The sequence below is a fragment of the Oxyura jamaicensis genome, chromosome 2, assembly GCF_011077185.1.
Source record: "Oxyura jamaicensis isolate SHBP4307 breed ruddy duck chromosome 2, BPBGC_Ojam_1.0, whole genome shotgun sequence".
In the NCBI taxonomy this organism is placed as follows: domain Eukaryota; kingdom Metazoa; phylum Chordata; class Aves; order Anseriformes; family Anatidae; genus Oxyura; species Oxyura jamaicensis.
In genome coordinates, this window is record NC_048894.1 from 140,478,619 (window position 1) to 140,550,707 (window position 72,089).

General features: G+C 38.0%; 1 protein-coding gene across 1 annotated transcript; it reads left to right on the plus strand.

Moving 5' to 3' along the window:
- Positions 1-18,893: 18,893 nt before the first annotated feature.
- On the plus strand, positions 18,894-60,642 carry EMC2 (ER membrane protein complex subunit 2). The gene is made up of 11 exons (XM_035318210.1): positions 18,894-19,046; positions 25,425-25,538; positions 28,103-28,167; positions 30,976-31,061; positions 34,412-34,469; positions 47,236-47,321; positions 47,488-47,547; positions 49,905-49,986; positions 51,057-51,167; positions 54,303-54,407; positions 59,327-60,642. The coding sequence occupies exons 1-11, from the start codon at positions 18,959-18,961 to the stop codon at positions 59,411-59,413; spliced, it is 942 nt and encodes a 313-aa protein (XP_035174101.1). The 5' UTR covers positions 18,894-18,958; the 3' UTR covers positions 59,414-60,642.
- Positions 60,643-72,089: the final 11,447 nt, after the last annotated feature.

Here is a 72,089-nt window from a genome sequence, read left to right on the forward strand (position 1 = left end):
CAGGAGCCTGCAACTGAAGAGCTAAGAAGAGTCCTCAGCTCCTGCTAACTGCTAAGCTCCTGTGATTTCAGTAACACTGTATGGCAGCTGAGGGTTCCCAGATGGGTCCTTTTCCCCTGCTGTGCTACTGACTTGCTGTATTGACATTCCCAATTTATTCATTTGTGAAGAAATGGCTGCAGCTTGCATTGATTTCTTTCATGATTAAGCAGCAGTTGGCAAAATATTCAAACACCATAGTGGAATAAAGTACTAATAGTCTAGGGCAGCTTTTCCGTGGTATGAAAATGAGCACATCAATGCTTCTGTTTCAGATCAGCTGTCCAGTTAGAATGAAAAGAATGTGCACTACCATCCTTCCTCTTAGGACAGTCAAATATATTCACCTCTGCTTAGAGAAAAAAGGCATGAAATAACCATAAATTGCTTCAGCAAATTACAGTCTAGACTTGCTGATTTGTTTTAACAACACAAGATATCAAACCCATATGCAAGTGTTATTGTAAACTGCTGTTCCTAAATGTCTGTAAACGTATTGTCCTGTAGACTAAGTATCACTGCAGCCAAGTAATTACTTAGATTTAATGTGGAATTTGTAACAGGAAAGCAGTATTCGCTGTGTCACTTGTAGCAGTCTGTTTTTTCTCCTCCCCTGACATCTTTAGACAGAGTGGTTGGGTCGTCAGTATCGTTGGACAGAAATGCAGCTCGCAGAAGATGAGAAGGCTGCTTGTGGTTAGGTAACACCAATACAGACAGTCAGCTGTGTACCTCTGAAAGGAAAATGGAACAGGAGTCAGGCTGCATTTAATTTTTAATGCTTTTTTGTGGTTGTCCAAGTTTGTCTTTATAATTCATAGTACCCACAAGATGCACTCATTTCCTTCAGAACAGCAGCCGTGGAGTCATGGAGGATTACCTTTAAGGTTTTCCCACAAATGAGCTTTGCCTACTTCTAGAAGATCGTGAAAGCTGTCACTGGCTACCGTTTGCCTCTTTTCCTTTGATAGCTTGCGGTGTTCAGCTGAGCACAAGCACATCACATATAGTGCAGTCACAAATTCATAATTCCTAGTGAAAACAAAATGTGAGTGCAACCTTAGCTTTTCATGGGCCATGTGTTTTTACAAACCCTATCATTATACAACAGGTTGGTACAGTTAGTCAAGATTTTCAAACCTAAGAATTCAAAGCTTAAGGCAAAAACATCTGGCTAGATTGTACCTGTGGCAGTGGCTTCTGGGACTGAGACTTACTGGTTGCATCACTGAGTAGTTAATTTTCGAAATGAGAACTTCTAAATGCACAGAGTATTTGCAATATTTAATTTCTGTAGTGAACTAGTGGCCTGTAGGATAAATGCAAAAAGAAAGCAAAACTTCTATTACACAGAAGTGTCACAAAATGAAAAAATATTGAGTAAACTTATTCTCTATAAGTGAAATATTGCAAAAGTGCATTCATTGTGCACATGGAACAACTGAAACTGAAAAAGGCATTACCCTCATCACCACGCTCCCCCTGCAGTGTTGATTTTGTCATAGGTTTTGGTTCCCCTTTGTTCTGAGCACATTGTTCTCCTAGAAAGCACATGTAGAAGGAGGAGGCCAAGGTGATGTTGTCACCCCATCGTTGATGGCCTACATGGACCCACCCCTCAAAATGCTCCCTGTGTGCTCCCGCATCAGACTAACTGCATTTAGCTCCTGTAGGATTTTCCACCATCTCCCTTAGGATAAGGGAACGGTTTTGGGCTCTGTGATGAGGCTTTTGTAGTCTTCTTTATACAATTGCTTTTTCGGTTTCAGATTTATCAAACTCAGCAGATAAATAATGTATGCCCTTCCTATTTCCTATGTGAGACAATGAGTGAGGAGGTGCTTCTTGACAGATGTCCAGTGAATATTTTCAGAAGTGATTTTTCAGTCAGATGAAGCCATTGCAGCTGTCTAGTCAATTTAGCAATGCCATCTCAGTTTTCAAACTTCACCCAAGTCTTCTCATAGTTATGACTATGTTAAGTTAGAACTTCATAAAAGGACAAAAGAGCTCTTTTTCTCTGCTTAAAATTACTTCAGCACAATTTTTATACCTTCAGAAAACTCAAAGGTGATATCTCAGCATGGGAAGGAAAAAAAAAATCACGAAGTTTTGATAGTCTGAAGAGAAGAATGTAAAATGAAAGTAACATTCAGATTTAAGTACAGCACGAGTCCTAAGTTCTAGAATTATTACAGAAATTCAGGTACAACTTCTTTTGGCACCCATGGAACATCAGTGGTGTTTTGGTTCTATAAAGGATTTGGGGTAGATCCTCTCCTACAGAAACAAAAGGCATTCACGTTATTGAATAAAGATGGAAAATGAGAAGAGTAAAAATACATTAGTGGAATATAAATGCATATTTCTATGACCTAGATTATTATATGTTTATTACACACTTTTAAGTTTCAGTTACACTTGCTAAAAGTTCATATCATGAACTGTATGTAAAAATACAAGCAGTAAATCCACAGACATTACAAACCAAGAGTTACAAACAGTTCTTACTCCACCTCCAGCAGCCTAAGCTGTAATTTCTATGGGCTTTAGGGATTCCTTCATTTTTAAAGTTACAAAAGCATTAATTTTCTTGCTTACTATCAGGAAGTAGTGATATGGTAAAACACATTCTATCTAAAAATTTTTCACTTGATGTGAGCTCTCTGCAAATGCCTAAATATACCATTCCAGTAATATTTAGCGCATAAACTGTTTTTGATGCATTAGGACTACATCAGAAGAAAATGTGTCTCCTAGGATGATTTAAGAAACTGTGCTGTTATATACCATATTTTTATTTAAAAAAAAAAAAAAAAAAAAAAAAAGTGGAATATACATTCTCTGAGAGGTAAAAAGAGCACACCGTACACCTCTAGATGACAATCCTAACACTTAGGGCAGTATTAATTAGAGACATATTGTCTCTTCTGATTTACTGGAAAAAATATATTGAAGTATATTGCAAATTCCTGTAATTTATAGAAATAGAAATTCACTTTATTAAGAGTAGATCAAGTATTGTAAATTCTGGACAAAACAAATCCCAAACATTATTTGTGGATCTCCTTAGTACACCAGTGAATATCAGCTGTTTCATGAGATCATACTTACTCGTTTGCCACTAGATTGCAAAATATTTTACCTAATCTGTCAATAAATATAAACCAAAATAAATACTACACTGAGTAAAATGAAAGATGATACTGAAGTTAATGATGAATTCCATTCATCAGTAGAAACTTTTTCTTTAATTCTGATTTTCAGAGGTAAAATAGCTTTAAAGCAACAGCCTGAACTACTCAGCAGAGTAGTGATCCACTTAACAACACTTTATGTATGGTGAGGTTCACAGTAGCTACTTTTTTGACAACTTTTGCACATTTTTATTACAGAAATAGTTTGTGGTTCATGTAGTGGAATATGTTCTTGTTCTTTTTCACTTAATGACCCTGGGGTTTTTACCAGTGATACCTTGGAGAAGAATGCTGTGGTTGAAACTTTCAATTGCTGTACTAATGTATCTCTGGCACTCATTGTAGAACTACTGTGCAGTTGAGGGAAAGACAGTAACAATTATTATTTTTAGCAGCCATCTTTTTGCAAAGCAAAGTGCTGATGACTAAATAATTTTTTGCACATGTTCTGGTCCAGATTCTGCTTGTCTTTTGCAGTCAAAGCTCTCCTTGATGCTTCTAGGAGAACTGAGACTACAAGCATAGTCAATTAATTCACCCATACATTGAAGGCCTTGTTTTTTCTACTATTCTACCCATTGAATATGAACATACCTCTGAAATAATATGTGGGATTGTCACAGAGCAAAACTCTATTTATTCACTGAAAGTGAACAAATTTCCCTTATATTTATAATGGGCTTGTGCAGGCAGTAAAATTATTAAAACTTATGAAAGCTCCAAAATAATAATAATAAAAAACATTTTAAATGATGCAGAGACAAATGATATTATCATCTAAAAACCAATAACCGATCTAACTGATCACCACTCCTTGGTCTCAGCGATTTCTCTCTATGTGTGCTGGGGGCCCCATTCATGCTTCTAAGCAGTATCCAATAGCTACATCTGAGTTAGCAAATCAGTAAGTGCACACGGTGCTCTCAAGATCAGGAAGGCAATGGGCTCTACTTTTAAATTGCCATACTAGTCCCTAGGATGACTTTGTGCAAGGCCAGCTAGCAATCTTCCAAGTAGTTCCTGGGTACAACTCGGGAAGAGGCACAGGCCAGAGACCTTAGTAGTTCAGATGTGGCAATCATCGTTTGGAGGATAAGAGAGTTTAACAGTAGAGATGCAGACCATTCAATGACAGTTTGTTTCAGTACCCAAGATGGTCCTGCACCCATGAATGTACTTGTATACGCTTATTTGGTAAGCTCCACGTCAAAGCACAACCCCTGAGATCTCACGCAGTGTACATGCACTTCTTTCAAGAATTTCCGTGTACAGAATATGGCTGTCTGAATAGCACTGCCCACAAGCAGGAGGTTTTTTTTGTACCATAGAATCATAGAATCATAGAATATCCCGAGTTGGAAGGGACTCATAAGGATCATCAAGTCCAACTCCTCGCACCGCACAGGTCTACCCAAAAGTTTAGACCGTTTGACTTAGTGCACAGTCCAATCTCTTCTTAAATTCAGACAGGCTCGGTGAAGTGACTGCTTCACTGGGGAGCCTATTCCAGTGCACAACCACCCTCTTGGTGAAGAACCTCCTCCTGATGTCTAGTCTAAACTTCCACTGCCTCAGCTTAACACCATTCCTGCAGGTCCTATCACTGCTGTTTATGGAGAATAGGTCACCAGCCTCTCCACTCCCCCTCACGAGGAAGTTGTAGACCGTGATGAGGTCTCCCCTCGGCCTCCTCTTCTCCAGGCTGAATAGGCCCAGTGACCTCAGCTGCTCCTCATATGTTTTCCTCTCCAGGCCCTTCACCATCTTCGTTGCATACCACCAAAGAAGTACATGAAGATTCAATAACCCTCTAATTCTTACTGCAAAGTGTCTTCAGCCAGAAAGCTCTCACACCCCTGGCATCTGGGTTTGAGTTCAGGCCCATGATTCATTCACTCAAGGTGACTCCATTGTGGAAGCATCTCAAAGATTTTTCTGTCATGACATCCTGAATTTTGTTATTATAGTTAGGGGTGATATGGCCATCAGCTCTTATTTCTGTCTCTGTGACGCCAGGTCTTCAGAAGACGTTAGGAGTGTAAATGGCAGGACGGTATGGCTTCTTATGCTTGAGAAGAATTGTTAAAATGTATATATTCGCCTTTTTTTTTTTTTTTTTTTTTTTTTTTTTACTCTTGCCTGTGGAACTAGGCTAAAGACATGTGCACAGTTTCCTTGAGTTTCCACAGTAAGCAATTTCAGCACATACACTGTGTTCCTCTCTGGTCAAAGTTTCCATCTGCAACTTACTTTCAGGAGCTGGAAGACAAGCAGTTGTGTTGCAAGGAAGGGCTGTTGACGTCAAAGCTGTCTCTGAGGCAGGTCTGGTGTGCAGCTTGAGATTAAAACTTCCCTTACACTTTGGTCCTTTGAGAAAAGTTGTAGTTAGAAAAAAAGGCAGTTGATTATTTTATGTGGTTATAGTAGTGTTTGGGTTCCCTGCTAAGTCTGGTTGCATAGCCACTGACTATCATCTGGAGATTTTAAGACCTGGAGATGAGTGAAGCAGAAATTTTAAAAATGACCATATGCAATTCATATTTATGTCCTTCAGAGATGTTAATTTTTACAGACCCTACAGCAGAGTTCTATTTATCCACCTCCAAGGACACATCATGCATTTTTATATTCACTGCTGCCTTTTGCAAAACTTGCTGTTCTATGGAACAGCAAATGAGTAATAAGAATAAATGAAGAGGAACTATTTAATTAAAAAAAAAAAAAAAAGACAAAAAAAGACAATGGAATTAATCACTGGACTTAAAGAAAATAAGAACATTTATATTTATAGCACAATCTCATTAAAACTCAGGGAACTTTGTTCTGATTGTGTACTTGCTTGATCTTTTCCCAATGGTATTAATGTAACTAAGTAGTTTATCAGTTAGGACACTAAATAAAAATAGAAGGTGTGTGAAAATACCTAGTTGGAGGCTATGCCCTTAAATTTCCAAGAAAATTGGTTGTAAGTTTATATGGTTTTGTAGTGGCACAATATTCACTTGAAATTTGTGCTAGTGGCCTTTAACAGGAAGCTAGCAAGATGTGACAGAGGACCTAAGAAGCACTTGCAGATGTATTTCAGAATAAAAAGCAGCTTGTTAGGGAATGTAGGAAAAACTCCGTCATGCTTATCAGTCTCTAAATGGAAAATGAAAAAAAAAAAAAAAAAAAAAGTATTAGTACAATAGGTTGCAAAGAAGTGTATACTAAAGCACATTATATCACCACCTCACTCAATTTATTATTTGCAACCAGGCTGTTACAAAGCCAGGGCTACTTACAGCCTAGGGAGAAGGATAAAGAGGGTAGGTACCCTGGCTTCAGGATGTGCACACCAGGTAAGCAGTGCAGAGGCTAAGCAGGCCACATGTGGAAACCACATACAGTCTTCTCCACAGGTGCACAGGTAACTCATCAGCTGCCCTCGGGATTAATGCAGAGAAACTCTCTGTTGGATGCTTGAGTGGACCTGAATGGACAGAAGTCTCTTTGTTGTAATGACAGGGCCTCACTGCGGAAGAGGCAGGAAATTCAGATTCTCAGTAGTCCATTTCCATCCTCAGGGGTATGATTATCACTGTTAGTGCTTTTTATAGAATAATAGAATGGCCCGGGTAAGAAGGCACCTTACAGATAATCTAGTTCCAACACCCCTGTCATGGGCACGGATGCCATCCACTAGGTCGGGCTGTCCAAAGCCCCATCCAGCCTGGCCTTGAGCACCTCCAGGGGTGGGGCATCCGCAGCATCTTGGGGAAATCTGTGCCAGTGCCTCACCACCCTCTGAGTGAAAAATTTTCTCCTAACATCTAATCTAAATCTCCCCTCTTTTAGTTTAAAACCATTGTTCTGTCATTATCTGATTGAGCAAAAAGTTTCTCTCCATCCTTTTGCTTATAAAAAGGATGAAGAGGGGAAAGGATTTTGGAGATGGAGAGAGGGAATGGTTTGAAGGATTCTGCTGTTGGTAGTGTTATTGTTGTTTTCCTGGGAAAAGTAAGACATGGAAGAAAAGATAGAAGCTGCTAAAGAAGTAAAGGAGATCTGAAAAATAGAGAGTGGAGATAGTCAGTGGCCACAGCTTAAGGGGAAAATGGTGACAATATTTAGGAGAACATCAGAAAGAACAAAAGGCAGGATGATAACCAGAAAGCTGGGAGAATAAATAATAAAAATAAAAATAAAACAACAACAACAACAACAACAACAACAACAACAACAACAATAATAATAATAATAATAATAATAATAATAATAATAATAATAAACAGAACTTAAGACCCACACTAAGAAAAGGCAGGTCTGCCTCACAGGGGAGCCCTTGTTAAAAAGTAATAGATGTGCAATGGTAGAGAACAGAAGGGTAGACCAGAAAGGTAAATATGGTGTCAGTTTCAAGCCTGGGAAGAGTAGGCCAGCAGGCAAAAGGATCCTCATGGGACCAGAAAAAGTCTACAATTCATTTTTCACTTTGGGTTAAATGTCATAGTGAATTTCCTGCTATAATATATGTAAAATGACTGTATCATCTTAAAGAAAATATTCACAGAAGTGCTGTAAATCAAATAAAAAAAAAAAATAGTCATGTGGTATGAACCAAACAACCACAGATCCATCAGAAGAAAATCTTAGAATGTGGACCAAATGTTTGTGAGGCAGGCAGATGGTCAGAGAGAAGCTGAACAACTCTGGGGAATTTTCTAAGATGTTCAAGGCCAAAGATCTAAAGCACAGTGGGAAAAAGTGAGAGATTTGGGAAATATGTTGCCCCAGACGATCTCCTATCCCCCAGTCAACCTACAAAGTCTACTCATTACTCCAGTATCAAACCACATGAACCTCATGGCCCATGACAACACAAGATAATGACCCGAAGACACTCAGGACTAGTATCTCTTTTTGGAGAAAACATTTTCATAATGCTTGTAGTAGTATGAGTTTGTGATGCTGTTTTAGAAGTTGTTAAGCTTTGAGAAATAAATCCCAAGATCTGGCTTGCAGAGAAGGTAGTTTATAGTTTGCACTATGGTAATATATCACAGAATCAGAGAATCACAGGATGGCCGAGGTTAGAAGGGACCTCTGGAGATCATCCAGTCCAATCCCCCTGACAAGAAGGATCACCTAGAGCACATTGCGCAGAATGGCATCCAGAAGGGTTTTGAATATCTCCAGAGAAGGAGACTCCGCTACCTCTCTTGGCAACCTGTTCCAGTGTTCTGTGACCCTCACAGTAAAAAAGTGTCCCCTCATATATTGAGCCAAAACCTCCTGTGCTTCAGTTTGTGCCCGTTGCCTCTCATCTTGTCACTGGGCACAAATGCAAATAGTTTGTTTCCATTCTTTTGACACCCTCACTTCAGATATTTATATGCATCGATGAGATCTCCCCTCAGTGTTCATAATACTTGATATTTGACCTTTCATCGAAGGAACCAGTGAATAAGTGAACTATGTTTCTCTAAGAGCCCTTAGGACCACAGAGCAAGCTTATGAGCACCAGCCTGGGAGGCATTGGCAAGATATACAACATGTGTATTTAGAGGAGATAAGACACACAGACACTTGGACAAGCTGAAATCTTTATTCCCTCCCACTAATAACATTTGCATTAGGGTGCAGGTGCCTCCTGTTATTTTGAAGCATTCCATCTGTTTTTTCCTGCCAGGACTTAAGAAGCCAAATACACACAAAGTGCATCCACCCACTGCACTGCATTACAGCCCGTAATAGTTGCAGAATGGTGGTGGATTATTTACTGGGAAGGCTGGATGCAAGAAGGCATGCTCTCCAGAGTCATTTGGATGTCAATACTACAAACACTGTACATATGATGATGGCCTGCGTTACCTTTTGCAACATATGGGAAACTGGAGGCATTTTTTTTATTTTTATTTTTATTTTTTTGAATAATACCTGGATACTGATGAACTCATTAGCTGATCTGAAAATCTGGAAAGGACTCCCCAGAGCAATGCAGGTCCTAGTTCAATAGACTAGGGAAATTAGGAAAGCCACATTGGAACTTTAGTGTATAATGATTACAATTTTTTCAGGATCATTTTATGGTCAATAGCATTTTTATAGCACCTTTGTTATTGAAATTCTTTACTTCTTTTTCTGCTTACTTTTTGTGCCTTCACAGAAATGCATGCGAAGGACTAGAAGTGTTTTACAAAAAGCAACAACACCTGTTTTATTACATGAAATGTAACACATACACTTTTTTCTCCTCTGCATCTATACGCCAAATAAATCTAGCCCATATGGCATTCTATGTATGTGTTCATGTTCATGCCACACATAGTTACCCTTTCAAGAAGTCACCTGCTAACTTCAGTGCTATTCTGCAGACTGAAAGTGCTCCTACCATTGCAACACTGCACTGAAGAAGATGCTGATCCACAGGGCAGATGTTATCCCTGGTAAGTTCTAAGTCTCAAAGTATATAAAACACTGATTTTTCTGTAAGTATTTTTAAGTATTTTTAAGTATCGACTTAATTGGAGTTTTCTGCCTGCAATTTTGAGATCACGAAACTTGATTTCTGAGGCTTCTACATATTGCTTGGTGGTTTGTAATATTTCAGTAATGTCTTGAGGCTTTCTGTTTCATTGCAATTGCATTTATAGCAATAAAGAGTTCAACAAACACTGAATTTTATTAAACTGGCAAATACATGTGATAAAGAAAGTTAAACAAGCCCACAGTCAGCTGTGCCAAAAGCAAACAAGTGTTTTCTTTTAAGTGCTAAAATAATGTGCAAATGAGACTCAGCACAACTGAAATGCAGAATAATTCCAAAACTGAAGTGTGTATAAAATTAAAGTTAAAGAGAAGAATGGTCACACCATCAGGATGCAGTTCCACAACAGAAGGGATTCATCACTCCACAGTTAAGGAAATCCTTAGCCATTTTTTCCTATCCTTGTCCACAGTCCTCCTTCAATATGTTTGAAATAACAGAGAGACCAGATCCCTGGTCCCAAGCCGGACCAAATGATGCTCCTTTTTCAAAGCTCTTGTTGGGATATTTTTCACCTGACTATAGTAACTGGATGAGAAGCAGCAAACAGTTGCTCCAGCACAGTTGCAGACCCACTGCATTCTCAGATATGAGACAATAGGACTGGATGTAGGCAGGCAACATCTCCCATCCGCCTTGTAGCCTAATCTAAGGATAGCATGAGTTTCTCTCCCCTGGAAGTACTGTCGTTCCCCTTTGCTTTCTACTTTTCCTTCTCATCTTTTGACCAGTGAACAAGTGTGAAAGAAGAGGGGACAGCCTTGGCCTCACAGTTGCTGAGATCCTTCAGCTCCCACAGAATGACCACCAGTGCTCATCTTCTGGCCATCTGCAGCAGCAGTGGTGTATTCATGTTGATCAGTAGACACCTTAACCCCATAAAAATCCAGGTGCTTTCAGTGCAAAATAAAATACTCCATTAAGTATGCTAAGTATGCTTTTTTATTATTATTTTTATTTTTTATTTATTTTATTTATTTATTTTAAATTAGGTGCATAATTTCTCCTTCTATTTCTCCTATTTCCCTTATAGGAAAGGGAATCTTCAACATTACAAAGCTACATGTTTGCATTTTATGGTTTTATCATGCTCACAGATACCATGAAAGGTGATTAAGACATGAACATTGGAAGGCAAAGCAACTGCAGTCATATCAGATGGAAAGTTTTTTTTTCTTTTTCATAACAAAAATATAGGAAATCATACAAACATGTAATCCATTCCCTAATGGTCTGTTCTTAATGCCCTCTGGTGACAGACTCCACAATCTGCCCAAGCAGTCTTTTACCGCACTTAATTATCTTTACCAATTTTAACTTGGTGATCTGTCTTGGTGGTAGCAATTTTCCTGTGTGTGTGTTTCACAGGTTCCTGACTGGAAAAGCATGGTAGCACTTTACACCAGTGAAGAACAGAACTTCCTTCAAAAACTCTTTTGAAAGCCTGGTGACTGCAATATATCTACTTGAACAAAGGGAAATTAATATATTATTTTGCTCAAAGAAGCTGTGGATGCCCCATCCTTGGAAGTGTTCAAGGACAGGCTGGGGGGGCTTTGGGCAACCTGGTCTGGTGGAAGGTGTCCCTGCCCATGGCAGGGGGGTTGGAACTAGATGGTCTTTAAGGTCCCTTCCAACCTAAACCATTCTGTGATTCTATTATTGTCTTCACCAACCAATTAGTAGTTGAAAAAAAACTTGCAAATGTCACCTCTTAACCACAGTGAAAGAACATTGGCACTTCCTGAACATCACCAAGGGAGAAGGAGAAGGGAGATGACTCGCAGGACTTTGTTTGGGAACTTTAATGACTCACTCCTGTGTGAGAGAGATGCTAAAAGCATTGTTTTCTCTTTCTCATTTTCAGTGGCTGTAGCAAGGCTCAAGCAAAGAAAACAGATATTCCTCTAGGGAGAATCCATCTAACTAAACATAAGCATTTAGAGCGAAGACATTTGTATCTGGGCTAGTCCTCTTGATTCCCCTTATAGTTAATGGAAAAAAAGGGTTGCTTTTAGGCTGTGATTTAGATTAGGCCTTGGACACCTACTTTAGGTTGAGATGCACCCCCAAAATTTGCTCTACTACCTACAAGCAGACCTTGAGATAAATAGCTTGTATATAGACATCTGTATGTATATAAAGGCAAGTGAGATGAATACTACTACTGCTGACTTTTAATGTGAACAGTTTCCATAAAACGACTCATATGACTTGCAGGCAAAATCACAGCCTTGTTTTGATTATTTCTTTTTCTGAAGCTGCAGTCCATTAACACTCACTCGTGCAGATTGTAATTATGTATTGTATATTCTTTTTTAAATCTTATGTAACAGCTCCAGTGTGTAACAATGTCATGGTAATTAGAATCACAGTTTAGATTATTATGAGCCATTTTCTGCCTAGCTTGTGCTTTTAAACTGTTATTTCTCTCATTTGGCAGCCATACTGCCAGGGATGTGGCAAAGCAGGGGAGATGTTAGGGTAGTGGGAAAAATGTTATGCAAATCATCCATAAACGTTTCTAAACCAAATCAAAGCTAGTGACACCCCAGGAAAGACAGAAACCTCCTTGGCTTTGTTTTCATTATCAGTCCATGAGAAAATTTCCCAACATTTTTCCACCAGAATCAAAGAAGGCAGAAACTGAGACTACAGGGCTGCTAGGGATGCAGCTGATGTTGCACTGCTGAAAGGATTTGCACAGAACCTCCCAGGCCATCTAACTGGGCAGGTTCAGAGATCCACATGTGTAAGTGCCAAAGCTCTGCCATTGCAGTGCCCACGTTCTACTATTGATCTTCAACTCTTTGCTTCTGTCCTCCAAAAGAAGCCCCACGCTGAAGAAGAACTGGATGAAGCAATCAGAAGATTAGCACTCAGAGGACTGGCAAGTATCTAACTCAGCTCTTTGTAGTGAAGTATGTAGTCAAGGAATTCCTGGCCCTCTAATTAATTTCCTATGCTTTCCCATTGAGCTGTTTCATATGGCTGCTGTGTTCATGGCTCTGCAGCCTGGTAGGATAAATACGCAGCTGAGGAGGTTGCTGAAAATACTGTTGTGCGTTACAGCTGCTTTGACTGCAATGGTGGTGGTCACTGTACCTCCTCCAGCACTCCCCATCCTTCAGGTTCCCCATCCTTCAGGTATGGCCAGTGCCTTTCTAACCACCAGCTTCAAGTGAGACAGCAATCGGTTGGACTGGCACCACCAGTTAGCACCTGCTAACTGGTGGTGTGAAAACTCATAAAGGTTGCCCAAACAGCCCAGTACACATTGTTAGGAAAATAAGGGCTTGAATGATGAGTAACAAGATGTGCGTTGCCGCTAAGCTTCTAAGAAGTCAAGGGAGGATAAGAGCTGAAACATCTAGAAAAATTAACACTGACATTTTACACCCTACAAACTTTCCCAGTTTACAGCAGGACCTGGCACTGAGCAGCACATAAGACAAACATGTCTCAATACTGAACAGCCCTTACAGTAATATGGTTAGAAATGGGGACAAGGACCTTCAAATTGGACAATTAGGTGGTTTGTGCACAAAAAAGAGATGTGTCCTTCATTCCACTTATGAGTTTAAGTAAGTTACAGCAGCTTCCTCTATTTTGATATTCTCAGCTGGGCATAGCACACCTTTCCAACGTGTTCTGAAACAGACAGAAAATTATAATCTCTCTCAGAGTGAGAAGATGCCTCTCTCATGGCATGGCATGGATTTCACTTCTGCTGAAGTGAGAATGGATTAGCTATGCTGACAGGCTCTCACCGTCATTTCGTCTTGGCAGATATGAAAATCAGCCCTTGTTTCCACTCCGGTTTACCTTTATTTTTATTTTATTTTTTTTAAGGGTAGAAACAGAAACCATTGTATCTATGAATAAAACATGCTGCCCTACAGACAGATTATTTTCCCTCCAGGGCTAAAGCTTGTCCTTACAAAAGTATCTTAGAAACATAGCAGAAATAATGAGACATGCCTGGATACAAGGAGAGAACAGAAAAAAGGACCAAAATTAATAAATAAGGATTGGGGGAAAGCACAGGAGAATTCCTTGTGAGACAGACAGGAGGTTCAGAAATTAGAAGATGTTTTAAATGGTCAGGATGTCAGAAGGGTGTTAAAAAAAAAAAACAAAAACATTCAGAGAGCACACTCATTCTGAGAGCCTGGGGAGAGAACTGCAATTCCCTTAACTTCAGTACAATTTATTTCAAGTCAAACAAAAAAGACCCCAAACGTCCGTGACACACTATTGCAGCTATGAAGAGATGAGTAACTGGGCTGGGAGCTGGAGAGACGAAGGCAGGAGGGAACATCTGACCCTCCTCAGCCGCAGGCATACAGCTGCCTGCAGGCCCCACCACCATGGATGGAGGTCCCTGGGCCCCGCTCAGCTGCAGACCCCGACCCTGAGCCCCCCCTTGGCTCTTCCCCACCTGCTCCCACCACAGCCAGCAGCCCTGGAGCACTGCAGTGTTCCCTGCCGTGGGAGAGGCACTCTCCCAAAGCAGACGAGGCATCAGGCTATACATGAGAGCCAGCCTGCGTCCCACACCCCCCGCCTCCCCAGTGGCATTAGGTTCTCCAGGAACCGCAGCCCATCCTTCCCTCCCGCACCCAGCACTTTGGTGGGGAGAACTGGGACAGCTCTCCCCATCGGGCTGGCCCCGTTCTTCGTGTTCATTAGGACCAAAACTAGGGCAGCAGCCTCGTGGGGCCCAAGCACCAGCCCTGCCCTCCTGAGAGCTCCCGCCGGCGGCCACTCGTTACTGCTGATTTTTTAATTCTAGCCATAGGAGTTAACAGCTCCCAACACTTCCCACCCAATTTAAGCTTCCGCAACTTATTACTATTAATGGATTCTTATACTTAATTAATGCCCACAGGATCTAGTTAAGACTACATAAAAATTCTTAATTAAGCATGCAGAGAGTTGTCTTTGGGACAGTGATTTCAAGCTTGCATATACTGAGCTAGTAAATTCTAAAAATTAAGCTCATATTACCTTATCATATGAACTCAGAAACTTAGATCTGCAATGTTCACTGCCAATGTTAAAACCAATCTCAGGAGGCTCTAGGGATATAGCTTAGAGAACCATGTTGTGAAGGAAATACTGTTTGACTTGCTTAAGGATTGCTAGTGTTGTCAATTCATCAAATTGATTTATATTTCTCATTTTCCCCAGCTTTCCCAAACTGTCTCCTCTTTGTCTTTTTTCATGGCGTGCTGAATGATGTAATTCTGGGAGTGTTCTCTATTTGTGAGTGTCAATAGCTAGGAAGATTGATCTCTTAAGCATAAAAACCTCCTGTGGCTATGGTCTCTTCTTGTACTTTACTTTGGTAGTCAGAAAGAATTCATTTTAAATTGACCATAAATACTAAGGCTGAACTAGAAATTCACAATGTTACGGTTCTGAATATATATTCCAAATATATAATAATAGCTCATTCTAGTCAAAGTAAGGAAAAAAATATTTTTTTCAAGATGACATACAAATTTTTTATTTGAATTTCTCATTCACGGTGATAGTGCGATAAAACTAAAAAGCCCGCTAAAATGTCCTTTTCTCTATATTGCCTTATATAGAGAAAGCAGCAAGTTTGTTAGTTTATTTTCTTACCTATTTTTCTTTCATGTTGGGACATTTAAAACTAGATGTATGGTACGGTCTAAAGTTCAAAATTTAATAAATAAGTGTCAAGTAGGATCAGGTTCAAAGGCAGCTGCATTAAATACAGAGTCTTTAATTCATATGATTCGAATGGCTTGAATTCATCCACTAATTTATTTTCTGGGACTCACATTTCCCATCACTACACAAGTTACTACTATCTGTAAGTTCTCTCTTTGAGAAGCCTGTCCACACTCTTCAACTACTGTTCAAACAAATGAATAATTTGGCATCAAAGACAAAGTAGAATATGTACTTTATCAATTCCCAGCTTCCATGGATCCTATTCACATACATTTTCCCTTGTACCACAGATGTCCCAGAGTTGTCTTCTCTTACTTGTCATCTACATGAAGGATGCCACCATTGTTACAATACAGAATTAACCTTGATATTATTAATAAAAGAGGTTCTAGATCCTTTAGGTACTGAGCCCAAATATCTCTATATGCCTTGTATCTCATACACAGAACAGAGACTTCCATGCTTTTCTACATTGGTAAACTGTAAATTCAATTACTATGTTATTCTTCCTTGGTATGTGTCACCTCTCCAAACTGTAATTCTGACTGAATTATGATTGATCTGAGTGATGGATTTCAAAATAAAAGAGAGAGTTCTTTTGTTGTTGTTGTTTGGTTGGTTGGTTTTTGTTTGTTTGTTTTTAGTAAGTTGAGAAAAAAAGGATGCATTTTTTATTTTTAAATTGGTAATAGGTAATATTAGCTGTGATACATATAACAAGCTTCTTGTGAGCTTTGTGCATTTTTTAGTCAGTCACCTCAAAACACCTTTAACATTATTATGTGAAATTTGGATCACTACTTTTCCTGTTGTTTCCTGCAGAAGTGGCAAAAGAGCAGAATATGTCAGATCCAGAAAACAGATTTCACATGACTATAACCTTTTTAGAGCATTTTAAGCTTTATTAGCAAAACACTTTCAACTTTGAATTAAGTGACGGAGCTCATTGGCATTACAAAACAGTTTTCAAAACCGCTGTTTTCATTTCCAAGAAGAAAAATCTTAATACCAAAAACATTTCTGTTTCCAACTACAACACTATCTGGCATAAATTGATATCATAACCATAATTCCCTGCTCTTAGTGAGTATGAAAGGTTCTCTCTTCCACAGTAAGAAGAGAGGAATGCAGTGGAAGGGTCAATTTTATACTCAGCAGAACACAACGTATGTTTTTAGGCAAGTTGCTCAAGACTACATCCAAAAAAAGGCAGTAGGCAACACTTACAGTGCATAACTACAGGATGCAGTCTCCTCTTACAGTGCAGGTGGAGGGCTGCATGTCTTAGGAAGCAATCCAAAATAACTGGAGAGCTGTCTAAATCTAGCTAACAGAGAGGTCAGAATTATCTCTGAGAACAGTAACTGGACCAAGCGCTTGTGAGGCACAATTTCCTACATCCTGCTGAGACAGAAAGTTTTGGGCAGGTGCAGAAGCACAAAGCTCAATGTCCAGGGAAGTGAGTCAGAACCCCTCCCAGACACTTCAAACACACATTTCTCCAATTTCAGTACATTCAGCATCAGGTGGCAGCTGACAAGGCTTTTAAAGGGATCAAAAATTTTGATTTGTATGCTTAAAAGTTTTGTCTGTCTCCCACATTATGCATTACAGCTAGCTCAGCAATCCTGAAGCACTGCCCTCTGAAAGCTAATTTCTCGGTTTACTTCAGTTATGTCTGTGTTATGCTGTAATGTGCAGAGCAGGTGTGTACTAAATCCTTTGTGGACCTGGCACTAAACCTTTCTGTATTCAATTCCTTTATCTGTAAAACAGGAGCAAGATTTATCTACCCTACAGGAATACTATGAGAATAAATACATGTATGTTTTCTGAAGTGTTCACAGACACAGGCATTGTAGAATTAGTTGGAATGACAGCAATGTTGTACAAGGTCTAAACGGGGGTCCTTCCAATTCAGTGATTTAGAATAATATTAAAGAACACCTCTGAGAGAAGAAAAATCAGGTATATGCAGTCTTTCTAGACCATCATTTGAATCCCAGTTTAGATCTTTCAGCTGTCAAAGGCATTACACAGAATTACACTGTAGCTGGTATTAAGAATTAGTAGTTTATTGTAGTTCAAAGTAAGCAACATAATAAATACAGAAATACTTTTTTTAAACTTTTTTTAAACTTTTTTTTTTTTTTTTGGATACTAGGGCACATTTACTGATGAAGCTAGGGGGATTGATTTGATCATGGAATCTGATTCCTTTCCTAGAAGAGTTCTTGTCAGAGCTGACAGTGCATGAGAACAAGTACATTTCCAGTGATACTTTCTGAAATAAATAAATAAGTAAATAAATCATCTGACATATCTGAGTTTAAAACATTTTTGAATGCCCTTTTAGTTTATATTGCTCTGGAAGTGGAGTTACAATTATTTCTTATGCTGTGCTGAAATCAAGACCTTACTTTACTGCAAAATCCTCCATCCACATAGTCTGTGGCCTGCACAAGTTACAGAGCTGAAGGATAGCGAGGGACAGAGCCTGATGCAGCAAAACACAGCCTGCGGGTCACCAGCAGAGCTCTGCCTGCAACCTGTCTCAGGGCTCCTCTGACTCAGCACCTGAAATTTGTCATCTTATAAAACAGCAAGCGGTTTGATGAATGAACAGAAATCCACCATTCATTGTCTTCTCCATAACCAGCCCTGGGAGCATGAAACGAACTAGTAGTTAATAAGCTTAAAGCAAATAAAAACGTGTGGCTCTTCCTGTAGCATGTGTTTAAATTGTAAAGCTTTGTGCCACCTGAACTGGATATCAAAAGCATCTACAGATTAAAAAATAAGGCAAATTTATTTCAAGACGGCAATGGCATCTGATTCAGGATGCCCCAGGCTAACATTCTCTGAGACCAGGAGAGCATTGCTTTATATTTGCACTGTCCTGTGTTCTTCCTTAGCATCAGCTTCGGACATTGCAGGAAACAAGACACCGGGCTGGGTGGGCCTTCTTTCTAGCTCAGTATGGCTCTGTGTCTGAGCTTGTGGGACATTAGGATCGGTGACAGCTGTGGCTGAACCATGGGTTTTGGTGCCTTGATGGAGAGGCCTCGGTGTGCTGGTCACTCCATTTGCCTGGCGGGCCTGCACTGGAAGCCGTGTTAACAGTGGCCAGGGATAGCAGAGCTGTTCGCTGTGTTTCTGTGACACATGGTGGCTCTGCTGGCATCTGGCAGATCCTCAGTACACAGGGGGACACGCGGCCCTGCGGGAACACACAGCCAAATGACGGAGGGGAAGAAGAAAAGACAAAACACCACAACCCCATGAGGCCAAGCGCGCTCTTTTTATTATTTCTCTGCCAATAACGGCTCTTCTGTGATCACCCTACGGCCTCCTCCCGACCCTTGGTGCTTGGGTCGGGCGAGCAGGAGCCCGACGGCGGCGTCCCTAAGGCGGGGTCCCGCCGGCGGCCGCCCCCTCGCCCCGCCCGGCCTCGCCCCGCCGCGGGCGGCCGCCGCCATCGCCGCCAATGAGGGCCGGGACCGTCACGGCGCCGCGTCACGGGGCGGCCGCCAAGATGGCGAAGGTCTCGGAGATGTACGACGTGACCTGGGAAGGTACCGCCGCGAACCGGGAGCCGGGGGCGGGCGGCTCGGGAGGCCGGGGCGGCTCTGGCAGGGGGAGTTGTGGCCGGAGGAGGATCTCGGCAGCCCGCCGCCAGCCCTCGGGGGGCCGGCTTGGAGCACGGCAGCACCGGGGGGGAGCCGCGAGGGGCCGGGGTGTCCCCGCGGGACGTGGTGGCCCCGGTGGCCGGGCACGCCAGAGGGGGTCGCAGGTCCCCCTGTGCTGGGAGGGACCCCCTGCTCCCCTGGGAGCCATCGCTGCTGTTCCCCCCCCACTCGTGCTCCTGCAAGAAAAAAACACCACCAACAACAACAAAAAACTGGAAACTGGATCAGCAGTTCGTGTCAGTTCGCTTTTTTTATTTTTTTGAGCTCTAACCAAATCTAATTACTCGTTCAGGTTTGTGTTTAAGCTCTGCTGGCCAAGGGTGCTGCAGGTCCCAGCAGGATACTGGCCAGGCTGTTGGTGGTGCCACCAGAGGCTCAGGTCGCTGGATCCAGGCCCTGCTGGCTGCTGCCTCTGTCTCTTCCCAAGACATGTTCCTCACCACTCATGATGTTCAAAAATTAAATAAACAACAACTAAATTTTATTCCCCTACCATATTTAAGCTGTGCTTCATGCCATTATCAGTTTGGTAAGAGCAGTTCAGAAAAATTAATGTTCTTGGTGGCCGTCACGCTACGCACAGGCTTCTGTTAGTGCGTTGTCCAAAGCCCCTCCACCAGGAGCTGCAGCTCTGAACCATTGCAGCGGCAGCTCAGGTTGTTCTTGCAAGGTTCCTGGTGGCAGTGACCAAGGTTCATGGTGGCAGTGACTGCTGTTGGCTAGAAACTGATATTTTTTTTCTCGATTGCTCTGCCCTTGCTTGTGTGAGGGGAAAGCCAGTGGGCCAGTGATTCAATTTGAAAAGAAAGGCTTCTCCGTTTCTTCCATTGCCCCAAACATGTTGGGACAGTATGTCAATACTTGATCAATTTGCTGTTGGGTCAACCTCATTGGGTCAATCCTGTGGTCAACCTGTGGTCTTTTAGTCAAAGCCTCAAAAGCGATAAATCAGTTTAAGTCAAGGTTTAGGGTAAAACAGCAAGTATCTTTCAATCTAAGAAAACTACTATTGGCTTGAATGCCTGAAAATTGTATCATATTTTGCTAGATCTTGGAAGATGAACATCAAGTTTTTGAAAAGCCTGCTTCACAGATTTTTATAGCTCTGATATCCATTTGATCATAATGATTATTTTTTTATGGCAGTGGTTATTATGGTTTACCTTAAATTGTGAGTGGCTCATCTCATAAGCAGCACATGTTCAAATGCAGGTCCATATAGCACTGGAGCCCATTAGTCTCCCATCAGGAACAAATTAATCCTTCTATACAGTTTTATCCATAAAGGAGGATTAACCTTCTGCTACATAGTCGAATGAGTTGCAGATATTATATGGTAGAGAAGATAATGCATTGTTAGGAAGACGTAGTGTGATCTGTTGTTGTTGTTGTTTGTTTATTGTTAAGCTATGAAAAAAATAATTGAGCAACTGGGGAAAAAAGTTAACAACAATTAACAGCATAGATTATAGGTTGGTTTGGTTTTGTAGAGTGGGGAAAGAGGAGGAACACTGCACGGAATGTATTTTAGCAGATGTCAGTAGCCAGCACCTTTTTCTAGAAGACTACAAAGCAAAACAGAATAGAATTTGAAATGTTTAGCTTTCAGGTCAAATTGCATTAATCACAGAAAGTATTTTGTCTGGTATAGAAAAGAAATGCTTAAGGATGAAAAAGAGGACTTCCTTGCCAGCATGCATGGTGGTTTGTTTGTAGCTAGTTTTCTCTTTGATGCTCACTCGCATTACCTTGATGGCCTTAGGCTAGTTAGCACTTTGGAAAAAGATGGCTTGCCAGTTCTTTTATGTGTCTTGTGAGAAGGTAATAACAGTTGCGAAGCTCAACTGAAATAGAGACTCGTGGGGAGGCCGCTGCATGGGAAGGAAAGTTGTGTGGAGTATTACTAGCTTTATTGTTAGGCTTTCCCAAAAGTTGCTCTGAAAACAGCTCGTGAAAATAATTTTTTCCGTTTTTCCTTTGCCTGAATGTAAACTGTTTCAAATATAAAATCAGATGTTTATATTTTTTCCCCTCATTTTTAAAGTGTCAGTGATTGGGAAGAAAAGTAGGATGTTTTGCGGACCAGTAATGTGCACTGGGTGTACACATGTTCTCTGTAATTAGCCCTCCCTTGTTTTGGCTGAGAGTATTGCAGAGACAACGTGGTTTTAATGTAAAGGTCACAGAATCACAGAATGGCCGAGGTTGGAAGGGCTCTCTGAAGATCATCTAGTCCAACTCCTCAGTCGAGCAGGATCACATACAGCACATTGTGCAGGGTGTCATCCAGGCAGGTTTTGGGTATCTCCAGAGAAGGAGACTCCAAGTCCCCTTATCACGAGACTGCAGGTCAGGTATAGGATGCTCAAGCTGTTTGAGCATCTTGACCTTGAAGACCTGTGTTGGTGTAAGGGTCTACTTCTGTTTCAGAAACATGTTAGAAAAATGGTGGCTTTTTTTTCTTCTTTCTTACTTTATTTTGCATCTCTTAACAAGCGAACAAATTCTTGCAACAGGCTGCCCAAAGACTTCTCAGAGAAGGCTTTTCTCTCTGCTTCATGTGTATTTCAATGGATCCCCAGTACAAAGAGGCTTTTCATTCATGGGATGATCCTGGTAGTGTTGTGACCTAGTCCCTAAGAAAGAACCTTGAACAAAATGCTTGATTTTGCAACCAGGTTTGTGGTTGGTATTTATCTGAAAAGTGTCCTTCATATTTTAAGTCCTTCTTAAACAGGATGGTTTTAATTACATGTTGCTCAAAGATGAAACAGGGATTAGGAGGTTAGGGAAGAAGAACGAATGTGAGGCACGTGAATTACATTGTGTACCTTGCTTCATTTTTCACTTGTGTTCTTGGTGGCAAAGGGTGTTCAACAGAGATTAAATTGTACATTGGGTAAGTGCGGTGCGGGCGTGCGTCATATATATTTTACAGCTTATTTGAGTCTTAAGTAATAGCTTTTTTTTTTTGGGGGGGGGGGTCATAATTGCTAATTATCCCATGGAAAATGGCATTATCGTTCCTGCCTCCTTTTTATGTACAAGAATTAGAAACGCCATGGAGTGCCAGGAAGCCGAGAACGGCAGGTCTGGCAGAGCAACCTGACGCTATAGGTTAGCATGTCAGTTGGCTTGTGTGTGCATAATTAGCTTGATCTACGAAGAAGTTGTCATGGTAGTCAAAAGCTAATAAAGTAATGGCTGGCTTTGTAGAAAAATAATTTGGTATGTTGTCAGAAATGAACAAAATAAACCAGCTTTTCTTTTCTTCTTTGCACTGAAGCGTAATTGCATTAACATCTCAAACCCACAGGAAGAAGTGACTTTCAGACTTTCAGGTGGTGATAGGTGGACTTTCTGGAGACCCTGACGTGCTCTCTGGGCAACTCTTGTTGCAGTCAGCCCATCGTTCTTCACTGAATACAGAAAACCAGAGGGGGGTGGAAAAGAGAGCTGGTTTATGCTTTATACTACGTTTCTTTTAACATAAATAGGAAACAATCTAAAAGAGTATTTTCCAATTTTTTTAGTAGTTCTTCTGATGACTGTTTCATAAGTGTAGTCTTATTAGTTTCTGTCTTAAAAATTGCTCTGCTGAAGTGGAGGTACATTAAGAGGTTTTGTTACCTGTTCATGTGAGACTTTTTAAAAGTGATTATTTGTAATTTTTGAAAACATCACCTAAATGCTTTATAAAATGGAAATTTTAGTCCCTGTATGTGAGGCCATTTTCCTGCAAATGAATGTATTGGGGAACATTATATATAACAAAGAAAATTCCAAATTAATTTTAGAACTGAACACTTTGACTTTAGCATCCCTGGTCATTACAAGCATCCACTTTAGATGACAACATTGCTTCCTTGCTATGACTTAGACTCTGAATTCACATTTACTTTGTATGGAAAGATTCAGAAATAGAATCAGAAATAGATAAAATGGTAGGCTGTTTTCTCTGTCATTGTCCATGTTCAATTAAATGATGATGAATTTTGTGTATGTGTTCCATGCTGAGTTTGCTTGCTTTTACATATTCCTAATTTTTGTCTTAACCAAAGGACAGATCAGTTTACTCTGGATTTTATGCATGGATTTACATGATTACAGCAGGCAAAGGTGAGATTCTGAGATGTAAGCTGAGGCTGCTTTGAGTTGCTGCAGTTGGAGGCAGTACCAGTGCTGCCCGCTTGCTCCTTTGTCTCTTCCTGCAAGTGGGAGCTCTGTGCAAGGCACTGGGGGAAGGATCAGGTCTTAGATACTGAGGACTTGAAACCTATGGTCCAACTGAACAATCAAAGTATGAATCCTTATAGAATGATTACTTAGGATCTGTTTGCTCTGGCCTAATTAACTGACACCTGAACAGAAACAAAAAATAAAATAATGGTTACTTCCTTTGGCTTCCTTAGACTGCATGAACCTAAACCAGGTTCATTAGTTGCTTAAGACGAACCTGCATACATGTCAGAGGAGCAATTTTAATTAAAACTAGACATTTCTTAATCCCAGAGTGCTATTGTCCAACCTTGTATTACGTACCGTGTGTACATTTGCCTCCAAGACTGAAATTATTATTGCCTGACTCTTTCGATAGCTTTCATAGTAAAAAAATGACAACATTGTAAAAAGCCCTGATAAGTTTTATTATAGTTTTTAGCATTTTCTTCTACCTTTTATTTAGAATTCAGTACTTACTAAAACGGATGAGCCTTTTGATGGATTCACATGAATGAGAACATCTAGTTTTACTTTGTTTTTTCAGTCGTCGTCTGATATACTGTGCTCTGATTTTTTCCACTGCGGTGAATTCAGTAACTGGTTGATGAATGGTAGATGTATGTTCTATTAGTACGTAATTTAGACACTGTTCCATTTAGAACTGCATTGGAATGGAGGCACTGATAATTTCCAAGTACATGGGTAATTAGGAATCGGATCACTTATTTACTTTTATGTGTGTAGCTTTTCAGGTTTTGTGACTGTTTGTGTTCTCTCACATTCTTACTGTCTAACTTTGAATTTCCAGGGACCATCATGTGTCTAGAACCATTTAACTTTGCTCATGCATATGAAACGTAACCCAGTGGTGGTTTTGGTTGGGTTTCAGAATGCAAAATGTAGCACAGTAACAGTGTTATGAGTGATCCGAGACGACTTCAGGTAGATGGAAGAAAAGTAAGTGCTGAATTTTTAGCTGTCAGTTACGTTAACTGTGTGTTTTGAAGTGCAAGAAAAGCTGACAGTGTTTAGAGCTACCATTGTGTTTGTTTTTCCAGCTGTTGTAAAGTTAAATAAAATACTGGCAGTGGTTTTCGTGGTACCTTCCTAGGAGTAAAATCGCTACTTAATAGTAAAAAACTGTTTTCCCTGAGTGCCCCCAAAATGTGTTCTTGTGTATGGGACACATACACGTATAGATGCGTAAATATGTGCACAAAGGCATTCTTAGCAATTTGCTGATCCAAAGGATGCATAAAACGTAGGCTGGGTAATGCTTGGTGGTGCTCCATGGATGACCTTGCATATGCCTGTGGACTCGGAGATCCAGTTCCTAGTTAATGTACTCTTGGAACTGGAAGCAAACAAAAGTCCTAAAGCTGAAGGTTGCTGCCTTTATCTTATCTAGACGAGCAATGAGAGTTTTCACCTCTGAGCACTTCCCTGGCATAGAAACACTTCGTTTCCACATCTGTCTTGCAGCTCCTATTGGTAGAAGCATGCAGATTCTTTGGAATAGAATTTTATAACATTTTTCCTACACTGATAAAAATGAGCAGTGATTGAGTTCTCATTGTTTTCTCATTCTTTCTTCAAGTGAAAATATATTCATATGGAGCAGAAGTTCAATTTTGGTTATGGTGTGTAAATGTAAGTGTAATACTACTTGGAAGAAAACTCCTGAAGCATGTGTTTCATAACACTGGGTAAAGTCCATTAATTTTTATCATTTATTGGATAACCAGGTGTCAGGTTTTTTTTTGTTTGTTTAACTGCATATGTTATTAACTAAATAGCCTGCAAACATAGAAGTTGAATTGATAATTTATATTATAGCATAAGCAAGGTTTGAGATACAGTTCCAGATGTCTATACACTACTGTTCTCTAGTAGTTTTCTTCTATTAGTGGAAGTCACTTTTTTAGATCTATTGCTCTCTAAACCATTCTTCAAATGCATATTTTCAATAAATAAATTTCAAATTCCATTACTATCTGGAAATTGCAATATTTTCTTCTGATTTCTTTTCTTATTTACCCTCAGATATGCGTGATAAAATGAGGAAATGGAGGGAAGAAAACTACCGAAACAGTGAGCAGATAGTGGATGTTGGAGAGGAGTTAATTAATGAATATGCCTCTAAGCTTGGAGATGACAGTAAGAAAACATTTTTTTTTTTTTTACAGTATACATTGCTTTTAGATTATATTATTAATGCTCATTCTATTTTCTTCATTTTCCCTTTATTAGTTCAGATAATTTTATATAGACTTTATTTTAATACATTTATTTTAGTTCTTGGATTTTTTTTAATTGCTGTTGTATAGAACCCAGTGGATTTTTGCAGCCACAATAATCCATTGTATTTTCTAATATAAGCTATAATATTCTAATAACTTTGTTCAGCTTTAGTAAATTAATTTGAATTTTGAATACCTAACTGCATCCAGTATTCCAGAATTTACATGGTTACTTCATGAAAACATTTTGCTTCATTAATTTATCAAGGGAGGCATTTTTTTGGTGTTGGCTTTGTGGTTCTACTGGTAGGATTGCCTTGATGTCAGTACTTTGCTCTGGTTCTGCCTTGCAGAACCTCTGGGCAGTAATTCTGTTGTGAAGCTCTTTCACGTCTCAAGAACTTAGCCACTGCCAATGTTTTACTTTTTCGATATAAATATGTGGATAATCTACCCAAAGAATCAATCATGTATTACATGTACCATGTAAAAGATGGAATAGCAGTGAAGCATGAAGTGCATTTGGAGGTTCAGTACCTGAAGACAATGTTCTGTGCTTGTCTTACACTGTAACTATGAGGAATGCACTTGCTGGTAGGCGGCAGGATGGGCTTAATACAGTCACCTGCAAAAGAATTGTCATCGTGTCCCTCTGCTATAGAAAAAAATGAAAACTAACTTTGGTTTTACTTTCTCATTACAATGTTGTTAACAATGTATGAGAATTGTAGTTTATTGAGGGGTTATTGAGGATCTTGGTATTCCTCTCAGATCTTACCAGTGTCCTTCTGTAACACTGTCCTAAGTAACACAAGCAAAGTCACTACTTGTCATTCCTTCCCTGTCAGTGTTGAATATGACCTTTTCATGATGTACGTATCTTATTGTTTCATAAACCTGACGTTCAGGATTTGTTAGATTAACTAGTTACAGTATTTCTAAGATTCGTAACAAATGCATAAAAGTATCTGAGAGTTATTTACATAATTGGGTTGATTTTTTTTAGAAAAAAGTATTGTCAGAATGGCAATTTTGTGCAGTTTAAAAACCAAAACAGCAGCAGCAACAAGACCTATAGCTCACATTGAATTATTTATTGGATAGCTATGAAAGGTGAATGAGTTGTATATGATGGATGTCATGTTGCTTAATGTATTTTCAAAAAAAACCTGGATATTACAGTGTTTCATTCCAGAATACATACAGAAGGCAAAATAGTGAATGCAGTGGGGAAGATTTATTTGGATATCCCTGTAACTTGCGCTCTCAGGCAGAAGGCATCCAGTGTAATTGGAAAAGAAAAAAAATGATTTTATCATTACTAAAGAGATTTAAAAATGAAAATAGTGAACTGTATATTGAGCCTAAAGGGCGAGGGTATTATTATCTACTTCATAATTTTAATGAAAAGTAGGGATTCACATGGACAATCACTAGACCAAAGTTACAGAGTCAGATTTCAAAGTAGAAGAGTAAAACCCTTGACTTTGTATTAATTTTATTAAGCATAAATAACAAACAATTTAATACGCATTAGAAAAACACACACCTGCCCCTGAAATGACCGTTTCAGGGGCAGGTATCTGTTTCTTACTACAAATGTTCTTTTGTGAAATATCTGACATTAACATGTATTAGGGATAGACTATCAAATTAGAGGTTTGTTCTAATAAGGAGAGCTGTTCATAAGCTAGAAATGTATTCTTGTATTTTGATTTTTTTTTTAACTTAACACAATTTAAATGCTGTATATATATTATCTGTATTTTGTCTGTATCTATGTATGTATTTTTACATTCATGAAAAAATTATATATGCTATATGGTAAAATGAGAATATACGTCCTACAGATAGTTCCAGTGGGGAGGAAAGGTTACAGGCAACTTAATGCAGTCAGTACTTGCAGGACCTATATTACGTGTTTCCTTCTGCCATAGCATGAATTGTTTGTCACTTGTATAGCTGTATTAAGTTCTACACATTCAAGAACTCAGTAGGCCTAGAACCAAACTAATATAATCTGTCATTGATTTAGAAACATTTTTCAACTCCAGGAAGATGACAATACTTACAGGACTTTTGGCAGTGAAACAGTTAAGGAAAAATTGTTTTCATTCTAGACCCAAATGGCTATTCTCCAGGTCTGATCAGAGAGCATGTCCTAATGGGGATCTGTTTAAAAGATTGCAGCTATAATGTTAGGAATAGCAGAGGATTAGAGCTTTTTGCCTTTCAAGATGTCAAAAGGTACTTTATGTTACTGAAAGCAATAAAACTGCTTAAATGCGTTTTTAATTAATTCCAGCAGTTCCTTTAAATGTCCCTGTTTCAGTAGTGATCCACAGGAGTAGTAGGGGAAAGATAGACAGAATTCATTAACCTTATTTACATTGTAGGTGTTTCCCATAATCTTAAAAAAACAAAAACAAACAACAAAACACAACAACAATTATCTAAATTTCATGTCTCTTTTATGTCCAGTTTGGATAATATATGAACAGGTGATGATTGCTGCCCTGGACTGCAGTCGAGATGATTTGGCACTGGTAAGTTTTCAAGTTGACTTTTCTCGCAAACTTTCAGTTTTCTTCCTGGGTATCTCTTCCAGATAGCTCTTTGTATAGTCATAGGATATTCTGAACTTCATAGCTTGGACTTGTAGAGTATCAAGAAACAGACTTCTGGGAAGAAACCACCTCCACCCACCTTCTCTAATGTGTGACTTTTGTTTAGACAGATCGTGTCTCTTCCAATAGCCATGAAAATATTTACAGCTACTCTGGTATGGGCTAAATGTCAAGAATAATACTGAAGTTGCCATATTGCACAGTGTGTGTTTGTTTATTAAAAACCTCTCCAATTATATTGTTTCTTGAATGTTTTGAGGTAAAATGCCCTGTCACACACATCATATTATATGTCATGCAGGCTGTATCATTGCATGACAGACTATGGCTGGCTATGTCATGCTGGCTGGCAAAGTCATTGCCTTATTGGAGCAAGCTCAGCAGATGGCCACCAAGATGAGTAAGGAGCTGGACTTCATAATGTGTACAGAAAGGCTGAGAGATATGTGTTTAAGTCCTTAGAAGGTGAAGAGGAGATCTTACTGTGATCTTCAAATCTCTAATTACATATGTAATATGGAGTGGGACGTTATAAAGAAAGTAGAGACAGACTTGTAGATGTGAATCAGTGGACAGCTGTGATAGACATATGCAGCAACAGAGTAAATTCCAATTTTCAGCATTAGGAAAAAGTTTGTAACAGTGAGGATGGTGAACACTTCAGGACACATGGCACAGAGAAGCAGTATTATTTCCTTCTTTGGAGATGCTCAGAAACATTGTGATATGGCCTGAACCACCTTCTGGCTCTGTTATGAGTGGGGATTTAGCACAGGTGACCTCCAAAGGCCCTTTCTAATTCAAATTATTCAGTGGTTTTAATATAAATATTTGTAATGGGTATTTGGTTTTAGTAATTTTGTATGCAAATGTATTTGAATTATACAAGTAACAATTAAAGATAAAATGAGCTTGTTTAGAACTCTTAACTAATGAAAATTGATGCCACCATCACCCCCCAAAAAAAACAAATACCACGACCTTAGCTGCTCCTTTAAAGGCAGGAACTGAAAAGGACAAAAAAAACTGCTTTGCAGTCAAATTTTAATAATATTTTCATATGTCCTTCACAAACGACTGAGGAAAAAATCATGGGCTTGACTTGTGCCTCGAAAGCCAACAACAAGCTCATTCAAAGTAAAAAGGATGATACTTTCAAAAGTTCAGGTCCTTCATGGGAATTACTCTTCTAGTGCCTTATTCTCCCTCAGACAGCAAGACACGACATGAAGTCTTTGAGCTTCATGTGGTGTCACTTGGGTGAAATTTAATGGCCTGTGATATACAAGGGGTCAGACTAGAGGATGTATCTGGGAGAAGGGCAATTTGAAAGTAGGCAGAACTAGACAAGTTTATCTCATCGTTCATATGTGTATGGTAAAATTGAGTACACTGGAAAACACAGCACAACTCATTGAACTTGTTGTGAACCCACTGAACTTCCCTTTCTTTTGTGTCCCAAAAGAAAACATTTGTAGTATATAACCGTCTGTTTAAACAAAAACAAACAGACTTACTGTTTAAATAAATGTGTTTCTGTGTTCTGATTTATATCTAAAACAGTTTTGGTCTTTATTTGCAGGGTCTTTTTAGGAAGACTTTCATGAAATTGTTGAGGCAGCCAGTGTTGAAAGATCAGTTTTGAAACACTATTTGTTTTTACTCACCCTGGAAGGGATTTTGAATTTCAGTTCCTATGCCTTCTAAGGTATATTGCTCAAGATCAGGGAGTGCAGCATTTTATATGCAGCTCAGAAAGGAGGTTAAAAGCTTAGAGGGAAACTGAGATACTTTTTCTTTTTTTTCTTTGACTGATTTATAATAAGTAGTTAATCAAGTCAACATCATATGTGCCTTTCTGCTACAGCTGTAGCCCCACCGTAGACAAGCAGCTTTGGAACTTCTGTTTTTTAGAAAAAGCTTTTGACAGCTGTGATGCATTTTTCTTAGGGGAATGGGTCTCATCTGCTCCAAATAAGGAGGCTGAGATGGATTTCACAAAACCATTTATCTGGCCTTTGTTGTTTTTTTTTTTTTTTTAATTTTTATTTATTTATTATTATTGTTGTTGTTGTTGTTTTCTTTGTCATGCACATGATGACAATGTATAATGCATGCAGCTACTGCAATTACCTGGTTCATTTTCAAGCATGTCTCTCATTGATTTCAGGAGTTAGAAGTTATGCCTACTCTGCCAGTGGGCTCAGATCAAGACAGTGACAAACATTTTCTTTGAATTTCAAAGTTTTATTTAAAAAATAAACACAGAGCATAGTATTAGCATAGTTTGTGGCATTATGAGGTATCCTTTTATTAAATAATTATCACATGAGCTCTTACCTTTTTTTTCTCCTTCCTCCTCCTTCCTCCTTTTTCCTCCTCCTTCCTCCTTCTTTTTAAATTTCTTGTGTTACTATGAGGCAATGAAGTAGACTGCAGTGTTTAATAGCATACGAACAATTTTAGTAGAAGAGTCTAATTTTCTGGGCAAATAACTATTTCTAGGAAATCTTGATGATTTAACAAACTGTATGGAAAATATTTCTTAGAATTAGTCTTCTTACAAAGTTTCAGTTACTGAACTTCTCTTTATCAATAATTTTTAATACGTATTTCAAAAATTGGTATTTGCAGGCTGTTGAATTCATCAATCAAGAACTTTCTTCCTTTCCTGCTTCCGTGTAGATAACTATGTTCACAATAGTATTTTTGAATTTATTTGTACAGTTTTGTCTTCAGGAACTAAGGAGGCAGTTTCCTGGAAGCCACAGAGTTAAGCGATTAACTGGAATGAGATTTGAAGCTATGGAAAGGTAAAACCTGGATTAAAAAAAAAAAAGTATTTTCTGTGTGGAAAGGTGCATGCTATTTCTTAAAAAGAAATTGAGACATAATCACATGGCAAAGCAATACTGTCTATTTTCTTTAAAGAAAATAATGCTGTGCATGATCATACTATGTTTAGACATTTTTATTGCGTTTTTGCTTGTGCTATACAATGTTACGTTTTTGCAATCTTTCATCAGACTTAAATTAGATTAAAAAGATAGATTAAAAAGATATATTACTTGACAGTTTAAGCTATTATACACTAAAACACTAGGCATTTTTTTGGCAAGGCCTGTGAGGTATACATTTCATCTTACAGGTTTGGAGCAGCATGTGAAAATGAGTGACAGCTTTATTTATTTATTTTTGCTTCATTGTACTCCTGATTACTGCAAAATAGAGGTTTTGTTTGTTTCCTGAGCGTGAATAAATCCAGTGGAATTTAATAAGAATTAAATCTATAGACTTCTTCATAGAAACAATTCAAAAAAAAAAAAAAAAAAACCAAACCTTGAATAGAATGGCAGAAACTTAAAGTCAGAGTGACCTTTCTGAAATATCCTATAGAATGGTTATAACATACAAAATTTAATAGAAATTACTAAAATAATAAACAGTTGAGGACTTAGTTTTCCAAGAGGAATGAGAGCTTGAGGTTGACCACTTTTGTCTGCCTTTCTCCTTTGGATATTTCCTTGATACCAACATTTTATTCTCAGGCACTTGTTCTGGGTTTTGCAGAGTGCAGCCAAAAGTATGAGCAGGAGTTTTAGCTTCCTGTGCCTTTGAACTCCAGCAAATGTATTCCATGCCACATTCTGCATACAGAATTAATGAGATTTTGAGCTTTTGGCCCATCTTGGTATGAGGGAATTGGAATTTAAAAGTAAACTCCTAAATACTTTATTATAATTTATTTAGCAGATGTTCCTTGCAAAATGAACTTTGAAAATGTAATTTGATATGAGCCACTAGTGAATGTCCATTGCTTGGAACAAAAAGAGAGGATAAATGGGCTCCACTGCCATAGGAGCAGTCTTGGTGCAACTAAATGTGCCACGTTTCATACTCTACACATCTTCCTGAAGAATGTCCATTAAAACTTAGCTTTCTTTCTGCCTACAAGGGGGATGGCTGGACCAGATGATCTTGGAGGTCTTTTCCAACCTTAATGATTCTGTTTCGGTGAATACAGTGAGAGATTGGCAGCGCGTTTTCACCCATTCCCAACACCTCTCCAAAAGTGCAAAAGATCATAATTCTGTTCAGGCTTATGTGACTATGCTGAAGATGTTACTGAGTGGGATATATCTTTGTAAGAGATGATAGCTACAAAACATTGTGTGTTGTTTCAGCTGTGAAGTGGGATTGAGCTGCAGTTTTCCAAAAATGCTTGTAAAAGTTCTTGACAAAATGTTGCTCTCAGTTTAGATCCCTGAGACTGGACTATCAGGGAAGCAGAGGTATTAACAAAAGTTGAGGTTTCATGTCCATGGGTTTTCTCCAGAACTCAGAGGAGAAAGAGGGGCTTTAGCTCTAGGTTGTCTCGTACAGGAACCAATTTGTTAAGCTGTGCCCTAGAGAGGCCTGCCTGTCCCCAGGGACTGCAAGGGAAGCATAGGGAGGCCTAGGCAGGAGCAATCACACACTTCTCATTAAATTCTTAGTGATTCTAAGAGTTGTTAAGATCCTTCCTTCCTCAGCAGAAAGAAGAGATAGTAATGAATGACCTTGTAGACATCGATCAAGAGAATACCATTCTGGAACTTGACTGGAATTGACTGGGTTAAGCTGGGATTATGGCCATTTTGTTCTGCCTTGTAAAATACATTGGATGCAGTAGTAACTAATGAGGAACAAGAATACAACATTTTACAGGATTTGCCTCTAAGGTGTTCTACACCTTATGGTAACTGGACTGGAAAAGTATTGTTGTGCAGTGCTGTGGTGGTTTTACCATGCTAGGCAGTTGAACACCACAACCGCTCTCTCACTCCCCCTCCTCAGATGAGGAGGGGAAGAAGTAAAGGAAAGAACAACTCACGGGTTGAGATAAGAATGATTTAATTAAAGAGAAAAAAAAAAAGATATATATATATATTATTATTAAGGAAATATTATTATTAATTAAACAATTCAACTAAAAGGAAAAAAGGGAAAGGGGAAGAGGGAGGGGGAAAGGGAATAACTAAACAAAACAAGTAAAGGCTATGTGGAAGTGCAGAGGAAAGAAATTACTCTCTACTTCCCACAAATGAGCGATGCTTGACCACATCCTTGAAGCAGGGCCTCAACGCACGTAGCCAGTGTTCGGGAGGAGGACAGACGTTTTTGCAACGAGAGCCCACCCCTCCCCTCTTCTTCCTTTTTCCACCTTTTATTGCTGAGTGTGACATCATACGGTATGGAATATCCCTTTGGTTGGTTTAGGTCAGCTGCCCTGGGGATGTTTCTTTCTCACTTTTTTGCCCACCCCCTAGGAGGGTTAGAGAGAGTCCTGATGCTGTGCCAGCACTGCTCAGCAGCAGACACAACACCGGTGTGATACCACTGCTGTTCTAGCCACAAGTGCAGAGCGCAGCACTGTATGGGCTGCTGCAGGGAAAGTTAACATCCCAGCCAGACCCAGTACAAGTGCCCAGCACAATAGCGCTGTATAGTCAGTTGTGTTCTGAATTGAATTGTTACATTTGTCCAGTTTGGGTTCTGTACAGGGATGTCTAAACAAGCAAATCTGTTTCCCAGAAGGCTTAAACTATTAACAGCAGCTGGAGCAACATTTTTTAAGCATACTTAAAATTAATTAATAAAAGCTATGTAGTGGTGGTGAACATTTTTATTAATGATTTCTGAAAAGGGGTTGGACTCTTGTATGAATCCCCCCAGTTTACTGCATGCATCTGCTTAAATTTATAAAATCATAACAGTAAAGTCTAATATGAAGTTTTAAATTATAATACTGAGGTGACATCATTATTTTGGATGGCCTTTGAAGTTTGGGGGTTTCTGCTCCTTGGGAAAGGAGAAGGAGAGAGATGGGATGTGGTGATTGGACCTACTAGGTACAGAAGAAGGGAACAGACAAGAGTAAGTCAACTTTGTTGTAGAACCTGTACTCCATGAATGAATTGCCATTTATTTTGTTTTTAACTTGGTGACATAAAATATTGCAGTTCATCTTCAGCACTCACTTAGGAGAAATTCTGCATGATTATAGTTTGCATAAATATATTCAGTATAAAAAGTGCATGATTGTTATTAACTGTTGCAAGGATAGTCAAAAAGTTAGAGTTCTGTTTTAACCGAAATAAATGTGAATGATACCTTTGAACAGGTATGATGACGCCATACAGTTATATGATCGAATTTTACAAGAAGATTCAACTAATACAGTAAGTTCAAAAGATTTTTCTGAACTGCATTGGTTTGTTTGATAACATTTTGATGGTCTCACTGTGGAGATTAGTTTGCCTGTGTTACTGTATTTGTTTCCCTTAGCTTCCTAGTGCAATAACCTGGTATGTTATGTTTGTTAGAACAAATGAGATTCTCTTCAAGAAGAGAAGGTATGATTAATCTTTCCTTTGACACTGAATTTAGAAGACATAGGATTATAACTGTTAACCTTTCCAGCAAGCTTAATAGGGCTTATATTGGGCCTTTCAGGTTTTCCATTTTCCCTGAATATTTAGTATTTAAAGGACCAATATAGTATTTAAAGGACCATGTGTCCTCTGTCTTCCTAAAGCTTCATCTAACTTGAAGATTAAGTATGAATGCACTCAGGTAGTGCTTGAATGCTACAGTTATTTTGATGTATTATCTGGAAAGCTTCATTAGCTTTTGAAACAAAATGCCATAAAGCTGGCCAGCTGTATAAAACAAAATCTGAGACAGACACCTTTTTTTTTTAATTATTTTTTGAGTACTGGTTGTGTAAGACACCTTGAGTTATTACATGCAAAAATTAAAGTCTAACTTGTAGCTGTGTATTTAAATGAATTATTTTTTGTTTGTTTTTGGTTTTCCCAGCAAGGATAAAATTAGAAACATGAAGAAAATAGTTTCATGCTTTTTTTTATACATCACATGGTGCAATGTGAGTTAACAATTATTACTAATCATTGTCCATTTGAGGTATATGTTTGTCTGTGTTACTTGGTTTTGAGGAACTGAACCTATGTATTTGATAGACTTCTATGTAAATATAATAATTTAGCTATTGTCAATGCTTTGGCAGTCTCACGTAAAGTTTCACTGTTGCTTTTTGAACCTCAGCCTTTCTGCACTTGGTTTCACAGAATCACAGAATTTCTAGGTTGGAAGAGACCTCAAGATCATCGAGTCCAACCTCTAATTTATTTGATGTGGTCAGTTACTGAGGAATAGAAACATGTAACTGGGGTAGCTAAGGTATGCCAGAACTGGATATAAAATGTCAGCACTTAGATGAAGTAAACCATTTAAATTAAATAACCAAATAATTTTTAAATGTTTTAAAACACATCTTGAAATGTTAATACCAAGTTGAACACTCAGACAACAGTACTAGATTAAAGTCTTTATCTTTGAGCAGTGATTTAGCCATTTTTGGTGTGCAGATAAAATGAACTATTGCAGCTTTTCACTCTTATTTTTTCTGACCCTAAAGCAGTTTTTCTTGAACTTTGCTTTGGAAGACAAATATAGGTGATCGGAAGTTGTTCTTTGAAAGTCTGTAGTGTTTTAGAGTAGAAGTTTAGCACAAGCTGTGTAGTTGACTGCTCATAATTTTGACATGTTTTAGAAGTGTATGACCAAAGGCATTCAGAGACCCTAAGTCTTCAAAGTTTTGTTAAAATAAGATGGAAACCATCTACAGCGAAGCCACAAGAATAGGTCACCTAGGTGCACATCTTCTGCTGACGTCTGTGGAAGATGAAGCACCATATTACAATGACATCCATAGACCACAGAACTTTGAAGGGTGCATTTTTGGCACTTCTACTTTTCAGCTGACTCAACATGGCTAATGTTATCTAAGTGGCTTGTAGGATATTTTTATAAAACAAAAAAATATATTTAAAGAAGTAACATGCCTGATTTGGATTTCCTCTATAAGAAAATCATAAAGACCCATAAAACATTAATATTTAGAAGCATAAGGGGTAAATATTCAAACAGCTGCATCATTTATTAGATATTTGAAAATCTTAGACCAGAAGCAAAGAGTGTTAAATTCAGCGCAAAAGTTCCTTGCTATATAACTGTTGGCTCAGTCTTGCATGTCGAAAGTGAAAATTAAGTAGAAAGTTTTGATAAATTGACATGCGTAGATTTCTTTGTGTCTTTTACCTGTTAATTATTTCCATGCACACATATGGCTGCTGTAGGAAAATAAGTACTTCAAGATTTTAAAAGGAGAAGCTGTTGCTCAGTTTGTCTTGGCAGTCACCTTACTTATAGAAATTTCTTCTGGTGTGCTGACACATGGAGTTGCTTATATATATTAAACATTTTGGCAAGTGCTGTGAGTGAAACATAGACATTTGTTCACACGAATCATGTAAAAATCATACTTTGCATCAACTGACAATTTCACCTACAGAGAAGAATGGTAGAAGCTTTTCCAGAAAATCTTTTATTTTAAACATTTAGCAGGCTTTTCTCTTATGTTAAGTGAACCTTGAGCTCCAATTATATAATGGATGCTTACACTTTCAGATGAGGTTTTGTTGTATGAAACTCTGAAATTGAATAATTATTTTATTTAATTTCTCAGGATAGAATTGTAAGTAGTCTTTGTTTTTAAAAGATGGTCATCTCTCCGTGTTTTACCTCACTCAAGGCTTACTTGCTGAAAAAGATGACTCATTTGACAATGGAGCAGTGTTAATGCTGTCATTTCAGAGATCACATTTCATTCATCAAAACTTGTAGGCATTGAGTAACAGTCTCTCCCTTCTAAAGAGGTTAACATTCGTGAATGAAACATGACTTTGTGAAAACCACAAGTTGCGTGCATTTTAATACGATAGGAATGGCAAACTTTTCCTTTCCTGTCCATTTGCATTGAAATGCAAGCATATTCAAGCTGTAGCTGTTTTTAAGCCTGCATAACATTTTCCATTGTAGGTCCTTTTTTATTAATTAAAATTTAATTTAGTATCCAACTGAAAATCTTTATACTGATGCCAAACAGTGACTGAGTTGTTTGTAGACAAACATACTTAGCCTGTTTCTCAGAACAAAATAAGGGGTGCATTGTTTTTTAGCAGAAAGGAAGGACTTCTGTATGTTTGTTTTTGCTGTTAATTTATTTCTTTGAGAAGACCTCATCCTGCTTTGGAGTAAAATGTTGGATACCAACAGGAAAAGAGTACTTGATAGAATGCAACTTGTATTATACTATGAGAAAAACACCCAAATTGGCTTAGTTACAGGCATTTGAAAGTCTTCATTTCATGTACTCAGTAGAGACTGATGGAATTTTTATTAAATACATCTTCTAAAAATCCCATTTGTATAGAGCATGATCTATCCCAGGCTACGGAAACTAAGCAGGACTTCTGGAAGTTGTTCCTCATGGCTGTAGCACTGTGGGGAAGGGTCAGAAAGTAGGGAGAAGTAGGGAGGCTCCTTTCTTTCCCGAGGTGGACCTAAGCAGTGAGTGGGAGAAGGAAAAAACATTCAGAAGGAACTGAATAAAAAGTGAGGAAAGCAGAATTGTGAGGGCTAAAGAGAAGGGGACAGGTTAGGTGGTTAGTTAAGAAGAGACGTCAGGTCAGATGTAGGGGAACAGATGGCTTGAAAGGTGGGTAGGAGATAATGGAGGGATTTGTATTGGCATTTATGTCTTGGACTACCTCTCCTCCCCCTCTTTTTTTTTTAATAAAAATCACATTTTGCCTTGAGGCACCATATTTTCTGCTGTCAATAAACAACTTTGAGACCTACTGGTGCAAGTTGTCTTTATTCCCTATAGTACCTAGTGTGTATTAGTTCTGTCAGTAACTGTTCTAGCTCTAATCATGAAGCCATATACCATTTGAACATTGCAAGTAACAAAACTTGCAGTTCTGCAGGATGGAGTTCCTGTTATTTCACTAAAGAGAACACAGGTATACTTCATACCTGCTGAAGATAATGCTGAATGGTGGGCATGCTATTTAAGAAATGCCAAAATCTGCATGCCTGGGAAATGACCAGTAGTCTTTTGAAGTGAGTAGTGAAGTTGAGCTGTATTGGTTAAGATAATAAAGGCTAAAATTTGATACAATTTCATAATAAGAAATTTAAAGCCAGATTCAGTCTCTAGGTGTTTTTAATTTGTAACTTCATTTTCAGAATGTTCTCAATGTCTTTATTAGTGTTATGAATACTACAGTAGCATTTATGTTCTGGATAAATTGCTTTTGTAAAATCTAATAGGAAATTTGCTTGGAATTGATATATCCGTATTTTCTAATTGATGCTTAAGTCGTAATTTCTTGGGATGAGGCTCTTACAGAAGAAGTAGTGTCTTGAGTGTTTTTTTCCTATCATTTGTCCCACAGCATCCATGTGAGATGAAACAGTACTGTCATTTTACATGTGGAGAGCAGATGAAAGCACAGCTCTGCAAAATTTTTTAGGGCTCAGTTTCAAAGTAGACAGCTCTCTGATTTTGCCATTAATTTCAATTCTGTAATGGATATTAAATGAGTAATTTTTAAAATATGTGTATATGTCTGTATCAGATTAAGTTTAATGCCTTTTTGCAGTACTTTACCCTGGCAAAGATTTCTCCTTTTGGGGAGCAATTTAAATGAAGACCCATCTATTTGTAACTAGCTAAATATTTTTGTGAATCGGGCCTTTATCCTCATGGCCTGTCCAGGAGTGCAAAGAAGGCTGATAATAAGAAACAAAATTGAGTTCGTATGTCCAAGAGTTGGTCTGGTGCCTAAACCACTCCACTGCCATCCTCGTACAGCTGCAGTTTGTCCCAACTCTTCAACTGAACCATCAAGAAGATTGCAGAGCAGTTAGTCAGCAAAAGGGGAAAGTGGGATAAGAGACAGTTCTGTCTTCTAATCCACAGAAAATCTGAAGTCTTTATTGCTGTAATTCTTCTGCTGTTTCTCTTACCACTTTTTCAGCTAAGCTTTTAATACAAGACACTGTATATGCTTGCTTAGCTTAGGGCATGTGAATAATCTCATTAACTTCATGGGTCTAGTAATTGCATCTCACCGAACGAACAATTAAAAATGGAATTTTCAGAACATGATAATGAAATACTTTAAGAACCCAGAAGGACCATGGCTTCACCCAGAACAGCTCTGTTTTTAGGAATGAACAAGAACAAGTGAGTGCATAGAGTCATATGAATTTGACTCTTTTCTATACTATTTTGAGATTATTTTTCCAGTCAGGCCATCTAGAGATGGGAATCCAGACACTAGGAGGAAAAAAAAAAAAAAAAAAAAAAAAGGAAAGAGTGAAGTCTTATGAATGTATATGATGTAAATAAGCAGGAATTATATACCATTAAATCTGAGTTTGTTCTTCCTAGCATTTTCTATCGTTGCATATTAATACTATCTTGACTTGACAGGGCAAGGGGGACTTGTTTTAAACTAAAAGAGGGGAGAATAGATTAGATGTTAGGAGGAAATTCTTTACGCAAAGGGCGGTGAGGTACTGGCACAGGTTGTCCAGAAACGTGGATGCCCCATCCCTGGAGGTGCTCATGACCAGGCTGGATGAGGCCTTGGAAACCTGGTCTGGTGGGAGGTGTCCCTGCCCATGGCAGGGGGTGGAACTGGGTAGGTTGAGGTCCCTTCCAACCCAAGCTGTTCTATGATTAGGTAATAGGTTCTATGATTAGGTAATAAAGGTAACTATGTTTTCCAGTTCCTTATCTTTATCAAACAAGATGAAAATAACAAGCACTGTTTGAGCACTGTCTATCTATTTATCAGTTGAATAGTGATAATTCTTTTCAACTCTGGCAGTAGCCGTACATTCATTTTGAACAGACAGAGACCTCCTTTGAAGCTTCTGCAGTTTTGTACATTGCTGTGTTGGAAGCTTTTAAGTTTCAAAAAAGTAGAATTGCTTACCAAATGAAATCCCTCTATTAGTAGGTAAGCGATTGTGAAGTGATGTGAATATTTCATTAAATATGTTGCTAGCCTTGCCAGGAAAGATTCCACTAGTCCTACGCTTAGGTTTGTATGGTGGTAGGTTTAAGGGGGATTGACAAAGAAAGTTTGGCACTGTGCCTGACACAGGATGGAGTTAGTGAGAGGTATGAAGAGCTGCAGCTGCTTCTTCGGATAGTCTCTGAGGAGATCTGGTGATTAAGCTGGGGGTGCACTATATGGATCCCGAAGAAATGTGTTCATCTACTGACACTTCTGACACGCATCATTGACCTTTGTGAGACTTACTTTGCTTCTCGTTGAATCATATCAACAAAGTGAGATAGCAGCAGAGTATCTTCTACCATTTTTCCTATGTGTTACTTTCATGGGTGTAGCATTTTTTAAACTGTTGGTGGGGATTTTGCCCCTTGAAATTAAGTATTTGAAAACAGAAGAGCAGCTATACTGAAATTGTGCCAAATGTGCTTTTAGCTTGTCCTGTTCTGACAGCGACCAATAGCAGATAGTGGAAGAAGTGTGTAAGAACAGGGCAGTCATGCAGTGTGCTCTAGTCTGCCCTGCCAGTTTCTATTCATCTTCATGTTACGGTTTTCCTGTGCCAGAAGTGGTAACCAAATATTTTATAGCTCTTCATTGCATTGATTTTTTTTTAGAGATGCTTTTTGAACTTGTATAAATCTGTAATAAATACGTTGTCTAAAGTATCACTCAGTGATGAAGCCTCATCATTTACCTGTGGATTGGGCATGTCTTCATTTATTTATTTATTTATTTATGAACCTTCAACCTAACAATTTCATTTCATACCCCTAGTTTTTCTGTTACGGTAAACACAGTTGTTTAGTTGTTCACTTTATTCACTATGCATGATTTTATGCGTCTCTTGCATTTTTCTGCCTGCTAAGCTGAGGGAAGAGAAAGTCCTAACCTGTCTAGCAGTTCATGTTGCCATTTTGTACTCTGAAACCCTGTTGCTGTTCCCAGCATCCTTTCTGATTTTATTCTGTATTTAGATGAGGAAGGAGAGCACAGATCTGCAGTGAGTATTCAAAAAGTAAGATCATTATGGAATTGTGCAATGACAAAATGATACTACTGATGTGTTCTGCTCTGTCGTCTTTCTGATAATTCTAGCATCACTGTTGATGGGGGTTTGGGCAGATTATGCTGTTTGTGTTTTTTTTTTAAGACCTGTTCTGAACATTGAACTGACATTTTATGGTGCTGTTCATTGCAACTCCAGCATCTCTTTTCTGACTGGACAAATTCAGGGAACTTTGCTGTGTACATTAAATTAGTATTGTTTTACCCTGTATATATCCCTTTATGTGAATTAAATTTCCAGGGCTATTTTTTCATGCTGGCATTCTCTGTTGTGAATGTTATTCTTTGCACTTTACTTCTATACTTGAATAACTTATTATCATCAATTAATTTGAGCATATCTCTGTTAATTCCCCTGTTAGATCACTTATAGCAATGCTGAGCAATACTCTTAGTCCAGGTGACTCTGGGATTCTCAGTGAAGAGAACTGACTAGTAGGCAATTCTTCTGTTTTATATATTCTAGCTGTTTATTGATCCACACAAAGACCTTCCCTTCTTATCCTGTGGCACTTTGGTTTCCTCCAGAGCTTTCAGTGAGAGATCCCTTTGAAATTCTTCCTGGAGTCAAACTTTTAAATGGATCTTGATTCGTCTACACCATTAGTGACTCTCTCAAAGAACCCCAATAGATCCAGAAAGCCTTACTTTGGTTTGCTTAAACTGCTTTCTTTAATATATAACATTTTTCATGTTTTCCAATTCCAGGCATGAGTTTTTAGCCTTTATAGCTACTACCAGTTTTCTGTGTGCTGGTGACAGACTCTATGGGTTGTTTGGATTCCTCTCTGGAAACCTGTAAAAAATTGTATTGACCATTGCTACTTTCGCTTGACGTTATCCCTAAAGCAGCAGTTTCAAGTCAGTAGCTCTGTGCCTGCATAGATTCATTTGCAAGATTTGGCCTGATTTAACCGTTTTCCTTCGTTAACTTAAAAAAAAAATAATAATAAATAAAAATCTGGTGACAGTTTATTTGTTCTGGTGGTTATATTCAAATTATGTGGTATTTTTTGACATCCATGTAATTCCTTCCCTTTATCTTGGTTGTAGTTGTTTACACTTTTGATTTGCGTACTCCAATGTGAAGGAAATTATTTTAATGTGTCAAATTTTTAGACCAAATGACCCTTTTCTAAGTTGTTAAATCCTTAACAAAAACAAAACTATGAATTTATTTTAAGTTGCAGTATATAATTTGTTTAACATTGCAGCAGTGAAACATATAGGAAATTGCTCCTTAGACGTGTCAGTCCTTGACAGTTCTCCTCCTAGTGCCTTATTTGCAACCATGAAATTAGATGGATCGTAGACTCTCTGTTGGTATATTTTACTAATCAAATGCAGAAGTTGATAAATGTTCAAATCCTCACTTCACTTTGAGTCTACTTAATGCTAATTAAAAAGAATCATGACAAATGGAGGATTAGTTCTTGTGCCAGATTGGGGATTATTAGTCTTTAAAAGAAATAGCTTGGAAAGGTTCACTGTTTAATAAATGTGACATACTAAAGTACCTTAGTCCAGATGATACTGATTACGGTATAAGTTTTTCTTTAAGATGGCATATATCTTTCCATTAAGAATGCTGGATTTACAGAATCAGCCAATAACCATTCCAGTATTTTGTTTTAAACCCTGGAAAATTGATAGGGGGAATTCCATGTCATAGGTTCTGCACGGTCAAACACTGCATATCTTGTTGCAGCATAGAAATTTCTTTTTTTTTTTTTTTCAGTTTAAGGTGGAAGGAGATTGAGTTCATTTTCGTATCGGACTAGTTCTTAAGGATCTTTTTGTTGTGAACTGAGATGTAAGGTTTGAACATTGTTTTGCTGTCTTTTTAAACATAATTGTTACAGCTGTTTTAGTATAATGTATAGATTTCAAAATAATCTCAAGTCTGGTAGTTGAAAATAGTTCTCATGTGACAATCCTTAGTGGACTTGAAGTTAATGATTGCACAGGTCTGTACTCTGCATTCTGCAGTCTCTTAGTGTCTTGCAGTAGGTCAAAATGAGCTCAGAAAGGCTCAAAAACGAGCTTATATTCTGAAATGTGAGTCTTACACTAAACAAAGTCCTGAAACATTAGTAACGTTAGTAAAACGTATGAAGTGACCTTTTTTTCAAACGACCTGATATTAAGGCACATAATGAATGTCATGAATGAAAATCTGCTGCAGTACTGCTTTGAGTCGGCCTTTTTTTCTTAAAAATAACTAGTTTTTGTCTGGTGGAGTGGTTGTTAGCATTGGTAGTGGTTCTGCACAGTAAAACAGTTGGTTTAATTTGATGGAAATAAAGAAGAAAATGATGCTATGTTTGTCATTATGTAGCCTACTCTCAAGATGCTCAGGAGGTATCCTGAACGTGAGGCCCAGTTCCCTGAGAAGGAAACTGATGCACACAGGGACCTGGATAGGGTCAGAGACAGCATAAATTAAAAAAAAAAGATGAGAAGTTTACAACACACAAAATTGCCCAGGTCTGGTTTTAGTTTTTAGGCCTTTTCATACTTGTTTTGCTTAAAGCAGGGACTATTGGAATCATACTGATTTCAGTCTTTATTTAAAAAAAATAACTGATAGTTTTTATGGTCTTTTAAGAAAAGCTAGAAAGTGAGATAGAGGAGTAGTTTGTGAATACAGGTAAAAGCAATGCTATTTTGCTTCTAGGTCTTTACTTTTTAGAACAGTCTCATGACTCCTAGGAGTCACAGATCCAAATACTTTCAGTCTCTTCTGCTGAACATCTATGTGAATGTCTCTTGGCAATGTTTTCAGAACATTTTTGTATTAATTTTGTTTATGTGATTGAAAAATGTTGTAAATTACTTTTTAAAAAACAATACAAAAAACAACTCCATAGCATCGATTTCTTCCCAGCAATTTTAAATACTTTCAAAAATTTTATGTCACTACAAAACACGTTGTTCATGCATTTCCCAGATTTTTCCTTTGAACGTCAGCACTGTTTTGAATGTCAACGTGTCTTTGTAAACAAAGTGTTCTCCTTATATAAATTAACTTATCCCAGGAGTTTTGAAGGTGTGTTTGAGGGTGAAGTGAGTGCAGATTTCAAGCCCAGTTGCTGTTTTATTTTTGATAAGGGGAATGAAATGAGAAGTTTTAAATACTACTTTTCTCAATTATGAAATAAGTGTTACTTTGAGGAAATATTGTGTGCAGTTTAGAAGCAACTCCATCAAATGTGCATATAATTAATTTTACTCTCAAGTGCTACCATCAGATCTCAGTAATTATGACTAATCCTTGTATCCTCAATATTTGATTACATTACACGACATGCTTGTTATAGGTAAATATCAGTTTTAATTTGTGACTAGAAATAGTTGTAGCTTTTTTAAAATTAACATCCTGAGGCTACAGTGATTTACATTATTTGGGAGTTAAGAAATAAAGCAACCATAGAGAGAATCTCTTTGCAGATGCTTTTAGAGGACTTTGCATGCAATTGAAGGAGTTACGTTAGAAATGAAGAGGGAGGATGGCTTACATTTAGTCTGTGCCTGTTTGTCATTGCAAATTAAGTTGTCAGATGTGTTGATTGATTTTATATATTAAATAGATGATTTCAGTTCTCACGCAGGTTATTTTTGATCATTCTCGTCTAATGATTTTTTTCTTAAAATTTTGCAAATAACAACTGAATTTTCAATTTACAAGCTACATTTTAAAGTAGCTAGTGTGTCACCTGCAAAAGAAACTTGTGTCTTTGTAAGCCGTAGTTGCACGCTGTGCTCCTTTGGCTGTGGTTATCCCCACTTTTCCCTGCTTTCGGGTTTCCTGCTCAGTGAGAAGGTCACCGAGCGGTGTAATCCCAGCCTTGGGCAGGCAGCTCAGCACTGCCCCAGTGTTTCTCCCAGGGAAGGGATAACAACCTGCTTTATGAAATGCTTGGAGACCTCTTCATAAAACATGATAGGGAGCAATGAAGTTGATTTTTTTGTATTTTGAGGTTTGGTGGTTTTTTTGGTTTAGTAGTAGTTTCAGTTTGATAAACATGTGACATGATTCTTGTAAGATTTTTTTTTTTAAGTGTAATCATGCTGTTATCTTTATTGTATAAGCTTTCAGGAAAATAAGCAATGTATATTATTGTTAGAGTGATAGATGTGGTCAGCAGTTAAAATTTCCTGAGCCGGTTATGGATTTTAGCCAAACATCTCCCAGTAAAAGTAGGAAGATGAATGTAATTTCACAGGTTGCAGTTTGACAAAGCAGCGTTGGATAACGGAGTGACTGTGGGTAAACCCACCACGCTGCTGGTGTCCTCATTTGTCTCCTGATCTTTCCTAAGGATTTTCTCTCTACCTCCACATTGTGTTTAAGCAGAAGACTGAAATATTTTTAGCTCGAGTTATTTTCACTGAATTTCCACTGAATATGTGTTTGTGAGGGAGGTGAAGGGGACAAGCTCAAAGGAAAAATGAGCTGACAGTTCACATTAAAAGCATTCTAGTTATGCTGGTTTCTTGTGTTACTAACCAGCTTGAACTAGTTTACGTAAATGATGTGCTCCAGTGCTCTTCCAAGAGAAATTAATATTGTCAAATGATAATTAAAAGATAAATTATATAAAAGAACAGTCACATTTAAAATACCGTAAAAATTCAGAAACCCCTACAGGGTAAATGTGACTGCTACCTTAGGAAGGTACGTAGTGGAAAAAAAATTTTAGAGCTCTCTCGATGTCAAAGATTAAAATGTTCTGAGTTTTTGTGGAAGAGGTGTCTGTTCCCGTGCAGTCAAGGCTTCTGTAAGGCTCTACCCAGCTGTGTAACCACTTCATGCGGTATAAAGTGAGCTGAGAGGTACGGGGGGAATGAGCAATGGCACAGGAAAAACATACAAGTTTTTCATGAATATTGTTTCATGGAGCAATGGCCCAGATGGCGTTCGCTTTTTGGGGCACTTTGTGCTGGAATTTGTTTTTCCTTCCATTCTGGTGAACCCCAGGTCTGATGACTTTCAGGCTGGTGGAGGTGTAGTGCTGTCAAATAGTGTCAGACTGCTAGTGAGACGGATGGCTGTTGTTTTGAATTACAAAGTGCACCTCGATTTAAAACTCCTAGAGGTCAGGAGTTTTAGAGTCAGGACTTTTTTCTGACTTTAGAGAACGGTAACTAGAAGGCTTCAGAAACTGGAATTTTGGACTGAAATCTAGAATAATCAGCTATTAAAACTCTGTAACCTTTTTTTTGCGTGTGTGTGTTCTGTAACAACTTATATGGAGTTTGAAATACGAATACAGTATAATATTCAGCTCTTTGTTTTTACATTGTTTATGTTGAAACACATTTTCTGCCTATGTATTGGAGCACTCTTTGCTTTTGCAGTTGAAATGGCTGCTTTATGTTCCCTTAACATTGATAAGCCCAATTTTTTTCAGAAGTGGTGAGAAACTTGCTTATGAAGTTGGTGCATGTTCAACAGGAATTAAAAGATGGCATTCAGCACTTTGACAAGAATCTTTATCAGTGGCTGAAAGCCATGAAGTGGCAACCAAGGTGCATCTGTGGGATTCTCTAAAACCTAGTCCCCACCTCTCCTCTGTAGTCATGGACCTTGTGAATGGCAAGGTGGGGGTCTTTGGAACGGCTGAAGATTAGCGTCCCCTGCTGTTTTGTAATTATCGGAATCTGGACAGTCATTTATTTGAATGAAATAATGCATACAGTTTGTACTTCCAAAGAAAGGCATACATAATGTGATTGTAAGAAGAGGTTTTCAGTCTCTCAGTGGGATGTCATAGGGTATGTTTATAAACTCCAACCTAGCAGTTGCTCTGCAGTGGAATTCGGCTGGTATTGAGATAATAATTTGCACAGTCAAATTGCTTTCTTTACAAAAACCCAGGGAATTATGAGACCTTAATCCTTTATTAATGTCAACCCATAGGCAGCAAGAAAGCGTAAGATTGCCATTCGAAAAGCCCAGGGGAAAAATCTTGAGGCCATCCGAGAGCTGAATGAGTATCTGGAACAGTGAGTGTCTCACAAGAATACAGATTGTGTTTTGCTATTCTGATAAATCTTTTTAATTAAAATGGAATTTGCATTTGATTTACGCTTTGCTTCCAGGCTGGTCATTTACAGAATCCCTTCACACATTCTTTTTCCTTTTTTTCCTCTCTTGCCTTTTTCTGTACAGATTTGTTGGAGACCAGGAAGCTTGGCATGAACTTGCAGAACTTTACATTAATGAACATGAGTAAGTTGTTTGCTAAGTCCACATAAAAACTGTTAAATTGAAATGCTCTCTGTGCAAATCAAAGACCTTGGTGATTGTTTTGAAGGACTAGTGTTAGAAAGTATACAGTCTCATTTCCAATATAACAAGATTTGTCAGGAAATAATTAACACAGAATCAGCCTTATCTGACTAGTAATTCTTTAAAAATGTATTTGATTTTTAAGCAGAAACAATTCACTTAATTACCTGTATGTTTCAGTCATTTCTTTTAAAATAGTGAATTTATAAAAAATGTTTTAAGTGTTGCAATGAGCAGAATAAATTTTCTGTATTTTTCATTCAAGTGATGGTTCTTACTAGTTACAGTTTTTAAATTCTTTACCTCTAAAAACAATTGATTAGTATGTAATATTATTGCTTTCTATTAGCCTACCTTCGCAAGAACTTCTGGTAACCTTTAAAAATAAATACATAAAACATGGATCCAGAGTTAGAGGAATTTGGTCGCCTGGGTACAAAACCCCGTGCAATCAAGAATGCTGAATGTTGTAGTAACTTGCTTATTGGATATTTAATGTTTTTGTTAGCTTTTTTATTGCTGTAGTGACAGGAGGAAATCCCAGTGTGAAAGGATTAGCTCAAGGCCTTAGTGCAAGTTTTCTAATATCACAGCATTAATTCTAACCCCCACCCAAAGGCGTATTTCCCCCCCCACACTTTAGTTCTTCAGCTCAGCCTAAATTATATCACATTGTTTCCGTCCTTCCTTTCTAGAGAGTAGTAAAAGAATCGAATTCTCAAGAAATAGCCATTCTCACTGTGATGAAAAATTTGTTTCCCCATTGTCTCTCCTTCCACCTCATTCTCAGAAATAAATATTAAACTTTTTCAAATGATGACTTTGGGATTAATCTAGAATTTTGATGTCCCAGATTTCCATTTCTTCTGAGAAATTCACCAACTTTTCCAAGAAAGTCAAAATTTAATATTATGTATACATAATATTTAGAAATATATTTAAGCTGTCAAATCTGTTGGAGCTGGAATACAGCTATAATGGAATAAACGGAATACGGATTCCTTTACAGCTTTTGTCAGCTTTTTTTTTTTCCTGTAATCTTTATTACAAATCCATATAATAAAGCCTGAGAATGAAATTGGTTTTGCTTGTATTTGCCTTGGTTTGTAATTAAAAAAAAAAAAAAAAAAAGTTGAACTTTCTCCAATTTATTGAAAAAGTTGACTGTGCTCACTGTAGTTTAATTTTATGAACATCATTTATTATTACAATTTTGGGGGGAGAAAAAAATGCAGTCTTGGCTAAGAAAGCAACTAAATGTTAATTTTAGAAATAAAATAATTCATCACTTGTTTGATCAGTCTCTCAAATTCTGTCTTACTTGTGAAATCACCATGCTGTTACTATTGTTAATGAACACGCCTAGATTTACAAGGTTTATATAGTCCTCAGTTCTTCATTCTGTCCTGATAGGAGGATGGCGGCATCTGCTTTTGGAGAGTGGGGCTACTATCCTTTTGTGTCCATATGAGATATACCTCACTTGAGAGATATATCTGAGTATTGCAATGTTCATAGAAAAAAAAAAAACGGTTTGCTTATTTTAAGAAATAATACTTGGCTGATTACGTGGTTTAATATTCTCATCATTGCTAAATTTATTTTACTCTGATATTACATATCTACCAACACTGGCATTGTAAACTTTGTCTCTCTGTATTTTGGACTCCTGTCACCTAAGCTCTGTGTGCTATCACATATTTCTAGAAGATGCAAATTTTGCAGGAAACCCTATTACTCAAAATATTGTGAAGCTAGGATTTTTATTAACTCAAACAAAGTTGTTATAAGCTTGTCTTGTAATTCTTTCTGAAAGCTTTCATATAAAGAACAAGTACTAGCCTCTTCTTTTACAGCAGTAAGTTGTTGCCGGTTTGGACTGGTATAATGCTATTTTTTTGCATATATTTGGACTGTATGACTTTTAGAAATTTGCTTATGTTTTTTGATTGCATTTTGGTGGTTGACTGTCAGTAGATAGTTAACCAAGAGTGTAAATGCTCTGATCTATAGCTTGCTATATCAATCATCGTGTAGCTGAATTTTCTCGTAGAAAAAGAATATGAACTATGTTGTGGTCTGTCAGGTGTATACATTTTGTATATTTTTCACTGTTTATGATGTAAAAAATAGTGATTTGTGGTTTCAAACATCATTTAAAAATAAAACATTTCTTTTGATTGTAAATCATGGAGTTACAACAAAAAGTAAGGCTTCTTTTGTTGCACTGTAGAGAAACTGAGGGAGAGAGCTGTGTATTGTTTTGTTTTATATGCCACTGTTTTTATGTTCCTCAGCTATGCAAAGGCAGCCTTCTGCTTAGAGGAGCTTATGATGACTAATCCACACAACCACTTGTATTGTCAGCAATATGCTGAAGTAAGTATTTTCATAAAAATCAATTATGTTTAAATGTATTCTGCTTTTATGTTACTGAAGTGGTGAAAACAGAATAAAAATAGTTTCTTTAATTTTCCCTAGGAAATGTAAGAGAGTACACAGAGAATGTTAACTTCTCGAAGAGCTTGCATGTTAAAAAAATGTTTTGTTGCTCAATGTGACTAGTGTATAAATAAAAGTAAGGGCAGTAATTATTGAGGATAACAATTCCTTTTAAATGAGCAATTCTTGTTGAAATGTTTGTGTACTTTTCAAATGAGAAGTAAATTTTTTCCACAGTAATGGAGGACTATATATCATATCTAGGAAGTTATTATGTATTACCTATTACTGTGGAGCCGGGTCTTGGAATCTAAGTTTTAGCTCAAGGTTTTTAGTCATTTGTATTCATTTTTCAGATGTATGGTACTTTTTTTTCCCTAAACTATACTTCAACTGCGTGGAATTAATTGAATTTGTTTTGTTAAAATGGATAAAATGGAATTAACAGCGAAAGTTGAAAGTCTAAATAGCTTTGTGGTATAAAATCTGTGAAGCATGTTTTCTAATAATTATCTTTCTTCTTATTTTAATAACAGGCAAAACTAGTAAAAAATAGTGGAGTGATCTTTAAATTTTGTACGCTATTTTGCAGTTGAATAGCTAATGGAAGACTGTTTTTTTCTGTACTGGTGTATGCTACGCTGAAGGAATTTAAAGTTAATATGGATTCATAGCAGTCAGAATTTAGCTTTAGATTGAGAGTTTGTCAAAATTTCATAAGAGACTATCCCAATATTGTAAGTATGAATAGGTGTAAAATAATCACTTTTTATTCTTTTAGCAACTTATTAAATTAACACTGACTTCTTTCTCTATAGTTAAATATTTTTGTGTTTATTGAAAAGAGTTAACATTTCTCACAGGCGAGTACTTTGCCTTTGGTAGAACTGATCTGAAATATTTGTGTGAAAAAAACGTGACAAGAAATTTCATAATATCTTCAAATCAAGAGCGAATGTTAGAGGTATGGATGACATGCAACTTTCAAGAGCCTATCATTTTTACAGGTTAAATACACTCAAGGGGGGCTTGAAAACCTTGAGCTATCAAGAAAGTATTTTGCACAAGCACTGAAGCTTAACAACAGAAATATGAGAGCTTTGTTTGGACTTTACATGGTGAGTTTGGTTATATATTTTCCATGTTATCATTTTGAATATCTTTATGCTGGTATATTTTCTTTTACTATTTTCTGGGCTTTCTTCCTTTTGGTTTAACTTAGGGTTATTAAATATTGAGTATGGACAATTTTATGCCAGTGATCAAAAGTAGTAAAAAGACATTGAAGTTGTCACCCCTATTCCAGTATGTGCATCTTGCTTCCCATATCCCAGATAGGGTAATGGTACTTTATTAGATCAGTTTTCAAAATGTTTTATTAAGAAGTTTAAATTGTAATTTTCAGTTGCTTTTGAATGCTTTCCTATAGAAGCAAGGTCTCTCCTTCATGTACTTCCCATATGTAAATTCAAACACTGTCTTTTTTTTTTAACTTTTTGTTTTCTCCATGAATATTCTCACATAGTTTGACTATTGATCTACACATTTTCCAAGGTTAAGTATCTTTAGCTATCAAGCTATCTTTCAGGTCAAGTTTGTCAAAGATTAATTTATTTAAACATATTTTTAATCATTATTATTTGTAAAAATTTCCTTTTTCTCAAGCAGTTTGGGGTGTTAGTGCTCCCAGAGGCTTCAGTCACATAGTGTTGATAGGTGACTTACACTAATGCATCTTCAGAGAGTTTGGATGGCTGTAAATCCCCACATTTAGGAATTCAGTTGTGCTCCACTGCAGTTTCATCACGAGTTGCTACCTTGCTTGTGTTATCTATAAAGCGCAATGAGATTGGGTATTTTCTGCAACCTCAAGAAGCTGATCTTTGCAGTTGCAGTCTGTCTCCTTAGTTGAATTGCTTTTAAGCTGTAAGTTTTGCCCATGTTTTCCAAATAATTATGATAATGAACACACGAAGGTAACTTCTTGAAAAAGGTTTTGAAGTTATACTCTTCTCTGCAGGATGTTGAACTGCTGAAGACTAGTACCATACTATGATAACTGTTTAAAAAAACAAACAAAACTTTGTGATGTTTTTGTTTTACTCAGTCCAATTTCTAAATAGAATGTTCTACAATTGCAAAATGAATCTTTAGCCTGCACAGAACTATTGACAAGAATGTGACTGGCCATTAGTACAGTTATTAGAATCAAAGAATCATCTAGATTGGAAAATAACTTCAAGATCATGAAGTCCAGCCATCAACCATCTGAGTCCCATCACCAAACCATGTCTGTTGGTGCCACATCCATACATTTTTTAAATACCTCCAGGGGTAGGGACTCCACCACTTCCTGGGCAGCCTAATGCTCGACTGCCATTTCTGTGAAGAAATTGTTACTGATGTCCAATCTAAACCTCCCATGGTGCAACTTGAGACTGTCGCCTTGCTTCCTATCAGTTGTCACCTGAGGAAAGGTACTGACCCCCTCCTTACTGCAACTTACCTTCAGGTAGTTGTAGAGGGCAATGAGGTTTTCACTCAGCCTCCTCTTCAGACTAAACAACCTCAGTTCCCTCAGCTGCTTCTCATAAGACTTGTTTTTTAGTCCCTTTGCTAGCTTCAGTTGCTCTGCTCTGTACATGCTCAAACATTTCAATATCCCATGTACAGTGAAGGGCCCCAAACTGAACACAGTATTTGAGGTGAGGTCTCGCCAGTGCTTAATTCAGAAGGGCAATCAATTCTCTTGTCCTGCTGGCTGTACTATTTCTAATGTAGGCCAGGATGCCATCAACTTTCTTGGCAACTTCATGTTCAGCTGGCTTTCAGCCACATTCCCCATGTCCTTTTCTGCTGGGCAGCCTTCCATCCACTCTTCCCCAAGCCTACACCTCTGCATGGGATCATTATGATCCAGGTGCAGGACCTGGCACTTACCCTTGTTGAATGTCATGCAATTGGACTTGTCCTCTGTCAGATCTTAATGTCCTGCCTGTTATTTTCAGTCTATAAGGTAGACTTAGAGCCTGTTATTTCCACAATGATCTGTCTGTCCACTTTGAGCTAATATAACCCAAGAATTTGAGAAAATTGGTTTTGTTTCTTCCTGAAAGTTGTACAAACAAACCCTGATTTCCACAATGTAAGCACACTACTGACAGGTTATTTTCTTCCAGTTCGTGGAACTGGCTGACAAATTTCACTAGGAGATGTTTGCAAGTTCAGCTTGCCATTGCTATTTCTGTATCTTCCCTTTGGCTCCTAGTTTCTTTTTAATGTTGTTTCTAGACTTTAGGATCTGCTTTTACTGTGGCTGCTACTTTAGTTCTTGACAGACATGCCCAGCATCTGTAGTCCCTGAAGACAGTCTGTAACTGTGGTAAATTCTCCAAAAAGACTTTTGGCTGCATCTGCTGAGGAAACTGGTAATGCTTCCTCAAAGTCAGGAAACTGTAGAGAATTATGCCTCAGCTTAGGGCCGTGACTGCATACTAGATTGCAAATTTAATTCATGCAGACTTGGCTTCAGAAAGAATGTTCATGAGTTAGTAGAGGCTTCTTCTTCCACTCATTTCACTTCTGGAGGTAGTTGCAGGTAAATAGCAATAGGGGAAAATTGTTTGAATTCTAAATGTAGTACTCATGTAGACATTGGCGTCATGCTCTTTTTGTGAGATCTCTGTAAGTTTTCATTGATGAATGTGAGTAAGGTTCTTTGCACTCGAGTACTTTAGCACTCAAAATAGCGATGATTCCTTACAAAGTGGATTTATTTGTATAAGTGGAAATGTCTCCAAGATTAGTTAAGTTCTGAAGTAATTCTTCCAAGTGAAGATGGGCATAATTTTTGTATAAAACGTACTTCTAAAACTTTCCTAATGTCACAAGAAAAAAATGGCAGTCTGGACCCACAAATGATGCATTATTAATCTCCTCTCATAAGAAGTCAAATAGGAAAAACTAATTTGTAACTCTTAGTTTAGGAAAAGTAAATTGGGTTGGCTGATTATGTCAAAGTTCTGTTCTTAACTCAGTACACAACTGAGCTTAAGTCTCCTTTAGCCTTAATTAGAACAAACAGTAGCTTAAATAGTTTATGTAATTCTTAATTGGATGCAGTTTACCAGTTACCAGTTTTTCTGCTATTACTGGGGCTCTCTATGCAAAGGTGCTAAGTACTCTCAGTTTATTTCATGTGCATATATTTTGTAGTTATACTGTTTTTATTTTTTTTATGCTTCCATTTCTAGTCTGCAAGCCATATTGCATCCAACCCAAAAGCAAGCGCAAAAATGAAAAAAGATAATATGAAATATGCCAGCTGGGCAGCTAATCAAATAAACAGAGCGTACCAGGTTAGTACCTAAATGTTTTCTGATACTCTCGACATACTCTGTAGTTTTGTCTGCACTTTTATCAACTGCCATTCAACAGGTTAGATGCGAAGTGAGTAAATCAACATAACTTGCTTGGTTTTCTTGCATTCTTCTTGTGTGCTATGTCTCGTTTCCCATAAATAACCAGGACTTCTTTTGACTTCGGTATGTCTGACATTCCAGTAAGTACAATATTGATGGAAAACACAAGTCCTGCAGGATTTATGAGACAAAACAAACAATGCAAACCTTGAAGAGCAGAATACACAATAGACTCACTATTGACAGAACAAGACAGGTTTTAAGAAATGTGTGAAATCTGGGTGAAAACTATTATTCTATGTTTTACATCTTAATAAAATGATCTGCTTAGATTGGAGGGGCCTTGAACACGTGTTTTAAGTGGGTATTATGACTAAGGTTTCCAGTTCAAAGCACCAGTAGAGATCCATTAGTGTTTCTGGGAAATGGCCTCCCTCAGGGTACATCAGAATGGGAATATAAAGTCAGTGTTGGCTGTGGGTTGGAGGCATACCACGATTAAGACCTAGAAATATGCATCTCCAGGTTCTAATTATAATGAAAGTTTAATTATGGCAGTTTGTAGTTATTTGACAGCCAAATAAACTTGCCGTTTCTTTTTTTTCCTCCACATAGCTTTTTTTGTTAGCACCACTATCTCTAATATGACTAATTCTGTTGTTGTTGGTCTTTATTTTTTACTGGAAAGTGCAATGGCATTGTTTCTGTGAAATAGTTTTGGAACCTATGTTAAGCACTTCTGGTTGATGCTTACCAGAACAGATCATGTTAACACAGCTATATATTTAAAACAAATGTCATAACTTCTTTGTGACTTCATACTTTCATGATGCATTGCACACTTTAGCAGCTCTTTTTAGCTGTTTGGAACATAAAGTGACAAACACCATATCTGACTGGAATCACAGGGGGAGTTCAGCTATGCAAAAAGTGTATCTGTTCAACCTAGGATTTGGCAAACAACTGGTGTGAACAACCCCTTTCATCTTCAGAGGAGTACCATAAGAAGCTCTAGTGACTACAGCTGGACAGGACTTCCTCAGCCCAACCCTATTGAGCTTGTTACTCTGACATGACTACAGAAAGGTTTGGCCACTCTAGTGTTTGTCAGAGACTTACAACATCCAGCTGCTACAGCAAATGGTGTTTGGTGATGTAGTAGGTGGCAGTTTCCCCTATGAGTCAGTACTGATTTGTTGCTCCCTTAGTGTGTTGAGTGGTTGGAAATTGTCATCTTTTGGACCTAAGGATGAAACCTCAGTGGCTGGTGCCAGTGGAAGCCCTTATAGCCTTCCTCCATTAGTGGAGGATTGTCTAGCCAGGTTTTACGCTAGATACCTATATTATCTCTATAAATCCTCCCCACTTTCCAAGCGTTATCCAAACTCCTTTGCAAAGTGAAATAAGAGCCTTAAGAGCCTGTTGAGTTTGGCATTGGCATGTTTTATTAGTTGTACCCTCTTACACTGTTAAATGCAATTTTTCCTTTAGTTATGTTCTAGAAGATAAGATGCATTTTGAATCCTGACATGGGTGCCAAGTCAAATTATGTGAATTTGTCTCTTTAAAATATGAAGCTATTCAGAAAGTTAGTTACGAGCAATTGTCTTGCAATGAGATCTTTCCCCATTTTCCGTTTGGATTTTGAACTTCAAGTACAAACAGCATGGTTAGTAATTTTGGAAACCCACTCTGTTTTTTCAAATTCTACACTGGCTGTAGTTGCATTTTTTTATTTTTCATACAGTTTACTTGAAATATTTTTGCTGGTTCTTCTAGTTCATTCTCTCACAGGTAGTTTTCTTTGGCTCATGATTTTTGCTTTTTCTGTGCATTCCTGTTTGAAATCAGAGGAACATTTTTGTTTATTGTCATTTTAAAAGAGAGTATTTGAGTGTAAAAAGAAAATACTACTTTCTACTACTTTTCACTACTTTCACCAGTGTCAGACTATAGAGCAGTTTCTTTACAGAAAGATGTGGTCGTAAAGAGCAGTCCAATTAAGTTTTTGGTTTGGGGTTGGATTTTTTTTAAGAGCATCAAATATCTGTGTTTTATCTGGTTAATATTATTATTTTGATGTTAAAGTTGCAACCATCTGTGCTGATTACTACTTCTCATCTGTGCCTAATCTGGGAGAAATGTAATTTTATGAAGGAAGTCAGAAAGGTTTTGTAGCTAGAGCTTGGAGCTGGAATTCCTGGCTGCTAACACAGTCTCTTAAAAAAAATAATAATAATAATAATAAAAGTCATCATTATTCTCTAGGCCACTTAACTTTAATTGACTGGGTAAAAAAGCAAACAAAATTAAACTTTTATTTGAAATGTTACAGAAGTACTGATTATTTGAAGAGTTGTTACAAGCTCGGGCTTAGGTTTGTGTTATTTTATTACTGGGAAACGCTGGATTATTCAGGTGGTGCTAGTCCTGTGCAGAAGCCTTTCACTGTCCTGACTGAGGACACAAGTCACACGGTTCCTTTAACCTCGACACAAACTGTGGCTACCTCTAGTGCTCCTCAGTTAGGTAATTGGTTTAGCATGTCCTCTGGTAGAAGTGTTTCAGCAGAGGCAGGGAAGTTTGATTAATGCTCACAAAAATCTTTAATGTGATCCTACTCACAGTAATTTTCCAGATACATGCTTCTTGGGTATATTGCTAAATTCTTCTGTGTTAGCAATCCACATGTTATTTATGGTTGGAGAGGTGATTTTGTTACAAACCATTTGGGAAACAGAAAATTAAATCATGATTTTAAGAAATGGATTCCGGCTCAATCAGTCAAATTGCTGTGTAATGGCAGAATAGACAAAATAATTGTTCGTCAGGGCAAATTTGAAGTGATTAGATTTCCAAGTATACTTCTGTTTGTTATGACGCAGAGTTTGGTTTTGCTTGTGTAGCTTGAAGCACACGTCAATATCATGAACGCAGCCACTCCTGAAACTAACAAGTAACATTTTTAAGCTAATGTCTTGTGTCAGTTTTGCTTTCAGTGTCCCTAAAGACAAGGAAAATAAGTAAAATTCTTATTTTCAAGCTTTCCTCTGCCTGCTTTCTGTGTGTCCTGCCAAATGTACTGTTTGACCACAGGCTTCTGTGCTTTTTTATTGAATCTCTGAAATGTCTTGAATTGGAACGATTCTTCTGTCAAGGATTTTGAGTTCTTCTTTTGTATTTGCTTGTTTGTATGGAGGGGTTTGGACCTCCCCAGGTGTCAGCTTAGGACTGTTCTTGTTTAGTGTGAAGAAAAAGATGTCGTATTAAGTTCAGATTCAGGCAAAGGTTTCTTCTCTCACCTGGGAGAATGCTACAAAAGCTTTGATTTTTCCCCTGACGTTGACTGTTGCAGGGCATTATGGAAACTGCAGCCTGGAGAAAGGATTTGTACATGCCGCTAGAGTAAAACAGAGAATGTCCGTTCATCTTCTGAAAATAAGAAGTATGAAAATACGGTGTTTTCAATATGTCCCCTAAACTACTGTTGTCACAATAGCTCCATTTCATTCTCCTAATTATTTAATTTGAAATAGCTTTTCCTTTACTGTACCAAAGCTATTTATTTAAGAACCCGGTACTGATTGAGAATCCCAATGTTAGATTGTAGCCTAGGGGTCAAAAGCAGGTTAACAGGGCCTGCAGCTTGTTGCTGGTGTGATATTACCTGGGTCTGATGACTTAATCTTTCTTAACAGGTCATGAAGAGTTTGCTAAATTAAGTTAATTACAGGAGAGAAGGGACACATTATAAATCAAAGACTAACTATACAAGACTGCAGTGGCATTTGAAATAATAATAAAAAAAAAAAAAGCATTAAATTGAAAATTTATTAAGTGTTTAGATGTTAAGAATTAGGTAGAGAATTGGCTATTCTACTAGCTGCAAGTTATAGGTGCTGCTTCTATAATTTCTTCGCCACCTTCCCAACCCCAAATGCAAAACTTGTGTTTTAATGCAGGTGTATTAAAATGTTTGAGAGAGTCATTTGTTCGAAGACCAACCTAGTCAATAAATCCTCTTTGTTAGATGGGGCTGATGAGCGACGGGAACTGTCAGTACAGTTAGAAAGCTCCTTTTGAAGTCAGCATGGAGTAATCAACCCTTCTTCCCCTTCCTTTCCCAAAGTTGGCTGCATGTATCTTAGGGAATGTAAAACCATAGCACTGGAAAGTAGTATCTATTGAGCTGTAGTTTTCTTTGTTATCAAGACAGGCTTTATTTCAAATGCTCTCTGAAATAGATGTTATAGCAGTAGGTTACAATCAAACACAAGGTCATTACTCGTAGTTACTTTGAACCATAAAATGTAATTATACGATGAGTTCATTGTTCTGAAGTGGATTTTAGTAAGTAAATAGCTTTCTCTGTCTTGCTGGAATAAAAATAGAAAATAGATGAGCTTCTTGATTATCTGTCAAATCCAAGTCTTGCTACTGTTTAAATCATGAATATAATCTATATTGAATCACATCAAAAATTCAAGTCAAATAAAATTTGTGTTAAAGGTTCCAGAGCAAACAAAACAACAGGATGATCTCTGTCATTAGATAAGTGTTACTGTTACAAATGGATTATTTGTTAGTACTCACTATCCAAATTCAGACCAAAGGATTGAAATTAAGGATTTTGTTATATTTTTTCATGACTTAATAGAGGAAGGATAACATAGCTTGTGTTGTAGTAGAAACGCTGTGTTTTACTGAAATGTTAAAGAGGCCGTGCTTTTGAGCTTGTAGTAAATATAGTTAATAATTTTAGAGCTGTTTTTGTCATACTTATTTTTTAGAACCATTTCTTGCACAGGATCTATGCAGTGAAGTTTATTATATATGATTTTTTTTTTTCTTTCCAGTTTGCAGGTCGCAGTAAGAAAGAAAGTAAATACTCTTTGAAGGCAGTGGAAGACATGTTGGAGACCCTGCAAATCACTCAGTCTTAAGTTGGCACAAAGACATGTAATATTAAATTCACAGATTCCCTGATCAAACTTTAATGAGCTATGGGTTATGTTACTCAAATGCTGTTAAAAATTAATTTTGTATTGATTAATGTGGCTATCTAAAATAATGTTTTATGAGAAGTAAATGACTATTTATTGCTGCTATGAGAAATGTCATAAATACCCACTGAAGTGAATAAATTACCAATGAGGACAGCATAAAGAAGTGTAATGAGTTACACATCAGTATCAAGATTTTTGTATGTACAGTACCTGCTTTTAAGCCATAATTTGTAGAAATAAACTTGTTAAATGACTAAAAGATACATAGTGATTTATTAGACTTGCCAATGGAAGTTACAAATTTATATATGTGGAATGATAACGTCTGTTAGAAGTTTTTATCATATTTGAATATTTAAGAGTTAAATATGTAAAGTAAAGCATGCTACAGATGTAAATTTTTGGTGACGTTTTAACCATATATCAAGAAGAGGTTATCGTGTATGAGTACACTTTATTAGAGGAAGAAGATAGTGATTTTATTAATGAATTGGCATATAGTGTTGTATTGTAGAAATGGAGAAAACTTTTTTGTATACTTTGCTTCAGAGGGTGTCTTGAACTGGCTGAAGGCCAAAGACATTGATCCCTGTGGCTTTGCAGGCAAATGGTTCCATGTCCACTTAATTCTCCAATCAGTATATGCATAGGCACTTATTTTTTATTTTTTTTACTCCTTCTGTGTGTCCTTTGTTGTACGTGTGTTCCACATCATGAATTTAAAAAACATCTGAATAAAGGGCTGCATGCTGGTCTGTACTGATGTTGTACCTGCAGTATGGCTGCCTGCTCACTCTGGTGTAAGCTATGATATGTGAGCTTCTCTGCAGTAACCGAGTGTTACTGCGCTGTAAGGATGAGACACTTTGTTCTACTGCCTTGTACTTACTGGAGGATGCAAGTATTTTTACAGGCATTAGCATGAAGCATCTAGTGCACTCTAAGTCTGTATCATGTTTGGTTTTTAGGAGCTTGCTTATTTACTCAGAAAACTAGCCAGCCACCCTAACCCATGGATTTTGCAGTTCTGATCATTCTCGCTGGTGTTCATATGTATGCTGTGGCAATGCAGTTGCACAGCTGTCGTTTCATTTATCACTGCTTCAGTCATATTACATGACAGCAACATACCCTTGACAAATTCTAATAAAAATATTGTGGTGTCATTTTCGTGATTATTGTCACCATCCAAGCTCAATGGGTTTCAAATTTTATACTGCCTACTCTGTGTAGACGGGTAGGTTAAAGTCAGTGCATTTGAGTGTTGTTTTGATGACCTTGGTAATAAAACTGAATTCTTGCTCAAAAACAAAGCAACAACAAGAATTCTATGGGTTCCAAGCTTGAAAATATGTATAACTGTTTGTTGTATGTCTTTAGGAAACAAATTATCTAGTTCCCATTATCCATGAAATATGTTACTATGAGCAGTGAATATGATGGTGTGACAGAATGGGTGCTATGCCATGAGTGAATTATATGTAGAATCTCAACTCAATTTGGTACTGATGAAATGTAAAACTTCTAATACTGCGTAGTGTGGTATTAAGTTACCCAGTTCTAACTTGGGGAAGTGGTGCAGGTGCTTTTATGACATTAATTCACTAACTGACCTGAAAACATTGTTTGCAGATTGATTATGTATATTTCAGTTGAAAAACCAATAAGTCTCATAGATGAATCTATATGTGCTTTTGTTCAAATTTACAGTCTTTTATTGTATGAGTGTGCCATCTAGAGTTTTAAATCCTCATTAGTCTTGTTTTTATTTTACCTGCATCTCCAATAACTTGGTTTCATTCTAAAATTAAAAATGGTGGGCAGATGTACTATAGACTAAAATACTTGGACTAAAGAACAGTTCAGCAATCAGAATTCATTCTGTGCGGTGGGATTTTGTCTCATATACACTTCCTAAATATAAATCTATGTTTTGTTATGTCTGAATTATGACATTATGTTTAAATGTTTTTTTTTTTACTGAAAGTAGTACTCTAGATATGGTAGCACAAAGAAGCTTGAGTAGGTTGATCTTTTGAGTTTGTAGTACAGTAGAGGATGGATATTATAAAGTTTCAGCATGATGGAAATTACCACATTGATTTGTGGAAAGCTATTCTTGCTTTTCAAGTATTTTACTGTGTGGAATTTGCAATAATGAACAGCTCACCTATATTTAGTCAGTTATTCAATGAACTTGAATTACGCAGCAGAGGTGTATACCTCCAAGGTATTTTAAAAAATAGCAGCACAGAACTCATCTGTGCTCCTGAAAAGTCATGTATAATGCTTTATTCCAAGACAGCCTATAGCAAGGAGTTTATGTGTGAGACTTTGGGCATATAATATATTTCTCTGTAAAGTTTGTTTGTTGTTTTCAGTGATTTGATGACAAATCTCATCTCATTGCTTAGAACCTTCTTGTTTTCACTAGTACTTAGCATCCTTTTGAAACTGCTTCTTAGCACTCTGACTTGTGCTTGTACTTTGGCATAATTCCCACATAGTTGAGCTTACAAATTGACCTAGCAAATATTTCTGACAAATCTGTATTTACTTCAAAGATAAAGTAAATTACTTTTATGAAAATCCATGGGCGGTCTTTGGTACATCTATTGAATTGCAGCAATGAGGGATTCATTTTTTTTTCTGTACTCAAATGAAGGGGAGGAAAAAGGAATTCCTGTGTCTGCAGGGGAAGTAACTGTGTGAAATGCCCTGCAATCTCAGCAAGCAAAGGGTACAAAGAAGAAGCTCTGATAGAACGTGATCTTTTTAATATTCATTTTCCACTTCTAGTAAATGATTTTATAATCCATTGCTGACGCTGTCTTGCGTTAGAGAATGTTTTCAATGAATGGGCTACTTAGTTAACAAATGAACTTGATTATATTCTATATTGTACTCTGACAGCAACAAATGCTGCATAAAAAATTACCAAGTATGCCGTTTCCTCTTTCCAAAATAAAAGGCTGTGCATTCATATTGTCTCAGTTGACACAAAAAATTTGAGGCCTTTGCAACGCCGAAAGCGTAGCAATGACTTGTGTCTTTATTTTGTGCATCTGTGCTTTAATAACAGGCTTGATGTGGAGGGCTTAGTGTTATCTGTTGAAGTCATCAAAGAACCAGCAAATCCTCTGATTCTGCCTTTGTAATACAAGTTAATGATGACTTTTTAAGAACCTTTTGTCCAAATGTTATACAATGCATATTCTCTAGTTGCAGAAAGCACATCTTGTTTAGAATATATCCCTAAATCTCTTCAGTTCGGTGCCCAGAATATCTTGCAGTTGCTATTGGAAACTCTGTTATTAGTCAACGGAGGACTTCCTCTTGGCAGCATTGTATTTGTGATGGCATCCCTGTTTGCTAGTCACTGCATTTACAGTGGAACTTGTATTTCAGCCAGCTTTAGAAGGGAGGGGAAAAGGAAAGCAAATTAAACTTGACTTACTGGCATGAATTTGTTAGCTTCTTGTTACTTGCACACTCATCTTCCAAGAACACCAACGGTAGCTGTAGTCAGGTTTGCAATAATAATTCTCCTTCTTGTAACCCAAGAGCTTCCATGTATTCAGCTGTAAGACCGATACTCCATTAAAATCTAAAACATAAAGATTTCAGTTAAACAGTGCTATGCAATGTGCCCTTACCCTGAAGCTCAGGACAGGACGGTTCTCCTACCCTCACTCATGTTGGTACTGGAGGGGAGAGCATTAGAACAGTTCTTCGATGTTAGGACTGAAATCAGTCCTCTGTCTTATCTCTCCTATGCTTAGAGATCTGTATGTTCCTGATAAGCACCAGCTGGAAGTTGGATTTAACCCAGAAAAGAGTTTTCAGAAATAAGACAGTCATCTACATGCTTCTTAAAAAACATAACTTAGAGTTGCTTTTCTGATGCTGAACGTGAAATGAAAAACACTTATCGGTATACTTTGTAGGTAAATTTATTTTGTTGTGTGATGACAAAGTCCTCTCTTCTGTATAAAGTGGTGCAATCTTCTAAATGCCTGTCTAGGATGCAGAAAGACCGGAGAGCAGTGCAAACGCCTGTTCAACCTCTTTGCCACAGCAGGACTTTCTATGGCAAGTCTCAAAGAGAACGCCATTCATCTGCACTTAGGATCCCACAGGGGAGCATTCCTGGTGTGCAGGTACCAAGCCCGCTGAACAGGGCTGAATGAGACTGGACAGCACAGCCCAGAGTCCCCAGAGTAGGTGGCCAGAGACCCAGCTGGTGAATCTCCACCCAGCCTGGCAGGGTTGAATCAGCGTGATGTACATGTACAACCCCACTAGTCTCACTGGTGCTAGGTGCAGAATCATGAGGGTAGAGATGGGTCAGTTTGCTGGTTTGATCCTGAACCTGTGAAGATTGTGCGCTTTCTTGACTTAGCGCACCTAGAGGTCGAGCATAGCCTTTTGCCTTGGACTGAAAGGGCATCAGACAACAGACCTGTCCTATTAAGCGTCTGCAGTCTGCTTAGTTCGTTGTGGGGGCTTGACAAAGAATGTGAGTGGATTTTATCGTGCTGTATTATGTGCACATGTATAGGGAGATCTGTTACTCGTGGTGTCTGTAGTTTAGGTCTTGCGATCACTGGGACGTCTTTTGTGTGGGAGAAAGTGCATGAAGTGAATAACTAAGTGAAAACATTTCCAGATGGGAAGCCCTTTATCCAAGGTCAGAGGGATGGCTGAAGGGGCACCTTTTCAGCTTGTGTGAGTAAGCAATGGTCCGGTAGTTGTCTTCCCTGTGGAAAATCACAAAGTACGATACATTTTTGCATTGCATAAACAATGAGAGATGTAAGGCTGTATTAAGAAAAAAATGTGAAAAATATATATCCTTCTCCTCAGCTCTATGTATTTTAACCGTTTTCAATATGACCTTGTTGATGTTCGGGCTCGTCATGCCATTTGGCTAGCATGGAGTCATCTGCCTCAGGGCTGCCAGGGGAGAAAGACACATTGAGAGTGACTGCTCCCTTGGGGAAAGCTATTGATGGGCTTCCATCATTGCAGGTCGTGACCTATTTGCATTGGCAACAGAAACACTACTTGCCCGTAGACAGTATGACAGTACTTGCTTAAATAAGACTCCTCTTAGGATTAAGGCCATTTTTCCCCAAAGAATGAAGGATCTTTTCTCAAATTTATACTTTTTTTTTTTTTTTTTCTTTTTTTCCCTCTGTAGCAAGCTTTTAGGTTTTGGACATGGTGTTTGGAAGTGAAACTTTAAACCAGGCAGATGTAGTCCTCCAGGGAAGAGCCTGCAAAAATCAACACTGAAGCAGTTTCGAAAAAGTGAGCAGCAAGTAAAATTAACCGTTACTTGTGTTTATTTAGGTAATTGAGCTTGACACAGTGGTGTGTCTGACAAGGTGGTTTGTGTTTTTTGTTCCATTAAGTACAGATACAACACTCAAAGCTGTCACTGGCCGTCTGAGATGGTTTGTTTCAGTTTAGACTTTGGAAATCAGTAAATGTGGATAGATGACGATGTGGGCAGCACGTAAGCTACCCAGTAGAACAGTATCTCCTTCCCTGGACAGCCATTGCAGATTGTTTTGTTCCTTAGAATCAAGGATGAAAACCATGAAAAAATATTAATAGGCCTATTGAAAGTCAGTAGACGCTGTGTCCTTATAATTCTCTAATCCCTGTTCTTATTCCTTTATGTTTTTTTTTCTTTGAACAGTTATGGGCTGTTTGGGCATTACTTATTAGCAAGCTTTATTGTAAGCTGGAAATATATTTGAAGGGTTCAAAGAGAGAATGAAAATTCGGAAAATAAAGTAAATACCTTGGTCTTGCTGACTGAAATTGAGATGAATTGTATATAAAATGAACACAGAATTTCTGTTCTGAACATACCGAGAACAGTTAGTGAATTGTAACAATATTGTAATTGTAGCCGTGCCAGGCTTTTTGATCAAAACTTCCCAGAAATGTGATGTCTGTATGGAGCCAGAAAGTAATAAGCTTTTAAGTAAACTTTGATTTAGTTAAGTGTAGGCACCGCCCAGACTGAGGAAGGAACCTTTGCTAATATGGATATTTCACTCCTCTTGGGAAGCTCCTATATTCGAGTAATTTTGAGCCTGATTAGCTATATGAAAGAAATGGCTACATCTAGTATCAGAGTAGTTTCAAGGAACATCAGGGCTTTCCTATACACAAACCATCTACTGAGTGAAGCAGGGATGTAGATGATGTCACTTGAGAGCAAATCGATGCATAATGCCATCACTTTGGGAGAGTATCGGATGAAGAAGTCCTACAAGAGGTTTATGGCTGTTTTTTCTTCAGGCCCCTTTCTGTAAAGTCTTGGGGGGGGGAGGGGCGGTGTGGAAAAACCCTATTTGAAGAAAGTTCATTTAGGTTGGCTGGTATCTGGGTTTGAGCTGTTTACCTACTTGACAGAAGGAATTTTCACAGGTGCCAGTCTAGCACGCTGGTGAGGGGATGATGTTAGTACAGGATCAGTGTCTCAGGTGGGTTCCAATCTGAGAGCACCCAGGCCACCTGCACCAAGGTGGTGGGGCTTGTAACCCAGCTGTAACATATGCCTGTAGGACAGGAGCAACCTTTTGTGTGTTCTTTCTATGCCTAATTGTGTTATTCAGTCTTTTGAATGCCTTTATAATAGGAATAGTGCTATTTAAAAAAAAATCCAGCAATTTGCCAGTTCAAAGGGGATCAATAATCTGAATTATTTTCTTCAGCTCTAACCAGTATACATGCAAATATTTTATTCTATTTTTTTTTAATGAGCTCTGAGGCCCTATTTCTGAATTGCTACTTAGACAATGAAGTAAGGGATTGAATTCTTCAAGTCATCAGCTTCCATTTGGCCTTGCTGGTATTTTCTTGATTCCAAGTTGTTTTTATTTTATTTTTTTTTTCCAAATCAGACCACATATTCAAGTGCTTAAGTACTTAGACATGAATTTGATTCTTAAATTCAGGCACCAACTTTTTTTAAAAAAAAAATCTTTCATTTGCAAGACTCTTAAATGGAAGCAGAATGGGTAATTGTCCAAATGTCCCTGTCTGTATTTGTAAGCCATTGAAAAATACATTTTAATGTATGGCCATCTATGTGTCAAACTGTAGGAAGAAAGCACCAGATGTGATTGGTAATTAATGCAGTAAGAATAACATCCTGAACCAAATTAATGCAGGGACAGCTGCAGAGACTGGAAATGATAGAAGTTAGTGAGGTAAAAGGTCTACTTGAAATACAGAAGATGCAAAAAGGGCTGTGCTGTGCTGTGGAGCTGCCTGGCCATTTCTTCACGCTCCTTTCATTCCTGCAGCCTCTCTCCTGTTACATCCCACCAGTTGCATCTTTTGCTGTGGTTCTTTGGGGCAGGGTTTCTGTCCTTACACTGTGGTCATCCATGACATGCACGGGAACTGAGAGACGACATCTACCCGCTCCAGGGTGATTGATGTTTTTTTTCTGTTGTTTTGTCCCGTTTCCTTTTCAGTGGTGGGTGAGGACTGCGGGTGTGTTCTTTGGCAGCGAACAAAAAATATCAGAAGGCTGCCAGATGTTGGTTATCTTCACCTACTTCTGATCGCTTCAAGTAAACCAAACAGAAGGGCAGGAGGCTTAAGGAGGATCCTGCCTGCCATCAGGTCCCCAGGGAGCTGCAGAAAGTGGTGGAGCTAACTCTTCGGTTTCACCATGGGGCTGGGAGGGAGGGAGGGAGGTCTCACTTCGAACGCTGAATACAGAAGGCTATTTAAATGGAAAATTATATTATTGAGGACTGGCCAGAAGGCAAGAATTCTGTTTTACAATAAAATCGAAGTTTGACGTGTTTTTGTTCCACATGAGGGGGAAAAAAAAAAAAAAAAAAAAAAAAAAAAAAAAAAAAAAAAAAAAACAGAAACCTTCTCATTGCTAAAAAAGCCATACCCACAAGGTTGAAATCCACACTGGATTACCGGTAACATAATGATGGATTCATTTCCCTGGGCTGCAGGAGATCAAGATTTAGGTTTAGTCGTCTACCTGATTAAGAGAGAATTTGAACTTGAATTTCTTATTCCCGGCAAGTGACCCAACTGTCGTGTTGCTGAGTCAGTCTCTGGCCCACTGATGGCTGGAAAATGGAAGAGCTCAATAGGAGAGAGTGGCCAATTAGCTTTGGTAGGTTGGGTTTCTCCATTGCAAAAATTCTCTAAAATAAACCCAACCCTGAGAAAGCTTCAGTGAACCTTTTTTTTTTTTTTTCATTTATTATTTTATTTTGAAATTGAGTTTTTAAGGGTTCTAATGACAACAGTAACTGTGATATTTCACAACCAGGGCACAGACTTTACAATTCCTATAACATGCAGTGGCTTGGCAGCATTGAAAACAAGCAATTTGCATCTTTTTCTCCTAACAAATCTGGAACTTTACAGAGAAAGGAAAAATGAGAAATCTGTACTTGCTCCCTTTGTTTGCTAATGCGCTTTGTGTTGTAAGGATGTGAATGAGTCTGCTGAGCTTTGAGACAGCTCAGGACAGCAGGGAAAGACAGAGGCTGCCTGGGATCAAAAATTTTATGGAGCTTTGCCTGTGTCTGAAGAGGCAGAGGTGAGCTGTTTATCCTGAGCAGCCTGCCTGCCTTCTCTGTGCACAGCTTTCTGTTCCGGCAGGAGCTGGGGAGAAGGGACAGGGTTTGGGTGTAGCTTGGGCAGCAAAAGGTTCCTATACCAGCCATCTTCTCCCTCTCTGGAGGAAGCGGCATCTTCTGAGTGTGTCCCAGGAGAGGAGAATGAGGAGAAGCTGTACTTTCAGATCAGACTCGAGGCAGGAGGCTTCCTCGGGAGTGGTGGCTGTTAAGTGCAAGTCCCCAAGTGAAAATGTGAGAGATGCCAGTACAGATGGAGCTACCTACAGGGACCAAATTCAGCCTGGGGTCCTCAAGTGCAGACACACCAGGGGAAGAAACTCCTTGCTGTCTCTGCAGAGCCTGGATCCTGGCTTTTATCCACTGACAGTAACCCAGGAAAGCTGTTATGCATGTAGATGTTAGCAGGGGCAGGCTTCAGCTCAGGTAATAGCTATGGCAAAAGGAGATGCCAGGAAATACTTTGGCTTGGCAGAGATCTCCCTCCTTCCCTCCCTCCTTCCCTCCCTTCCTTCATAAGAATGCAAAAAGAAAAAACATCAGGGAACAGTGCTTCTGGTAATTTTAAATGAAGTTCTGTATTATGCAAACAATATATAGAAAATGACTTCTGTGGAGTGCAGAGGAAGAGAAAGGTGACAAGAAGTCCTCGCTTCTGTACAAATCAGTAGGAGCTGGAGAGATGGGCCAACCTCATAAATCTTCCTTCTCTTAGCAGCTTGAAAGGAGAAGAAACATCGCTTAGACACTTTGCATTTCTTTAATGGAGATCTTAATACATCAGCAAACTGCTGAAGTGATAGCTTGAATAAACTGAGCACAATATATCAGGCATATGGATGCATATTCATATCCTGACAATCAGTCACCTTGGCACATTGCTTCTAGTGTTGTCATTTGGCTTGGAGGGCAAAGGCACATAGCTGGTGCTGGTAAGGAAGATGCCATTTCAGTAATAACAGGTCTTTAAAAACAAGTTGATTTCTTGTATGTGCTTAAGGTTCATGTTTTTTGTTTTGTTTTGTTTTGTTTTTTTCCTTTTTTTTTCTTTTTTTTCTATATGACTTTAGCTAGGTGAAGTTAATAGATTTCCTTATTACGCCCATCTTTCTGTAAAAGACATCTGTAAATGCTGGGTTTTCTGGTATCAGGAAGATGTCTGACCTCCTGAAGCACTCAGCCTGTGAAGGTATGATCCCACCTGCCTCAAAATCTTTCTGATGAAATCTGTATGCAGAAAAGAGGTAAGTTTGCTGGAAATTATCTTCAATGAATTATTTTTCCCCTTGCAGAGTGGAAGAGGAATTAGGCCATCTGTTATGATGAGAGAAATCTTACTAATATTTGGGCAATGGCATCACTTGTCATTAGCATGCAGAAGCCTGCCGCTTACTGAGTTGCGTTGTTGACTTGGCTTTGCAACTGAAAGCAGTTTGGTAGCTTGGGCTTCTTCTGCTTCAGGTTTCGCTAATGCAGGATTGGATCAATGGCACCTGTTGTGCACAAAAAGTCACTGCTTGGAGGTGTTGCCACGAAATTAATACAGCACTTACCAGTTTTATCCTGTTTAACATCATAAATATTGTATTACTAGTTGGCTGACCCAACAGCTACATCTGTCTGGGGAAAGAAGTAATTTCTGTGTCCAGCCACTTCTCACAGGTAACAAGAAATTTATGTCATGTGGGTCACTACAGTCAGGACTTAAGGTGACAGGGAAGTGTAGGGTAAATTTGGCAGAATTCATGTACATTTTATACAGACTCCAGATTTTTTAACCATTCTGTGCACTCATTAAAAATAAATAGATAAATAAATGTCTTTCAATGTCTGAGGTGGTTATTTTTTTTTTGTTCAAATTGAACTTTATTATGAATAGTTGATGGGTATAAATTAGAATGTCTTACTAACCTAAAACTTTCATTACTTATTCATGGTTTATTTTCTGAACGTGTCAAGAGCTTTTGATCCTGTAGTCTTAATTGAGTTTATAAAGGATAATCTGCCATCTAGATAAAGAAAAAAAAAATGTCATTGAAATGTGTTGTATGCAGAATCTTTTAAAGGTTCAACTGCAAAAAGATTGATCATACAGTAAAGGTTTTTTTGGAATAAAGTATAAAAAGTGCTTCAAGGGAAAGGGAGAGGTGTTTCAGAACACTAAATGGGTCACAGCTAATCCTCCGATGGATCACTGTATATTGGGGGTCAGATTCAGCTCTGATGTAACTTAGAAGGAGGTTTTATTTTTATGTAGGCATGAACTTGATTTTATGACTTTTAGGGCAATTATTGTATTCCCTTAAAATACTAACTTGTGTTTTATAAATCCATTTTAGGCCATTTTTTAATTATAAGCATAGTTTTCTATACATTCAAAGTGCTGTATTATCAAGTACCTTGCAATGAATTGGACACACAACAATTCAAATGTTTAAAGTTCATGACAAAATAAAAAACTGATTTAAAATTTTGTCTTATTTTTAAACTATTTTTCCATCTTAAGTCTGGAAAATAAGCAACTGAATTTTTTTAATTATCATTAGGCAGCTCTGGTATAATTTATGTTAAGAGGTTTTGGCCTGTTTATGTGTGCTGGAATTTGCCAAAATTAGTAATGCGATATTCCATCTTTAGCAAGCCTATAGAGCAATAAATAATGACACATGACTGTATGTGAGTGTTGTTAGTTTAATTTTTTTTGTGGTGTTCATGAAATGCAACGATCTTCCAACCCAAATTCTGCAGTATTAGGCAGCAAGTTGTACTCTGAACTAAACCAGATGCTGATCAGCTCTGTTCCTATTATCGACTTGGGGCAGAGATGGTAACCAGACCTTATTTGCAATGTTAACATTTGGAACAGATTAACAGCAGTTAGACTGAAATGAGAAACCTCCACTTTACTGAAAAGGTTCAAAACATGTAATGCTGTAAAAATCAGGACGTCTGTAGTATGCTAGATAGGAATAAATATGTTAACTGTAGGCCACACTTTCCCTTTGCAGGATGTGTTGTTTCCAGTTTATGAGTAGCTCTTTTAAAGGACATGTTTATGGGGTATAGTGAGGTTTAAGCCCTGATAAACCATCTACTTGATGAGGTATAGTATATCAGAACTTGTTGTGTTTGTTCACTGTGAGGTAGCCTTCCCTTCAGCCAAGCTGTACAGGAGTTTTCAGCCCTGGGGACAAATTCCCCATGAGCTTGTGAAGCTCTGAGACCCAAGATGCTTTTGAATGCCAACTTTTTACCACCTTCAGAAGTGAAACCCGTGAGTTAACGTGACCCAGAGGTGCCCAGTGGAGGATGAGGAGGGCATAGTGGCCCATACGCTGCATGTCTGTCTGTGCCTGCTCATGGTATCTCGGAGGATTCACTGGGAACTGGAGGGGTTTGACCTAAGTGTAGCAGAAAACCTAATTCCTTTTAGTCTGAGAATGGGCTAAGCCTTGTCATCTGCTTGTCACGGTCATGCAGTTAGGGCTGCAACCATATACTTCTATAATGTGTTATGTCTGGTGCTGTATTACCTTTCTCCTCCCACCCTATGTGTTTTTTAATGGGGAATATTGCTTTAGCATGAGTTGAATAGCAGGATTCAGGCTAAGGAGAATCTTTCTGCAAAAGTCATTCAGAGACATTGCTGTGTTCTCACTGTGTCACCTGCTGCCTGATTTTTCCATGCAACTGTCAAAAAAACACAATAATCAGGTTTGTGTGGAATAAAAGCTTTTTTAATGCCATACAGAGAGCTTCTATTTGTTCATAATTTTATTTACAACTGTATATATGGATGTTTAGAGAGGTGAAACTATGAAAATAATTATCCAAGTAATCTGGCTAAATTGTTCATGTAGTACCCAGCTCACCCATCACAGATCACTGTGCTGGGAACAGAGCCAGGCAGCTTTTCTTTAAGATCTACAAGGAGGAGATCCAAGAGCAACATACTTTATTCATGGGCGGAGGTT

Bases quoted from the DNA above. Each gene is read 5' to 3' on its own strand.
- EMC2 (XM_035318210.1), top strand. From the start codon at position 18,959: ATGAGGGCCGGGACCGTCACGGCGCCGCGTCACGGGGCGGCCGCCAAG. The intron at 47,322-47,487 runs GTGAGTGTCTCA...TTTTCTGTACAG, and splicing joins CTGAATGAGTATCTGGAACA to ATTTGTTGGAGACCAGGAAG. The intron at 47,548-49,904 runs GTAAGTTGTTTG...TATGTTCCTCAG, and splicing joins CTTTACATTAATGAACATGA to CTATGCAAAGGCAGCCTTCT.